General features: G+C 39.6%; 1 protein-coding gene across 2 annotated transcripts; it reads left to right on the top strand.

The window, feature by feature from the left end:
• Positions 1-8,656: 8,656 nt before the first annotated feature.
• On the top strand, positions 8,657-28,033 carry LOC148034359 (uncharacterized). 2 transcript variants are annotated; one of them, XM_087679304.1, is made up of 6 exons: positions 8,657-8,929; positions 9,034-9,142; positions 9,389-9,456; positions 9,636-9,698; positions 9,811-9,867; positions 27,498-28,033. In XM_087679304.1, exons 1-6 carry the CDS (start codon positions 8,819-8,821, stop codon positions 27,597-27,599), a joined length of 510 nt encoding a protein of 169 aa, XP_087535430.1. In that variant the 5' UTR covers positions 8,657-8,818; the 3' UTR covers positions 27,600-28,033. The 2 variants fall into 2 exon arrangements, with proteins under 2 accessions (XP_087535430.1, XP_087535431.1); XM_087679305.1 differs by having other exon boundaries at positions 8,658-8,920.
• The last annotated feature ends 38,344 nt before the right edge of the window (positions 28,034-66,377 follow it).

Below are 66,377 nucleotides of genomic sequence, written 5' to 3'. Positions count from 1 at the left end.
AGGAAGCCTTCTCTTGTGAAGGTTGATGCCATAGAGAAGATTGTGGAGACTTGCTCTTCTACTTCAGAGGTTCGCAAGTTTCTTGGAGCTTGTGTGTTTTATCTTATTTGGATTCCTCATTTTTCTCATATTGCAGATGATCTCTACTAGATCTTGAGAAAATGGTAATGTTTTTCTTAGGAGATGAAACATACTAAAGCCATGCAAAAACTGAAGAAATTATTGAGAGCTGCTCCAACTCTTCGAAAGGTAGATTATGAGTGTGAGAGACCTGTTATTCTTACTATTGATACTAGTCCTATCGGCATTGGATGGGCTATTGGCCAAGACGATGCAGATGGGAATAGATATGCTGTTTGGTTTGGGGTGAAAGTCCTAAACGAGCGGCAACATAGGTATTCATAGGTTAAGAGAGAGCTCATGGGAGTTGTCACGGCTCTCAAGAATGACAAAGAGTACTCTATTAGTGCTGCTGTGGTGGTCGAGACTGATTGTTTGCCTCTTCTAGGTAATGATCACGAGTTGTTCTACTCCAGATATTGCCATGCTTAGGTGGATTGGGTACATAAAATCCATGAATCCTGAGTTCAGGCACATAGCAGGTAAAGACAACCCAGTAGCTGATATGCTTTCACGAGCGAGGTATGATGGTATGGATTTTTCTTACATTGACGATGCTGATGATGGGGCTGATCCTTCAACCATGCATGCTAATCATATTTGTCATGTGTCTACCTTGGAAAGCTTTGATGAGACTTTGTATATAGGAGAGTATTTATAGATTGGACGTTATTTGAGTACCATGTCTAGACAGGATGGATGGTCTGAAGTAGACTTCAAGAAAATCAGAAGAAAATATTATGGGTTCTTCTTGCAAAGTGGGCTACTTTGGAAGCATCCACGAAAGCGAGGAGGACATCCATTGAGAGTTGTTTGTGATAGATCTTCACAGGTACGGATCATGAAAGAGTTTCATGAAAGTCTTTGGGCTGGGCATCGAGTGTTTGGGTGACCTATGAGAAGATCAAAGAGCGCTATTGGTGGAGAGGCATATATAGAGATATCTCATAGTTTTTTGAGACATGCCTTGATTGTCAGTTGTTCTCTTTAGTAAGGCATAAAGATGAGCTTCACCCCTACCTACCCGCTATGTATTCATTACAAGTGCATCTTGATTTGATTACTATGCCTATTGGTTTATGGTAGATGTGCTACATTGTTTTAGCACGAGAAGATCTCACAAATCAAGTGGAAGGAAGAACATTACGGACGAAGTCCACTTTAGTGGTTTGTAACTTTTTGTTGGAAGATGTTATTTGCATGTATGGATGTATTGAAAAAGTTACTACAGATAGAGGTGAGTTGGATGTTGATCAGGATAGGGAGTTTTTCTCTCGCCTTGGCATTAAACTTGCTTTGACTTCGGCATATAATCCAGAAGGCAATGGAAAGAGAGAAAGAGGCCATCCACCAATTGTGAAAGCCTTGGCCAAGGCATGTGGTGGATGGGTTCAAGAGTGGCCTAGATTGTTGCCTTATGCCTTATGGACTAATTGCACTACTCACAGTGTGACTACAGGTTATATGCCAGCTAAGTTGATGTATGGGTAGAAGCCAGTCATGCCTATAGAGACTTGTACACTTTCTTGGAGTGCTTTACCGTGGCAGCAAGAAGAGATGACTAGAGAATATCTTTTGGCTCTTCGTATTCATTGGTTGGAAAGAAGACCTGAAGATATTGAGAGAGCAATTCAAAAGCTTAAAGAGGCCAGGATTCGTAACAAAGACCACTTTGATAGTAGACACAGATTGAGGCCTAAAGAGACTAACGAGGGAGATTGGGTGTTGGTCTATGACAGTAGTCTAGACAACCAGTATAATGCTATCCGCAAGGTTTCCAAATGATGGTTTGGGCCCTATCTAGTGCAGCATGTCCATGGCAATGCTACATATTCCTTGGAAGAGCTTGATGGTACGGTCTTGCGGATTCCAATTGCAAGGAAGAGAATCAAATTATTCAAGAAAAGAGATGAAGCAGCCTATGCAATCGAGGAGTTGGATGATGTGATTTATGATGGACTTGAGCCAAGAGATGATGAAGATGAAGATGTGGACATTGTAGATGCTTTTACAGAAGATGAAGAGATTGCATTGACCGTCGAGCTCGACGGTGATCAAGATGGGTAGTTGTGGCCCATCTGGAGGATTTGCAGGTTTGGAGGGGGTGGATGTTGTGACGCTGCACGTCCACCACTACAAATCTGAGGGCAGAGTTTTCTGCCAAGAAATTGATCACATTACTTAGTGTCATTAGGAATTTATTTTTTGTTGTGTGTGTCTTTTTGTTTGCATTTGCATGACGCACGAGCACCTGTAGTCAAGCTAGGCACAATTTCTTCAATACATTAAATTTTGTAAGCATCGTTCGATTGATTGCATAGCATGGATTTTTTAATTACAAACCTCAAGAATGATTGGGCACGAAGTTCTATTCCAAAATGTATTTTGGCAAAGGCACATTACATGGAAGAACATGTTCATATGAAGAGAATGTTCATTTTGAAGACTCCGAGGGTTAGTTTACCATAATGGAGCTTATGATGGAGAGAAGTTGAAGGAATTATCAAGGACAAGTAGTCACAGTATGGACATTGTTGCAATCATCTATTCTCATACCGAGGAAAAGATTGGACTATAGGAAAAAGAAAGAGATATAAATTGTGGACACTCATTCAAGGACAACATTAGAAGGATTAATAGACTCAATCTCATGACATTTCCAGGAACTACACACCTTCACAAGCCTTTAAGACACTCGTGATACTCAACTTGACTAACTTAAAGAACTCATAGATGCTGACATCCAAGAATATGTTTGCGGTGTTCCTTGTCCCAAAGGAAAAACTACTGGCTAGTTGATGCCTACATGATCCAATGAAAGTATGATGTGGAGATTCTCGTTGGGTTTCCCATTTCCAAATGATCAATCGATTTAACAGAATTTGGCTACCACATTAGTTTTTGGAAATGCATATTTCTAATAGCATATACACTTTAAAGTTCATGTCTATCTAAGAAGCTATCAAGAACATCATCACTTGGTAGAATGCAAGATTCTGATTTACCAAACTAGTCATATCGCCTCACAACCATAAAATCATATTCAACATCTCTCAAAGGATATGGAATAACCAAAAATGCACCCAATACTGGATATGGAAAGGGCAAGATAAATGCCACACGAAGGGTAGCTATAGAACCTTGTGGGACCCTCAACAAATAATAAAAGGTTAAGCACATCTTCCATGTTAGCCCACATACTAAAAGGTTAAGCACATCTTCCATGTTAGCCCACATACTAAAAGGTTGTTGCAAGACCTGCAATTCAAAAATCCGCAGATCATCCTAAAGAAAGCAGAGACGATCAGGGAGCGTTCAAAACTCTGCGACACAAAACAAGGGTTTTTGTCCCCATTTTCACCAGGATAGAGCTTCTTCCAAGATTTTTGTCGTCGTAGCAATTGTGCTTCGAAAGAAAGCTCAGGTTAATAGCTAATTGCATGGATAGTCCACTTTTATGATAATATCCTTGACATAAACATTTATATCGACAATAATAAAGCTTTCTCGAGCTTTTTTTGAGAAAAAGCTCTAGCATGACATGACAAAAATTAGCGGAAAGTGGTAGAAACTTCCTATAAAGTGTAGAGCTTTGATCATGAGGAGGATCGACAAGGAGGAGATGAAGATAAAGCTGTAGCGAAGATGACGAAGGTCGAGTGTTGGGACGAAGAAGATCAAGTCGATGAAGCCTGCAGAAGACTGCGATGATGACGAAGTAAGGAAGTTGACAACAACAAACTGAGATGAAGAAGACGTGCTGAAATAGAGCTCTGAGGTCGCAGTGAAGTCGAAGATGAAGAGAGGTGACAACTGAGGCCGTCTGGAGCTGCATATGTGACGAAGAGGACCATTAGCAAACAGGAGAGATAGGCGGATGGAAAGGAAGCAGCAGAAGGTGACGAAGGTGGCACCCATCGATACGGACGCAGAAGACGAAGCTATAGGAGAAGAATCGACTGCCCCTATGCTCTGTCGCCATCATAGCATATAGAACTAGAGTAGTGTTGCCATCACTCATGTAGCCCTAGACTCGTGTGACCATTCTCTCCATCACAGTGTGCGGTCTTGTGGCCACAACACTCGTGTTTGCGCCATCTCTCCCACCATGATATCCTGCTTGTTTTGGCTCCACTTTGTGCGAGGATACTTGTCCTAATCTTCACCTCCCGATCCACGAGAGTGAGGGAGAGCAGTATTGAAAGATGAGGCTTCATTGTATTTCTAGAGTCAAGGCTGTTGCCATGACAAACCTCGTGGTTAGAGCTACTAGCGACATGCTCATGGGGCCCCATTGGTCATGAACATGGAGCTCTCGTGACCTAATCATTGCGGACCCAAGGCATACTTTTCCATGTGCAGATGTAGAAGACGGAAGAGTAGACGACTAAGTCACCGACTACTGTGACATGGCTTCCCATGGTCCCATGGTCACTCATCCAAGGCAATGCTTACAACCAACAATTGAAGTGACCGACATATGTTGCCAATGAGATCATCTACAACTCACATTTCAGATCCCCTTTCTTCCTATGGGATTTACTGGACTTGCAAGACAAATAAAATCTCTGAAGGTGACCTTGTCATGGTGAAGAACAATACAGCTTTGTCCAAATCAATACAAACCTAGATCATGAGCTAAAAGTTGTTGATGTTGCTTATTCATAGCTTTTACTATGTTTTGTGAATCCAAACTTTAAATATTTTGTGAAAAAGAAATCCTTTGAGTGTATCATTCATCAATTCTGTGTTTTAGTTCTCATGTTTTGTTGTTAACATTGAAATCCAATTATTCCCATCTCAAAAAGCGTCCCTATGGCGAGTGACTTTCACAAACCCCCGCACGAATCCCATGTGACATCATTGCACTCTTCATTTCTTTCCATAAAACACCTCAATCCAATGTTGTACACATTTTACAAATTATGGCCAAAATAAGAAAGTGTTGTCAAGATGCCATAACTATCCACGACTTTTGTAGCATGTTTTATATCCACTCAAAAAGGATAAAAGGGCTACTCCTAAGCTCAATAAGCACTTAACAAGGCTCAACTAAGCCTTGGGAAGCTCGTTGATAAGACGGGAGCAAGTTGGAACAAGCTGGGAGAAGGAAATAGTCAATGCATACCTCGGGGAAGAAGATAGAATGGCTGCCATGAACCCTTAAGTTGAAGCTTTGAATTCAGGCTAAAGGAAAGAATGAAGAAGCTCCTCAAATGGTTGGCTCTGATACCATTTGAAAGGTAGAGACCGAGTGAAAGTACATAAGTAGAAGCAAGAGCAAAGCAAGAGCTATTACCGATGGAGCAAGAGAGTAAGAAAGAGAGCCACAGTATGTGGAAATTCCAATAGTCACAATGTATGACCAACATTTCCTTATTCAATAGTCATTGAAAAACTAAAGAATAGAGTGACGATGATGGATACGCGCCATCTATAGTGTACAAGTGTGTAGTCATGGTGTATGAAGTAAATACAAGGAGGCATAAGCACAAGTGCCTTTACTCTTAACATGGCAATGCTAGTTGATTGCACCAATGTAAGCACTTCAATCCTAGGTTGCCCCCCTTTTGGGTGCCACCTAATATGTCCATAGTAGCAACTCCAGTTCTTGCGTGTGTCCATTGCGAGTGGCTAGTTGTAGTACCGTCTGGTCCTCTCTCTCATGCCTTGCATATGGTTTACGTGTGTGTAATGAGGGATCATGCTGAATGCTTCGATTGATGAGCATATGAACTAATTTTCTTAGGGAAAAAATATTGGGGTGGAGCGAAGTTGAGCAAGATATGAATAGAATTATGAGGAGAGCAATATATTCTCTCTCTCTCTCTCTCTCTCTCTCTGTGCATCTATTACATATACACATTGCACCACTTTATCACAGCCGACAGTTGTTCCCCTATCACAGCCGACATTTGTTCCCCTTTTGTAGCCATTATCTGGAGTACCAGAGCTACATACGCACATACACATACACGACACTTATCACACTCACAGCACCGTATTTTCAGTTTCCAATTTTTAGCTTTTCATTCAGCACTTTTATTTTGGATAGCTGGACCTCATCAGTTGTATCACACTTTGTCTCATAGGCCAGTTTTGGTCTTTAGAAGACGTTAATATAACTTTCTTTCTTTCTTTCTTTCTCTCTCTCTCTCTCTCTATCACACCTATGCAAAAGGCTAATTCCTTGTTGCTGAAACAAGCAAAACCAAAATGTAATTAGGGAGGTCATATTGATGTTAATTATATCGAAGCATGGAGGAAGAGAGGACCAAACCATGGGAGATAAGAATATATAAATATAATTTAATTATGACTGATGAGTAATTTGTCACCTACAACGATGGAGACATCAAAAGGGATCCAAGGGCCACATGAAGAGGATGCTAGCGACTATGTAATTCTCAACCTAAGAAGAGGTGAGCTATGGGGTGACACATTGTCAATTGCTGCAATCTGAGGTGTTGGAATTGAGGCCATAAATGTCTTAGGAGGGTGGGTGAGGTCTAAGGAGAGCCATCCTTTAGAGTCAAGGTGGGAACCAATGTAGGATTGGAGGAAGATGGAGGTGGTGTAGGCATTCCAAGGATGGCCATAAGAATAAACATCATAAGGGGAGGAGGTGAGGCCCTAGCCATGGATGAGATTGTAGAGTAGGACACCTTGTATGCATTCATTGTTAGGTTAGTAGTTTTATGTTATCGAGATCCAACTAAACCATCAGTGGTAGTAGGCACATTAGTGACTTGGGCTAGCAGTAACTCCACGGTGAGGAACAATTCGAGGGTGTAGTCTTGGGAGACTAGCTTCAACAATGTGGGGATGACCTTGACACAGGGGAAGCAACCCATGGGTTGCATTTGCTCAATGATGAAGAAGGTGGCCAAGATAATGGCTTGGTTGATGATGATGGTGGTTGCGTTTGCTCAATGATGGAGAAGGTGGCCAAGATCATGGCATGGTGCTGGTGATGATGGTGGCTAGGATAGCCTACTACTACCCCCTGCATCGCCGAACTCCACTGTCAAGTGCTACATGAGCTCTTGTTGGGGGTGCACATGAGGGAGTCTCCTGCTCCGATGAGGGCCACCTCATGTCGAGGGTCAAGGAACACTTGGTAGGCATCGCCCCTAATCTATTTGAGATGGCAATCTCTTTAGCCTCCACATCTTGCTTGCCTTGATTGAAGGAGAAGAGGAATGCATGGGGAGGGTGGCCAAGAGTGTAGGCTCGCAGGAGCTCAAGGTTGAGGTGAAAAACTTGTTGTTGGTCTCGTATAATGGTTAGTGCATGTTGTACCCCATGGTGCATCATCTCCTCCATCTAGTAGGAGGAGGAGGGACATCAACAATTCAATAGGCCAAAGGAAGAGGAAAGAGATAGAGAGGGGTCTATAAATTTTGCAATGATTTAATGCATGCCAATTGTATGAGATGCAGTGAGAGAGAGAGAGACAGGGGGGAGGAGAAAGAAAATATCTCCTTGTCAAGCAAGAGGAGGAGAGGGTTTAACAACTCAGCAGGTTGAAGAAAGAGATGGTAAAATGAAAGTCACAACCTAGTATCTCCTCCATCAAGCAAGGAGGAGGGACATCAATAATTTAGCAGGTTGAAGAAAGAGCAAAGACAAAGAAGGGTCTAGTAACTTTACAGAGATTTGGTGCATGCCACTTGCGTGAGATGGTGAGAGAGAGAGGGGGGGGGGGGGGGAGAGAGTATCTCCTCATCAAGTAAGAGGAGGAGGGGGGTCAGCAACTCAACATGCCAAAGAAAGATGTGGTAAGACAAAAGACATAGCCTAGTATCTCTGTGTTGATTCAATGCACGCCATGAGAGAAGAAAATCTCTGCAATGATTCAATGCACGCCACTTGTGTGTGTGTGTGAGAGAGAGAGAGAGAGAGAGAGAGAGAGAGAGAGAGAGAGAGAGAGAGAGAGAGAGAGAGAGAGAGAGAGAGAGAGAGAGAGAGAGAGAGAGTCATGCAAAGATATAGAAGATAAAGAGTGCTTGGGATGAGTGCCATGTAAGCTTGTTTAAGGTTTGGTAATTATCTTGATAGACGTGAAAATAACGAGTAATATAGACATAGAAGAAAAGCAAGTCATGTAGAGATATAGAAGAGAGAGAATGCTTGGGATGAGTGCCATGTAAGCTTGTGTCAGGTTTGGAAATTGGCTTGGTAAATATGAAAATAAAGAGTAGTATAGATATAGATGCTATAGCTCCCTTGAGATGGGCCAATATGTCAATATGCAAAGCACAAGACACACTACAAGCTATTTTGCTTTTTTTTAAAGTTTTAAAAAATAATTTCGATACTGAAAAATCTTCAATCGTGATAACAAAATGCTAATGCCTCCCCTCGAGGGGGCATACCAAAAAGGAATCAGTTTCAAGTTTTATACATGTAAAACATACAAGAACATCAATAGTAAAAAGTTGGCCTTAAATTACAGGTGTAAAAAAAGAGAGAAGAAAAACTGCCTAGACCCTAAAGTCCTCACTATGACATAGGACAGGACAGCCTGCAGGATAAAAAAGAGAGGATTTTATTAGTTTAACTTCAAAATCGGAATTTTCACATGGAACATGACGACAAAAACAGGATTCTGATTACGTATTGCCATTGGTCTGGACGCAGGTCTGATCAGCCTTGATGAAGGCTTGAATCCATCACGCCTTTGCATGAAAGCCTGATGGAGGTCAGAGGTTGGAGGTTGATCTTGGCAGCAGTTGCAGCTGGGACTTGCATTTCTCTTGCAGTTTACCGTGTCTACACCTTCAAAAAGAAGAAAGAGGTGCGCCAGGTATCGAAAGGCAATGGCAGGGCTGATTACCTTCGATTGGAGATGCATGAATGGTCACTGTTTTTGTGCTTCTTCTTCTTCTTCTTCCTTTTGTGTAATTTCAGATATCTCATGGTGCGGACTTAAAGAAAGTAGAGGTCGAATTGACCCTTGATCAAGGACACCTCGAATGGCTTCAGAACTGCACAGAAACTTACTCCCTGGCAAGCGTCGGTAAGTTGGCCTTTCTTATCTCATGAATTTCAAATAGACGTGCCGGAATCTTGGCTGGAATTTGTTTCAGTTGGCAGTGTCTCCTGAATTGGCCATAGCTGATCAAGCAAGTTCTTTGGTACCTTAACCGAAAATTTTGTTTACGTTTAATTGTTCCATGTTACCTATTTGCATCTTCGAGCTTGGTGGTCAAGCTTCCAGTGAGGCAAACTGCTTTACTTGACATCCTGTTATCGAAATGTGCAGATAAAGCTCTACGCATTCTGCTGACGTATGCACAGCAATGTGTAGATGAGATGTCGATCTTTGAGGAGGTTTGCCAGTGTCAAGATTCATCTTATATGTTATGATTTTGGAAGCTTTCTACTATGCTGCTATATTGACTGTGGTCTTTCCTTTTTAACAAGTGTGTTTTGTTATATTTGAAAACATGAAATCAGATCGCTTGGATAATGTGAAACTATTGATGCCAATTTGATATATGCTTTTCCAGATAAGGTGTACTTTTTGTAACGATAAGCAAAAGGTTACTACTAAGCATGTGATTGACAATGTGGTAAGTAACTTTACTTTGGAGGCATCCATGTCTTATCTCTTCCCATTTTCTAGTTTTCGTGTTGCCTTTTTGGAGTGTATGTCCCTTCACAGTTGTGCGTTTATCTTGTCAGCATCTCAAATATCTTGAGGAGATGGTTACCCAGCACAAATTAGCCAGCAAAGATAAGGTATGTTATCTACATATGTTATTGTACTAGCCATATTCATTCCTTGTCAAACAAAATTTCTAACTGATGTTTTTAGTGTGTGAAAATGGTGCATATTTATGGTAGCCATTTTGCAACTTTTGGTTGGATTAAGATTGGAAGTGACAAGAATCTTGGGTTTTCTGTCCTGGGTTCCATCATCGACTTATATACTTTCAGCTCTCATAGTGCAGGACTTGTCTATGGAAATTTGCATGAGAAATATAACATTCCAAACTTCTACCATTGACAGCCTGGCCAGTGGCAATAGCTTCTGCAAGTTAGAGAGGACAGAGAAGAAGCAATCCCTGATGCTGATGCAGAAAACAAGCTGTTGAGGATGGTGGCAGTAGGTACAAGGCTGGCAATGATAGGTAGAATCCATACACCAGCTGGGCGGCAACAACTGTAGGGTGAGGATAGCAGGGCGGTAGCCAGAAAGGAGATAGATGATGGTGATGATAGAGATAGGGAGAGAATGTTGGTGTGTATGCACACACACACACACACACACACACACACACACATAGAGGCTTTGACACAAGATACTTGGATTTGTGCCATCCAGGATGAGCTTGATCCCATTGAGTGGAATCATACTTGGTATTTAGTTAGCTTACCTCTTTGGAGGAAGGTGATTGGGATCAAATGGGCCTACAAGACCAAGTATTGGGCTGATGGGATCTTGGACAAGCACAAAGCCAAGTTTGTAACCAAGGGTTTTTCTCAAAAGCTTGGCTTGGACTCGAGAGACCTTTGCCTCGACAACTCATACGACAACCATCAAGACAGTCCACCATGCTGGCCAGTCTTTTAGATGGATGTAGAGTTAACTTTCCTAAATAATGATCTTCAGGAGGAGATTTATGTTGAATAGGCTCTATGTTTTCGTGTTTAGGATCAAGGATCACGTTAACCACTCTCAAAAGGCTCTTTACTGATTTAAACAGGCACCAGGAGCTTGGCCATTTCTTTCTTGACCATGGCTTTCCAAGTTCTGATTATGACCCCAACCTATATCTTAGATTGTTTGCTGGTCTGATGACATATATGTTATTCTTTAGGTAGATTATTTGATCATTGCTGGGGGTCATCGTGAGCACATTGCATACACGAGAGAGATCCTGAGCACAAAATTTGACATGATAGACCTTGGCTGCCTTCATTTCCTCCTTGGGCTAGAGGTGTTTTAGATACCCATTAGTATTTTCATTTCACGGCACTATGTGGCTGAGCTGTTGACAGCCTTTTGCCTGATTGCTTGTAGGCCGATTTCGTACCCCATGGACCAAGGGTCCAAGTGTTTGCATTGTGCATATCTTGGGTTAGAGAGCTTTGGCAAAAGGCGTTGCTTATTTGACTGTAGTGCATTTAATGTAGCTGGCCTGATTTTTGCAGCATTTAATGAAGCCAACCTGATCATTCATGTGTGTGTATTTTACCTATTTATTGGTTGCTCCTTGTTAGGAGTATAGTTAGCTCATGAGTGAGTTTGGGATTTGCCTTAGTGGGATAGGCATTATTGAGTATTTAAGGTATTTTAAAGTTTTCATTATGGTGATCATTTTAACATTTATTCCTGGCCGACCAACATTAACTGTTGGCCGACTTGATCACTTTATTGGCATTATTTTGTCCTATATATTTGGGTTCCTCCTCCACATTTAGTCATTCATCACTTGTAGATTCCAGTGCATGCCTTGTTGGAGAGAGGGAGCCAGTGCTAGTCCCATGTAGCTAGTGACTCATTGTTGTATGTGACTGCCTTGTGCTTGGTATACGGATTCCGTTTCTTGAGCACATTTGTGAGTTCTTCTTTGCAATGTTCATGTGTTGAATCTTTCCTCTCTCTTTTATCTTGTGTTCATCACTCTATTTCAGTGTTCTTTCATGCTTCCATTGCTGCATCCACTTTTGACATGGTATCAGATTTCAGGATCTACACTTGTGTTGCTGTTTTTTTGCTGATTACTAATCATCTTTGTTTGATGTAGTTGGATGACCAATTTCTAGGACTTTTCAGCCCTCAAATATTTGCGTTTGGTTGCTACGATTCTCCTCCAAACATTGTTGCTGTCTGTGTTTACTACTTTTTTGTCTTATTTTCATGTTGGCGATAGCATGTATTGCTTCTTTGTTTGCGTTTACTCCCTACAACATTTGTGTTTGCAGCCTCTTGGGCTCTTGAAGGTTGGACGATAGGGTTTTTAGCCTGTGTCCATCTTATCTTGGCTGATTCTTCCCGGTTCTTGCAGATTTTGTGATCTGTTATCCCCCCACAATGCATGTGAATTGCATTTAATGTAGTATGTGTTGTGCTTTGGCTGTACTCTCTCTCTTCTCCTCTTCTTTTCTTTATTTGCTCTTCCTATCCTCTCTAGATAGCTCCCCCTTGTTGTTCTACTGATGGCAAACTATGTGACATTAGGGACTAGCATTAATTAATTAATTAACTAATGCCATCCTAATGGTCAACATCCTCTTCTTTCCTTTATTTTCTCTTCCTATCCTCTCTAGATGGCTCCCCCTTCTGTTCTACTGATGATAAACTTTGCGACCCTAATTACCTAACATGGAGTGTCATGGGGACGTGAAATTTTAAGATGCTTTAACCTTATCGAGAACATTTGATTAAGCTATTGTTTAGCACATGTGATGTACATGGCAGTTATTTCGTAGTAATAAACCAAGGACCTCGAGGATGTAGTGGGTGTCAAAGGTAAAAGTTGTGATAAGTTATGCTAGCTGGGCTTTGAGGATCAGTTGGTGTCAATTTTGACCCTAGGATAGTTGCTTGGCCAATAAGTGTCAATGGTGATACTAGAAACTAGCATTAATTAATTAATTAATGCCAGTCTAAGGGTCAATAGAGGTTGGGGACCACTCTAGCTTACAAATGGCCTAGCCAATTTAATTATGGATGGGCACATTTAATTTTAGGTAGGGTCAGAAGGGTTTAAAATTAATTTTCTGGATTATTTAATTTGGAAAATTAATTAAAGGGCTAGATAATGCTGAAAAATGGGTTCAGAAGGTTGCCACTTGGCAAAAATATCCATATAAACTGAGACGTTTTTGGGAACTGGGTCTCAGCCATTTAGTCAATTTACAACTTGAGAGAGAGAGAGAGAGAGAGGGAGAGAGAGAGAGAGAGGAGGAGGGGGAGTTGCTAGTCCTTTTTCTGATTAAAGAACATGAATTTGCCGCAGAAGATAGCCATCTAGGGTCTTAGCAGGTAGGGGACAGTAGGGAGATACCTTCTAGGGGCTGACAATAGCATTGCTGATCAAGCGAAAACATTTTGGAGGTGCCTGGCAGTATAGGTGATTGCATTAAATGCAGGCTAGAGCAAGCAATAGGCAGATTTTAGGGTTTTCTTGCAAAGAAAATCAGATTTCTCTCTCATCTTGACTTTCTCCCACCTTCTCTAGTTAATTCTCAAAAGATCTTAGCATTTCTTATTCATTCTTAGCAGATCTCAACTAGATTTGGTGGATAGTAGGAGGATTTCTATTGTAAACCCTAAAATTTTGCAAAAATTAGGGTTTCGTGGCTACCTTGAGACTCGTGCTAAGAGGACAAGGCATTATGCACTAAAATTAGCACTTGCAATTTGTTGTATTAACAAGCATTTCAGATACTAGTCTATCAATTATGAATTGGGGTAGTATTTGGTCTGTTGGTGATTCCATTTGTGCAAGTCCTGGGTAAAAATCAAGGGTCAATTGGCCAAAATTGCTTACTGATTGTTTGTACAACAAGGGGCTTTTGGATTAGCTAGGGAGATCGGAGAATCCTGGCTTGTAATTGATCCATTGGCAATTGAAGTTAAAGAAATATCGAAAGGGGTGCCAATTTTGGACCCACCACGTGTCTATTATCCAAGATTGTTAAGGTAATGTGTGCATTTCAGTTTATGCTCAGTTATTAATTGTTGTAATTAAGTGCTTGATTAGGTTTTACCACCCTATCTGAAGAGGAAGGCTAGTTTCATGGTTCCATTGTCAGGATTCCACTTAATTCCTTGATTTGGTGGGACCTGAGGCACTTGATTGCAAGGTAAATCTTTGTGCTAGTGCTGATTTTTGCTCTCAGCTGAGAAATTACAGCAATATGTCTTCATACAGTGAGATGCAATCAAGTAGTGATGATGCCTCTTAGTATGGACACTCACATAGGGAAGAAGGGAATGCAATGCCTAATCTTGACAAGGCTCAAGACCATGGACAATAAGCTGAAAATGTGGCTGTTGGGCAAGATGTAGGGCATTCAAGGCATATTGAAGCTGATGACTAGCAAGAAGAAGAGGAATTCGATGACCAATGTAAAGATCTCGGCTAAGGACAATAGTTAAAACGTTAATGCAATTGGCAAATGATCCTTAGTTCATACGCTTTTTGAACTCCTTAAAGGAGGGCAGCAAAGGCAAGAAGAGGAAATCGTCTTTGAGAGCTTCAGGACAATAAGATGCATCAAAGGAAGAGCCAATACAATAGCATGATGTTCTAAATGTGGGTAGTGGGCATAAACAAATGATGCCAATGGGGCAATTGATGCATATGCAAGGCCAACTTGGAATTACCAATCCAATGCTTTTTGGATAGTAGGGCATACATGCAATGATAGGGCAGTCAGTTTACTTTGGTGGTGGCACTAGTTTTCATGCTATAGTGGGTGAGGGACGGCATACATGGATATATGACACAAAGTTTACTTTGGTGGTGGCACTAGTTTTCATGCTATAGTGGGTGAGGGACGGCATACATGGATATATGACACAACTCCTTATCATATGTAACAACCAATGCGTAGTATGCAAGGCCCAATGTATCTGAGTATAGCTGGCAATATGCATAATCCCATGTATGACAATGTTGGCATGATGCTAGGGCACAAAGTGGCAAGTTTGGCAATGTATATATGCAGCCCACTATGTTTGGGACTCACGATATTAATGCTAGTCATACAAATGCTCTGTATAGTGCTGGTTATGAGGAAAAATGTAGCTAGTAATGTATGCAATGTATGGGAAAATGTACCTCGGTATGGTTGGTAGTATGCGAATTCCCATGCACAATCACATTGCAATGGTCCAAAGTATGCAAACAAGAATGTTTGCTTATGCATCTAGTGCTCCTAGCATGTCAGGTATATACGAGGGGCTAGTCAATTGGATGCAATGTTGCATATTAGTTAAGTTGAAATTGCAACAATGTGAAAGTATAAAGCATCGCAATGCTTAAGGGGAAGAAATGCCTACAACCTAGTGGAGGTTTTGAGACAAGTAAAGTTAAAGATAAAGTTTCTACATGCTTCTTGGTGAAGCTTCAATATTGTTTCATCAATAGATGCAAAGTGGATGGAAGAGGATGTCTTAGTAGATCATCCTAGTTGTTGCAGCTTTACCTAGATGCCTTTTAGTTAGAGTTGACTTTAGTTTGGGCTTAGTCAGGTTCGACCAAGTAGGGGTTCAGAGTATTACTGGATGCTCGAGGGGGAGGTAACATTTCCACTCCAATTGTGATAACTCTCGTATGTAGTGCATCTTGAATGTATTCAGCATGTATCCAAGGTACTATGTTGACAATATGTTTGCCATGGGGTCACTACTTAGTGTATTAGTCATCGTGAGATGTATACATATGAGTATGGTTGTTACCGCGGCTCTAAGACTATACTTATGCATTAGTTTGAGATCAGTTTATGATAAGTTGGGCATGAGCTTTTGCCTTAGTCTTGAGAACAAATTCTGATTAGTTGCAGCTCATTTTTGATCAGCTTGAGAATTGTTTATGGTCACTTTTGAAATTAGTTTTGCATCATTTTTTGATCAAATTTTGCAATGAGTTTGTGATCAGTTAAGGGTCACATTTGCAGCAGTTTGTGACCAGTTCTTAGATCAGCAAATGATTAGTTTATGTGTAGATTATGCTTAGTTTTCAATGGTTTACAGCTGGTTCCATGGACAACAGCATATTAGTAAATGCCATTGACAGTTTCAGCCATGGTTTATGCTGAGAATATGCTTTACTATGGTTGTGAAGTTAGAACAGTTGAGAAACATGAGTTATGGATGCATCCAATGGGTTTCTAGCAATAGTTCTGGTCCCTGGATTGTATTTCAGATTTATATCATGTTTATATTGATTGGAAATTTTCAACAGGTTTGGGACATATGGTATGGTTAGACAATAGTGGCCAATGTTATGACTGTGATGCCTTGTGGAAATTCCAATTTAGTATGCTTTTTCTTTGGTACAATGTATTATAATTGAGGACGATTGCAAGGATTTCAAGGGGGAGGTTTGTCATAGGGATGTGAAATTTTAAGATGCTTTAATCTTGTCGATAACATTTGATTAAGTTATTAATCAAATGTGCAAGGTTGTTTAGCATGTACATGCCAGTTATTTCATAGTAACAGGCTAAGGACCTCGAGGATGCAGGGAAAATTAAAGACAAAGTTGAGATAAGTTATGCCAATTGGGCTTTGAGGGTTAGTTGGCGTCACTTTTGACCCTAGGACACTTGTTTGGCCAATAAGTGTCAATGGTGACACTAAGGGACTGGTATTAATTAATTAATTAATGCCAGTCTAAGGGTCAACAAAGTCTGGGGACCACTATAGCTTGCAAATGGTCTAGCCAATTTAATTATGGATGGGCATATCTAATTTTGGACAGTGTTAGAAGAGTTGAAATTAATTTTCAAGATTATTTAATTTTAACAATTAATTAAATGACTAGATAATACTAAAAAATGAGTTTAGAAAGTTGCCACTTGGTAAAAATGTCCATGCAAACCAAGAAAACAATTTTCAGTATGGAAGAGAGAGAGGGGGAGCCGCCGGTACATTTTCTAATGAAGGAACAACAATTTGTTACAAAAGATAGCCATTTGGGGCTTTAGTACCCAAGAGACAGCAGGGATACACCTTTCATGGGCTAGCAATAGCATTGTTTAGGTGACATCATTTTTGAGGTGCTTGACAGTAGGTGATTGTATTAAATGCGGGCTAGAGCAGACAACCGACAGATTTTAGGGTTTTCTCATGAAGAAAATCAGATTTCTCTCTCATCTTGACTTTCTCTCACCTTCTCCAATTAATTTTCAAAATATCTCAGCATTTCTCAACCATTCTCAGCAAATCTCAACAAGATTTGGTGGACAACAGGCTATCCATTGTGAATTGGGGCAGTATTTGGCTTGTTGGTGGTTCCATTTGTGCAAGTCTTGGGTAAAATCAAGGGGTAATTGGCCCAAATTGTGTTGATTGTTTGTATAACAAGGGGCTTTTGGATTAGCTAAGGAGATTGGAGGATCTTAGCTTGTAATTGATCCATTGGAAATTGAAGTTAAAGAAATATCGAAAGGGGCGGCAGTTTTGGGGCCACTAGGTGTCTATTGTGAAGAAATGCCCTAATACAGATACATAAACAGAAACCATAAGACAAAGCACAGACTGATAAAAGAACATAGTTAGGGTTAGGGTAACTTAGAGACAATGGACACAGTGAATGAATGACGTGATATGACTATTGAAAATACAATGCTCATGCAACAAACACACTATGTAGTGAATGAATACTGAACCTTGAACTCTTGTATCTCAAGGATCAGGGCAAGGGTAATGAGTTGGAGAGTATGTCATACTCTGAACGGATCTCGAATCGCAGCAAGACAGCCTTCGGATGTTGAACACCTTTCATATCATCAAAGATCGTGCCTACTGGTCTACTTTTCGCTCATGATGTTTCCACAAATTCTTCCGCACTGTTAGGATGACATGATTGTAAAAGAGCACTTGGACAAGTGAACAATTCCCTTGCAAGGGCACTGTCCAAGTGAACAAGTCCCCTTCGAGGGCACTGTCCAAGTGGCACTGCTGCATAGCATATTGCATGAGCATGCCCTTTTACAATCATGTCATCCTAATAGTGCAGAAGTAAAGGAGATGCAAGATATCATGCTCATGCAATATGCTATGCAACGGTGCTACTTGGACAGTGCTCTTGCAGGGGAATTGTTCACTTGTCCAAGTGCCCTTTTACAATCGTGTCATCCTAACAATGTAGAAGTATTTGCGGAAATGTCAGGAGCGGGAAGTAGAGCAGGCTCAGTAGGCACGATCTTTGATCATGTGGAAGAAGGAATTGGATTGGAATCTGGTGCAGAGGACTGCACGATATCCCTCTCGTTAAAGACGACATTTCACCTAATGATCACCTTGTTTGTCTGAGGATCAAACAAACGATAGGCTTTCGCTTCAGAGGAATATCCCACAAAAATAAGGAGAGAACCTTGGGGAGTGAGCTTTCTTATCTTGTCATTAGGCGTGTGTGTGTACGCACGACACCTGAAGACTCTGAAGTGGGAAATAACAGGCCGAGAGCCAAAAAATGTCTCATACGAGGTCTTTTGAGGAAGAGCCGCAGTTAGGCACCGGTTGAGGTTGTACACCGAAGTGTAACCTCGACTCAAAGGCGGTCAGGGGACTCTGTTGCGAATAGCATAGAGCGTGCCATTTCCATGACTGTCCGGTTCCTATGCTCTATGACTCCATTCTGAGAAGGGGAGTTGGTAGAGCTGGCGTGAGATGCAATCCTTTTGTAGAAACTCAGAAAACTCGTGGGAGATGAACTCACCACCGCTATCACTCCTCATGCAATCGACACGACGATTAGTCTGATTATGAACCAACAGCACCCAAGCAAAAAAATATGTGAAAGCATCTGACTAATGCTTGAGAAAGTACACCCACATGTATCTGGAATGATCATCCATAATAAAAAAGAAAAGCAATACATCGTTCAAGGCGGCAATGGATATCAGCCCACAAAGATCAACATGAATCAATCTAAGAGGCATCTCAGTACGATGTGAGGTTGGTTGAGGGAATGAGGTACGGTATCGCTTCTCGAGCTGACATGCTTGACAGACATCTCAAGCTAGCTTTAGGCGTGGAAGGCCCTTAACTAGCTCACGGCGTGACAACTCATAAAGAGAGCCATAACCAAGATGCTCTAAGCGAAAATGCCAAAGGTGCTCATTGTTCGTAGGCTCCCGAGATGTGGCTAAGGCGTGGAAGCTATGAAACACGGAACCCTCAGGTGTTGGCTCAGTTAGAAAATGTGTCATGTGGTATAGGCCATTAGGCTTTGCCTCATGGCAAGTAATCACAAACCAGTCTGAGAGTCAAGGATCTCGACTGTGGTCACTGTAAAGAAGACTGCTCTCCCCAACCGGACAGGCTGCTGAATAGATAACAAGTTCACCCCAAGCTGAGGGACATGATATACATTGTCCAACGAAGCTAGATCCGGACCCTTGTTAGTGACAAAATTGACGCAACCTTGAGCCTGAATCTTGACCGAGGAGTTGTTTCCTACGCAGACCCGCCCGGTTGTAGGGGCTCAGGAACGGAAAATGTCTGCTATAGGAGTTATATGATGTGTAGCTCCATTGTCCACAATCCAAACAGGAGCTGAAGTGCTTGGCTGTGACAAGTGGGTCTCTGCGGTAATCTTGTCAGGAAGCAACTCACAGATGTGGATGAGACTCGCATCTGATGTCTCTATGGAGATAATGTGGACCTCTACAGACCAGTCAGACAAGCCCTTTGGAGTTGAAAACGTTGTCGACTGAGATGGCTGAGCGGTGGCAGTATGCGTTTGCTGACCTTTAAATTGCCCCTTGCCATCACCTTGCCTCCCTTATTGGGGGTTTCCCGACTGAGGGGTGGGGGTTTGTGACTTAGGTTTTGGTGTTGTGTCTCTTGCCTTTGATCGACACTCCTCGTCAAAATGGGCAGCCTTTTGATAATGTTGACAATATCTATTCTTTTTAGGTACATTTTGCCACCCAGGTTTGAGAGATTGGGATGTTCCTTGTGATTCCTCGGATTGATTTTGATTTTGATTTTTGATTTTGATTTTGATTTTGAGTGGAGGTTTGGTTTTGTTTTGCCTTTCCTTGTTGCCCATTTTGAGAATGAGCAACAAGAGCCTCCTCTGAAGAGGAATTCATATGAAATTGATCGAACAACTGTGCGTAACACAACAACTGACACTCAAATTCATAGAATGTAGGCATGGTAGGCTTTGAAACTATATCTTTCACAAAATTGAAGTATTTCCTGGGAAGTTTATTTAGGAACAATGTGATCCAATCGTCAAAGGACTTGGGAGTCCCCGTAGTGGAGAATTCAGCGAGAAGACGCGGATACTCAGCCAACCTGACTTTCAAGTCATCCCGGTCAGTGATTTTGAAAAGCTGGAGCTCATGTTCAAGATTGATACAAGTCCTATCCCGAGCTGCATAGCGGTCAGTCAAGTGTGCCCATCGCTCAGACGCTAAGTCAAAATGTTGAAGCTGAGAATTAAATCAGGCAATAAACCTTGCATCAGCTCAATAATAGCGGAGGCATTCCTAGCCTTCCATGAGCAGACAACCTCGTATGGGACAAGTGTGGGATCGGGTTGGGGTTCCAAACCTTGCACAAGATCCCATAGGTTCTAGGAGTCAAGGACATATCTCGTTAAAACGAGTCTTGTCATTAAATGTATGCTTGGCAGAAGATGAGCTAGAACCATGAGGTGTCGGGTAGGTGGAGTAAGATGGATGTGGGGGATAAGATTGTGGAGGGTAAGATGGTGGAGATGGATATGTCTGATAGGTAGAAGGAGGGGGTAGAGGTGGGTAGGCAGAAGTAGGCTATGAGTGTCGATTGAGGCGGAGACACTGGAACATGAATGTTTCCATAAGGTGCGAGTGTAGGTGGAGGCATTGGGACATGAAAGCCCTGTCCAAAGTGAGGTTGGGGCACAATAGTATGACCAGAAGGTCTACTAGGTAAACCCATGGAGGCAAACTGTGGAGTCAACTGATCCACACTCGGGAGAGACTGGGGGGGATACCGAGGCTGCAATGATCCCGAAAATGTGTGTAAAGTAGGTGGAACACCACCCGGCTAAGAGAAGGATGAGGTCCTAAAGGATGTGTCTATGTTTCCATAACCCCTCAATGTGATGTGCGGTGCGACATGAGGTATCTGAAATGGAAATGTAAATGTAAATGGTATGAATGGAAGTGGAGAAGCAACGGAATAATGTGGTGGGATGGGTGAGTTTTGAAAATGTGGTGTGTGAGGTGCTGATGCATTTTGTTCATTTTTAACATTTAATGATTGGAAATAAAAGTGTGAAGATGATGATGCACCATGCAATGAAGAAAAAGAAACACCAAATTCATTCTGATTTTGTGAAGTAGATTGAAAAGAAGGAAGGGTAGAAAAAGAGGTACCTAGCTTTTTCTTATAATTCCTACGACGTGTGTTAATATACAAGAATTGGTCCTCAAGAGGACCTTTTCCGTAGTCAACAAACTAGACTTTTTCTTCCACATGATCTCTTCTAGAATATTGCAAAGCAGAAGAGGTAAAGGAAGGAACAAAAGATGAATCTAAAGTACCTTGCACCGGAGTGGACGGAAGAGGATGAAAGAAAGGAACATACTGTGGGTCTTTTTCTCCAAGAGGGGGGCCCATCCCTGATGGAGGTCTCGACGGCCCTGCAACATCATCAGATTTACGCGCAACATGTGAAGAGAGAAATTCATGCATACTTTCATTTAGAAGCTTTTCTTGAAGGACAATCCTTCAATCGAGCTCCTCAATCTTCTTTTGTCTATAAGCTATGATCAGTTTGTATTCTTCAGAGGTTAGCTTGCTTAGCTTTTCTTCCATGTAATCAGAAGTGTCTTCCACCATGTCGGAACTTTGTGGAGCAAGCTGATCAGCCCACTCTCGCTCGGTTCTCGGCATAGTTGGTTTTGGACAGTGAATCGGTGTTGTTGTGTTCGATGTCATTTGCATCTACTGTTGTTCTTGCTTCTGGTGTAGAGCTTTTAGATCAAAAGCCTAGGTCTCTTAGAGAGAACCAAGCTTTGATACCATGTGAATAAATACCCTAATATAGAAATATAAACAGAAATCATACGACAAAGCACAGACTAAGAAAAGAACACGGTTAGGGTTAGGGTAACTCAGAGACAATGGACACAGTGAATGAATGAAGTGATACGACTACTAAAAATACAATGCTCATGTAGCAAACACACTATGTAATGAATAAATACTGAACCTCGAACTTCTATATCTCAAGGATCAGGGCAGGGGTAATGAGCTGGAGAGTGTGTAGTACTCTGAATGGATCCCGAATCGTAGCAAGGCAGTCTTCGGATGTCGAACACCAGCAAATGTAGTAGTGAGAAGCTAGATGTGATGTAAACAGCAGTGAGGAGAGAGAAAGACTAAAAACGTAGACTGTCGGAGAGAGACAAAATGTAAGCAGGACAGATTGCAGGAGAGAGAAAGACTAAAAATGCAGGCAAGATAGCCTGCAGGAGAGAGAACTGCCAGACGCAGGCAGAACAGCCTGGCTTGTAAGAGCTGGCGACTGTTGGAGGAGAGTGAAAACTGCTAGTCGACACTTGCAGCAGCTGGGCGACAGCCTGCAGGAAACAAATGTAGGGTTGTGATGATGTGGCAGGCTGTACGACAGTAGGTTTGCACAGGAACAGCAGTCGCTTGGCTGGAATTAGCTCCAAACTGTGTGAAGAGGGCTGGAAATTAGGTGCCAACTGATGGAGATAGCAGTGGATAGCTTTAGCTGAGATGTCCTCCGCGAATGGGGTGTGGGCAGCAAGCTAAAACACCTAAAATCTGCAAAAACGAGATTGAGGGCTGAATGGAGGGCAACATACCTATTTATAGAAAGTTTGGGCCCTCCCAAAAGGGTTTGTGCATGTGGAACACAAAAACTCTCTAGGATTGCGTTTCTTTTAAATAAACAAGGTTTCTTCATTAATTAAGCATGTTTGGGGCTGTTTAAGTAAAGCTAATGCATTTTTAGCCCAACATCTATTGTCCAAGATTGTTAAGGTAATGTGTGCATTTCAGTTTGTTTATGCTCAGTTATTAATTGTTGTAATTAAGTGCTTGATCAAGTTTTATCACCCTATCTGAAGTGGAAGGCTGGTTTCATGGAGTGCTGTTATGAAAGCATGGTTTATGCAGAATTGGTTATGGCACGTTGTTTCTAGAGCTATTGAGCGTCTTGAGCAACTCCTCTTTGAGCTGATTTCGACAAGGACAACCATGAGGAAGCTATGTTCACATGGGATTCCGATGATACCCATGCATATTCTACTTTTCTTTGGTGTATCTCTAAAGAGATTTTTCCAGTGGTCACCTCTTGCAAGATTGCTTTAGTGAGATATGGTTTAAGCTTTAGATGTTGTTCAAGGCTCCCTTGACTATGCATGTGGTTACCCTCTATGGACAGCTCTTGTAGATGAAGAACCAAAGGATACTATTTAGTGATTCTTGCTTCATGTTAGATATGCATAGGATCAGCTTCATCACATGTAGTCCGCCCTTCTAGAGGCTCGCCTTGTGGGGACTACGCTTCACAAGCTCCCTCTGGAGTTTGATGGAGTAGCCAATGCTTTGCGGACCCAGACATCATTGATGCTAGTGAGCCATAGAAGCGGAAAACGCCCCAAAACATCCCTTTTAGGACCCAAAACGCTGAAACATGTGGAGGACCCAAAATGTGTTTCCCTGTCCGAAATGTTTACCCTTAGGGGAAACGGCTGCTATGTGGTGGAAAATGTTTGGGTTAGCACCATTTTCCAATAAACCCGAGACATTTTTATCAAAACATAGTATATTCTTTATGCTTTAAATGTAGCATTATTAATCGGCATATTCTTTATGTTTTAACGTTTAATGTTTTAACGTAGCATTTTCTTTAAAAATCATAATGTTGAATAGTCGTGGTTGCCCACAACCCATGTCTTTATACATGTTCTTGAGCCTTGGTATATGGATTCCATTTCTTGAGTCTATTCTCTTTGAGTTCATTGTGTTGTTGCTGTTCTTTTTGTTCTTTGTGTTTACAATAATTTTATCAGCTCTATCTCTTTGCTTTTGTTCTAACACCAAGTTGTTCTAGTATTCTTCACATGCAGTGGCAGACATCTTGATAGGTTCATGCATACTTGACTAGATATTTCTTAAGCAATTACCATCTTGATTTCTTTCATGAAGAGATCTTTTTAGCCTCATTGGCAGGTTGCTTTTCTGGTTTTGCGGTACTTGTGGGGCACCTTGTGTCATGAGATTGAGAAATTTTGACTTATTTCTTTTGGAACAGTTAAGTTGTGCACATGTGTGGAGCACATGTGAGATTAAGTTGAATGTTAGTCACAATGACATACAACCCTAGCTTGGGTAGGGGGGGACTTCAGTAGAAATTCCTGTGGATAGGTGCTACTGGGTGTGCATGGTGATAGATCACGGTCAAAGACATTGAATGGCCCCTTGGGAATTTTTAGTAGCAGGGGGGTAGGGAATTAGATCATTTACTGTCTTGGAATAAAGTTTAAGGAAAGTTTCGAAACTTCAGGTTCAAAGAGGTTAGGGATTCTAAATCGGTGCTGGGGCCAAAGTTTGGGCAAGGCCATGAATATTAAAATTGGCCGGAAATTTAGTCTAGAGGCTGAGTTTTGCATGAGCAGTTTTGCCACTCGGCAAATTGACAGCAGATGAAGCTGAATGTAACTGGTTTGGCAGCAGGAAAACCCTAATCACAGCAGGTGACTGATTGGGAGCATTATCAGCAGTGGTTGATAGCATCTGGAGTGCAAATTAGGGGTTGGTGACATCATGGGAAAGCCATTTCTGATTAGATGACAGTTGCTGGGTGCTTTTCAGCAGCAGATGGCAGTGTTTAATGCATTTTGGGATCATTTATTGCAGGAAATATTTTTTTGGCATGCTTCTAGGCTGGAAATTGCTGCTGGTCATTGTTTTGGGGCAGCAAATCAGACAATTCTCTCCCCTACTACTTCCTTCTCCTCTATACATGTTGCATGTGCAAACTGGTGTAGAAAATTGGTGATCAAGGCCTTGATTTTGAATCTAAAGTGTTATTGGAATTTTCTGATCCCAAGTTTGCAACCAGCAAGGATTAGGGTTGGCACAGCTGCATTGGGACGTGTCCATGCATGCCTCCGTGATTTGTGAAGGTGGTTGTAAGGTTAGTGGATAGCAGATTGAGTGAGATTTGGTGGTCTAGAAGAGGGCCAATTTGCATGCAACTGGAGACGACTCAATTTGGTCTCCTTGGGTACTCAAATCAAGGGGCAAACTGAGTTTTAGGGTTGCGGGTTACAGAGAACAGCAAGTTGTTCCAAAACTACTAGAGATTGTGCCTTAATTTGCTGGGAATTTGGGGAAGTTCAGTTAAAGGAACTTGGCAGATTTTGGGTTAGCTTGTTTCTCTAACCTCTTGAAGCTTTGGCTGCTCTTAATTGTACAATCATTATTAAGAATTAGTGTGAAAAGAAATACTGCAATGTGTGCCAAGGTTTTTGGGATCAACTAGTGTCTGCTTATCTCTTTTATTGGTAGTTCAAAGTGCTAGAATGTGTAAATCAGGGTTCCACTGCCCTTTCTTGAAATGGAGGCCTTGTTTCACCCTGATTCATGGGATTTTATATGGAGAGGTCTCTCTGACAGGCTGGACAGATTCAGATTGGGTAGGTGACTTAGAATCCTGGATATCTATTACAAGTTTTTGTTTGACTTTGGGACTAGATGCCCTCTCTTGGAGTAGCAGCGACAGCCAATTGTTACTCTTTCTTCACAAATGTAGAGTAAAGAGCTGCTTGTGCGGCTGCCCATGCAAAGGATTTTGTTTGGTTGAGGCAGATGCTAGTTAAGACTGGATTTTCTTAGCCCCTGCCAACAATTATTCGTGGTGACAGTCAATGCTGCTTGGCCATAGCAAGGAATCTTGTGTTTCATTCTTGCATGAAGCACATTGAGATCCATTACCACTATCTTGAGGAGCACATCCAACATGGGAGTTGGAGTTGGTTTACTGTCCCACAATGGTTTACTGTCCCACAATAGACAATGTGGTGGACATCTTCATGAAGGCTCTTTTTCATCATATGTGCCCCTTGGGAGTTCAGGCGCACCCAAGCTCTGAGAGGGGGTGTTAGTGGTCATGGTCATCTTTTTGTTCTGAGCCCTATGCTAAGTCATGGAGGGACATTAAGAGCTTTGGCAGGTCTAGTTATTGTGATCACTTTTGGTCATTTTGTTCTTTGTCCCTAATTTTGGGCCTTGTCCATCTTTTCGGGTTCTGAACACTATCCTAGAGTTTTTTAGGTCAGTCTTGCCTATTAAAGACTCACCTGTTAGTTGCTCTGTACTATCATCAGTCACAGCCTTCTTCTGCACGACATCTCATTTCCAAAAGGGTGCGGAGGGTGAAGGAGAAAGGGAAACATGGAGGGAGGCTGTGTGAGAGTTTGCAACGGATTAAAAATATGGGGCATGCCAGAATCCCTGAATCAGTGGAAACAGTAGAGATGCATTAAGAAAGGTAAGTGTAAGTAGTGCCAACAGGTAGGCAACTTAGATGATTGTAAGATATGCATTGCACTAGACAAGAATTCTTACAGTTGGATATCTGAAAAGACAAAGAAAGAGCTTCCTGCAAATTATACACTACAGTTGTGCGACTGTTAAATGCTCATGCCTTTGGTGCTTTAGGTACACAGCAAATTGGTGGGCAATGTTCTTGTATCCTAGGGTTGCACGAAGTGCAAAAGCAGTCTGAAACGTCTGGAGGTAGGCTGTAGAACCTTCAGCTGGTCATTTCCTGGAAACGACTAGCTGTATGGTGACCGGTCAAGGACCATCATCTGTCACCCATAGTTTTTGACATTTCTGCAGGAAAAGCTCTGTTCAAGCTGAGGCTTGCTATCAGAATCAATTTTGGTTGTATGCATGTAATGTGGAGAATGCTAAGCTATGTTGAATTTAGTTTGTTGCACTTGCATGAGTCATGCTGGAGGTATGTTGTTTGATGTTTTGCCTCATGCCTTAGAGCAACTAATGCCATGAGCAGCATGGGTTCAATCTCCTGTGGCTGAGATCTCCTTGAGTAGCTCAAATAATATTGAGTATTATGTAGACTAGATGGATGACCACCAGGAGGCAGGACAGTGGATCTTGTGATCCTGCTCAAGGCTATGAGTATTGGGTTCCATTTTGTTCATTTTGGGTCACTTGTTTTTATTAACCCACAGACCTGTTCAATTCTCCCTTTAACACCTATACTAGATGACCGTGTGAAATGTGGGAGTTGAACCGAAGACCTTCTGGTCACCACCCTCCTGTTCAACTTAACCAACCGACCTACACTTGTTTGGTCTGGGCCTCATATCTTGTTCTCTGGTCCAAAAATTTGACTTTATGATCTGGGTACAAGTCATAGATTAATGGTTGCAGGCAAGTGCACAAAATACAAAATACAATCTTAGCACTGCAATTGCTGGTTTGAATCTGTTTTCAAAGTTTGATTATTGTGACGGATTGTAAATTCATTGGCTGAAGAAATAAGAGAGTGGGCTTAATTTACAAGTAGGCAGTTGAATGAGCTCTCTTAGAACTAGCACTTTGAAGATGGAGTTTTGTCTGTGATATAAGTTAGAAAAATGTTTTTTTCTGATAACATCAATTTGGTTTTGTCCAGGCTGCCAGGATAATTATTGAATATGCCATGTCTTCTGAGGATAAGGCACATATTTTTGAAGTGAAGCGCTGTAGGCATGGGGACACTTGCAAAAACTGCTGATTTTGTAGTGCTGTTCAGTCATCAGAGAGATGATCGTTAAATAAGGGTTTCTCTTTGTGATAATATGAATTGTCTTATTCCACACTACTAAGATTTTATCTTTTAGAAGCAGAAAAGGGGGAGAACTGGTTAAATACACTTAAAAATCAAAAGATTGGGTAGCAGGATTGACTTTTCAGGCACTTTGAACAGTGATCAAGGAGCTGTGCCTGCAATCATGGACTATGTTTACATGCAGAAAAGGGGCGAAGAAGTAGCTAATTGCTTTCAACTCTTGTGGAGTACTAGGATGGTCTTCTTTCTTTAGATAATTTGAACTGTGACTGCAGTTGTGTGGAAATGCAACCACATTGATCTGCAATGCTCTCCACAGCACCCATCTTTTTCATTTTCATACAAGTCTATTTTATTTATAGGCAGCATATGATTTCCAATTGTATTGCTGCACTAATGGTACTTCTAAGCTAGGGACATCATGTTTTAAATTTATTGTTGTGCTACTTGTATTCCAAGCAAGGCATGTTATGCTACATATTGTAGTGGAGTGATCCTCTGTGTATGGTGTAAGGTACAACTTAATAGTGTAGGCCAAGTAGTCATGGCCCATTTATATAGACAATCAGAAGGGGGTGTCCTAAAGGCTAAATTGAAGATGCAAGGTCAGGAACTGGAGAGGAGCCGCATGGAACGGAGGCATTGTTAAAGGATCCATACCCATATAACAGGTAGCCAGGGACAAGAAGAACAAGGCTCTTTTGTGATTGGAGAGGATGCTCATCCAGATGGACTATGGAAAAAGGCTGGTGTCCATACAAAAGTGTGCCCCATGGAAAGAGAGGGTGAAGGGACACCCTTTGGGCATAGGCCAGTGACAGGCAGAAGAGCAATGCAGCAGCCAGGACAGTGGGCAAAGCAGTTGATGCAATACTAGTGCAGGTCCTATGTTCTCATGTCAAGTTATGTGGCTGATTGGTGGCAGGTTGGACTGCAGGCTAGCTGATCTTGTCAGCCTACGACTGCTCCTCCACTTTCTCCTTCCCTATTTAAGGCAACCATCCTCTCCATCATGATCTGTACTGGATTTATTCTGTCCTGCTACTTTTTCTATAGCTTTGTAGGCAGTCCCTGAAACCAGCCTTGCTGAAAGGGATGGTAAATCCCTGATTTTCAAGTTAGTACAGCGAAGAATTATTAAATGAATTACTACTCAAATGGGACAAGCCAACACCGATTGTCCCCAAAGCCTGGCTCCCCAAAACCTGGTGCTCCTTGTAGTATTTCTTTGATCTTTATTCCAGAAATCGATTGTACAATGCAGAAAGGCCAAAGCACCGGGAGATTAGAGGACTAGACAGAGAACTCCGAATCAGTTCAAGCTCCTTCAACTGAATTTTTCCTCAATCCCAGCAAATGAAGACATAATCCCTACCAATTTTGGAACTTCTTGCTATCTACAGCACTCAGCGACACAAATCCTCAATTCACCCCTTGTTTTTGGATGCTTGAGGGGCCAAATTGAGTCTCCAATTGTGGCATGCAAGTCATCCTTGCTAGATCATTAAATCTCTTCAAACATGTTAATTCTCTTATTTACAGCAGCAATGCCTCATGCGTATCTGAATTTCATGTGCATGCATCTTAAGAGCCAAACCCTAATTCTTACTATTTGCAGGTTTGTGGTCATCAAATTCATTGCTAAAAGGCTTTAGATTCATGATAGAGGCTTTGATTAACAAGAGGGGGAGAGATGAGCAGTATAGGAAACATAAGCCAACCTTCCTAGGCTGTGAGGAGTCAACTACAGAAGTCGTCAGTTTCAGGTAGTGTAAAAAATCAGGTCACCTGTTGCCCAGGGTGTATCTGCTTGCTGTCCCTAGTGCCTGCAGCAAGTGGCTCTCCTCCCTGCTGTCCATTGCCCAGAATTTCCTAGAACAGTCTTCCCTAGCTTTGCATGGAGTTTGTTCCCCCTGCATGCGAAAAAGCAAACCTGTCCATGCATAACTAAGCCTCTAGAAATGTATTTTAAGAAAATATCAATTGCGAAAATCAAAATATACTTGGCCCTCCCTAAGTAATAGGCCATTGCTTAGTCTCAATATTAAATTCCTAAGCTTAATGAACTTGAAAATGTTAAACTTTCACGAACCTTAGTCCAAGGCATTAAATGTTATAATTTTCTAACTCTCATGATAACAGAAGCCATTCTCTAGGGCATATTCAATGTCTTTGACCAAGATCTGCCCCCAGGCTCCTACTAGCACTTGTCCACAACTTCTATCAATGGCCCCCATTGCCCAAGCTAGTGTGAGTGGATTTTAGGAGCACCATACAAGCATTTATGCAATGATTTGAATGCTTTTTTGAAGATCCACAACATGTTCGAGTTTCAAAATGCAAGGAAAAGTCATGGAGATGACATGTTTTAAAAGACATAAAAGCACATTTTATAGCGCATTTAATAGATTGAAGTGGTATGTGGCACTCATTGGAGTTGTGGGCAATAGTATAGAGTTGAAATGTGATAGTGTGAGGCTTGATAGAGCTCATAGTGTGAGTCATTATCAAGCTTGTTGTAGGTCTTGACAAGTGGTGCATTTGTTAGGAGTCTGTTAGGATTTCCATTAGTGGTTTGCAACCCAAGCTTTACGTGAATGCCTCTTTGTGTTGAATTGGAGAGGGAACTGTTGAAGTTAGAGGGATTGTATGGGTGAGATCTCTCGTATTCAATGAGAGGAAAGAAGAAAGATAAAGGAAGTGTATGGAGCTATTTTAGGAGTATTCCTTAGAAAGGATTAGCTTGATTGTCTTCTTCCAAAGCAAGAAGCAAATAAATCGAGTGATTTTTTGAATACGAGGAAATCATTGGCACCATAATAGTCCGAGCAACCTTCAAGCATATATGGAAAGGCTAGGCTTGTGATTTCTAGTATACAAACTTATCTATAATGCATGTGGAAATATAATCAAGGAACTACCTAGCCAAGAAAGGATAGCCCGAATGTCTGTAAACCATGCCTATTGGATCCATCTCACATTGCCAATGCAAGAGATCACTAATTGTGCAACTAATACACTTGAAAGTTAGGGGTTTAATAGGCTCTCATCTTAAGAGAAGTCCAAGAGTCAAACGAGCAATAGCCTTTCACTTTCACTAAAAGTGAGTTGTATTGCCTCACCAAGTCTACGATTTTGTGGTGGATCAATCCCACTTAGTGGTACTTGTAGCCTTGTTAAATTTAATCCCCATCTTATTAGTGATGGTCCAGTCTCCCCTATTGATTCTTGCTCAAGCAATCCAAATCCTAGTAGAAACATTGGTCCTACTAGCTTTAGGGTATTTGTTGCCAATCCTTAATGGTGGGCCTAATAAAAAGGATGAAATGTGTATTGTGATCTTCTAGAAAAGTGCATCATATGATCATTTTTAGCATGACACTAAAGGAAAATGTAGCCAAGTGGTATTATCACCTTGTGCCATATTTAATCATTAATACAAGGCTTTTATGCCTCTTTTTGTAGGGAGTTTTCCCTCAATAAGGGTAGTCAATATTGGCTATGTGTCCTAAATGAGGCTCGTTAAGAGTTCAATGAAGGTGTGAGAGCTTATGTGGGGAACTCTAGGAAGTCTTTTGTTGTTTAGATGCTTCCATTCTATTGTAGCAAAGTTGTAATTTTTTTTAAGAGGGTTGAATTTTACAATCCAACTTCATCTTAGCAACTCTAACCTTCTAGATTTAGAGAATGCCATTATTGTTGCAGAAGGAGGAGAATCTTGTATATTCAAGTAGATAATGTGACAAGAGGTCAAATCCTCTTCATTTTTGGGGTGATACCCAATGTGCTATTGATGGTATATAACCCATCGCAAGTGTTACCTAGGACAAGTTGTGGGACCCTAAGACTCAAGGGTTTCTCGAATCATCCATTGCTAGGATGCCTAATGTAATTTGGCCTATCTCAACATCCACAAGTAATGGACAAGCTCCTAGTGTGAGTCAACGAGCTACACAATTAGCTACCCCTCTCCAAGTCATAACCTAGTCTAGGGTTAGCAAATGAAGTGATTGTTAAGAACATGATGAAACATTGTATTGATATGATACTAGAGTAGTATCGACAAATTGTGCTAGATGCAAACTTTTTGAATGATAACAAAACTTGTTGAGGGACAAGAAGGCTTGATGAAGGGACCCTCACCAGATTTAGTTGTAAGTGGTGTGGAGGCCAATAGATCTAGTGTAATTGTCCTCCTGTCAAGTGTGATATATTTGGAAAGTTGTGACATATGGCCAACACTTGTTGGAATAAGATTAGTTTGCTTTAGCAAGGTAGATAGTAGCACGTGCTTATAAATCATTAGGTTATCGAGAGCAATAGAAGGGAAGAGGGCCCTAAGTAGATTTGTCAAAGGGGTAAGATACTCTAGAAGAGATGCCCATTGGAGTAAGCTTAGTAAAGACACTTCTTGTGAGTTGAGGTGTTACTAATGGTGTTCAAGTTCTGACAAGGGGATAGAAAGCAAAGGGCCAAAAGGCCACCCATCAACTTGATCCTAATGTGGCATTTTTTAACTTTATGCAAGGTTCTCTTGAAAAGAAATCTAGTGAATATAATACTGAAATAGGGCCTTTGAAATCCATGCTTGAGGTGTCTAGGCTTGTAGTTAAAAGGAAGCCTAAAGCTAAAGCTAAAGAGGCAACTAAGGCTCCATGAAGAGACTAATATGGAAAGAGAAAAAGGTTATGGTGGCTAACTTCCATAAGTTTAACTTGACAATGGTCTTTGTGAGGCTAAGGTCGATGTAAATCTCTTGCAATTGATTTGATTTTTGCCAAGCGTTTGTAAAGAGTTTAAGAAAATCTTATAGACCGTCTCCTACCACTAAATGGGAGGCATTGTAAGATAATTCTATGAGTGAGACTTCTAGCTTAGGTGAACCATAAGAAGGCTCTACCATGGAAGATGTGTAGAAGTAAGTTAAATGAGCCCATTGAGTCGAAAAATCGTATTTGTGATATTGATCTAGTAGAAATGAACCTTGGGAATATCAATGACATTCATTCAACTTGGTACTATGTTCATGGATGAATTGTTGAGTTTGTACTATCTTCTTTATTTTGTAAGGCCAAGAGGTTCATCTTGTTTTCATTTTGAGTGTAGGTATTTCTAATCTGTATGATGTTGTTTCAATTGTATATGTAGGACTTTTTGTTGGTTTGGTTTAGGTTTACTAGATATAGAGGGGAATTGTAGTGTGTCATTCCCTTGGTTGATTACCATCCCTAGCTTCAAGGTCTTGCCTATTTTCCATGTGTATGGGGTAGAGTGCTTTTGACATTTCTAGTTGATCTCATTATGCTCTATTAGTGTACTTTCATGGTGTGTTAGTTTTGATAGGCATAGCTTGTGGATTTGGCGAGCTAGGACACTTGTTACCTTTTGAGATTTAGTTTTAATATTCCTATTTCTAGATCTTTTATTTGTTAGAATATCTACATTTTTTTCATCATCAGACTTGATGAGATACATAAAGTATGTGCAACATGTCAACTTTGGAAAGTAAGCAAGCCATGCATTTCCACATGAAAAGCACATATGCAAGAATCCACTAAAGTTGATATATTTTGATATGTGGGCTCCTACAAAGATATCAACTATGAGTGGTTGCAAGTATTATGTCTCCTTCATTGAAGATTATACTCGAAAAGTATGGGTTTATATTATGCATGAGAATTCACTCACTTTTAAAGCTTGAAAGCTTTAGTTGAGAAGGAGATAGGGTTACACATTAAATGCCTAAGGTTGGATACAGAGAGAGAGAGAGAGAGAGAGAGAGAGAGAGAGAGAGAGAGAGAGAGAGAGAGAGAGAGTACTTCTCCAATGAGTTTTTTGATTTTTATTACAAAAATGGTATTCAAAGCAATTTACATGTAGGTACATAGCAACACATATAGGTACACAAAAAAATTGAGTTGAGTACAAAAACATACATATTGTAGACACTTACCTCATTACTATTGGGCTAAAGTAATTGCTACAGCTATATACATTATGAATAGGACACTACGACTGCATATGATATGATAGGTACTTGAGAAAAGGTACATATTAAAAATCCAAAATTTTTCTATCTAAAAGTATTTGGATGTATTACTTATGTGCCTATTCTTAATTCATTGCATAATAAATGAGATTCTAAAGCATAAAAATACGTATTTATTGGATATCCTCTCAACAAAAAGGACACGGATACTATCACCTTATTACACGTTAGTTGAGAGTTAGCAGGGATATTATATTTGATGAAATGAGTAGTTGTATGGCAATGTGTAAGATGGAATTGGGGCTGATTTGTGCGAGAGTATGTTTGTACAGAAAACAAGTCAATAGTCATAGATATTGAGTGAGCCATACTCCTACTCATGGGTTTATTGATAAACCTTGGAATGATAGATGACAATGAAGGTCACTCCACCAACTATATCACATGTGTTAAGAAAATATAAGAAAAGTTTGGGGATTGTCATGAATTGTGTGGTGGGGGGACTTGCTTGAGCTAGTGCACCGAATATACACAAAACACATAAGAGGAAGCTCACTCAAGAATACAAAGAGAGAGATGGAGGTCAAAACATTTTCTTGTTGGTTTTTCTTTTCTCTTTCTCACACAAAACAATGTACACAAAGTATTGATAAGATACAAAACAAATCAAATATAATAAGTGATAAGTCAGTGGCCATGTAAAGATCATAATGATTACTAACGTGCTAAGTGTAGATGTGCAAACCCATCTAGCTAGATAGTCCATCATCAATATATGCATGTGTTGAGCTTGCTATCTCAATACTTGCCCTTAAGCTCAACTACATCTCTACAACTCTAAGTAGGCTTTGAAAATTTTGAAGCTTCTTTGCATCCAATGACTTTGTGAAAATATTAGCTATTTGGTTATATGTGCTCACATATACTAAGCTGATCTCTTTTACAAGTACATTCTCTCTCATAAAATGATAATGCACCTCAATGTGTTTTATCCTAGCATGGGACATTGGGTTTCTAGCTAATTAGATACTATGATGGTGCCATAATAGCATCCCCATACTTAGCCTTTGTACTTGATAAAGTAGCTGCTGGTTGCTTTTTGTTGCTCCAAGTAATTGCTACAGCACTAAGGGAAAACATACTGGTAGATCTTCTATCAGATTTGCTACCACCTCAATTTGTATTTGTGTATCCAAAGACCTACACATCCTTACTTGCCTCATTAAAAAGTCCATAATGCAAGGTGGACTTCACATACCTCAATATACATTGGATTATATCCAAATGAGGTATTCTAGGTACTTACATTAACTGACTCACAAGTCCGATAACATAGTTGGCCTTGTGATAGTCATATAAATCAAACTCCCTACTATCTTTATAAACATAGTGGAGTCTTCTATCCCATTTCCAACATCAATACTAAACTTACATTTTGATCCAATGGCACTAAAAGAGGCTTATATGCCATCATACCATACTTGGATAACATATCCAAGCCATACTATCTTTAGGACAACCATATACCATCAGCACATCTGATCACCTCAATGCCAAGGAAGTATCTCAAAATACCCAAATCCTTCATCTCAAACTTTTGCTTCAAAAGACCCTTGACATTAGCAACCCCATATAAAGTGAGTAATCTACATCTGAAATATAAAAGCCAATGTTGACAAGATACTCTTCGATCTCTTATTAGATCATTTTCTAGGTGATTATTTTAGCCCATAGAGCACATTCTTTAACCTGCACACACGTGGGATGCTCTAAATTCTTATAACTTGTTGGCTTCTCTATATACACCTCTTCTTGCAAATCACCATACAAGAAGCTGTTCTTCATATCCATTTGTTGCAAACTCCAACCTTTGGATGTTGCCAAAGTAATCACACATATGATACTTGTCATCTTAGTACTTAGACTAAATATCTCTTCATAATGAATGCCATATGTCTATGTATAGCCTTTTGTAACCAACCTAGCCTTATATTTGCTAATAGAACCATTTACATTATGCTTTATTTTATAAAACCGCTTACAACCAATAACTTTCTTGTCCTTAGACAATGATACTAGATCCCAAGTCTTGTTGATCTCTAATATAGCCATCTCCTCATCCATTGTTGCATCCCAATGAGCATGACCAATAGCCTCTTCAAAACAAGTGGGCTCAACATACTCAACTATGTTTACCATATAAACATAATGGTGAAATATATAACCCTCAAAATCAAATCTTTTAATAGGATATCTCACCTTGCTAGATTTGCGTACCACTAGATCATTCAATTTACATTACCATGTACTCTTTGTATACATGGTGTCTTAATTGAAGCAATACTAAGCTCATCATCCAAGCTCTCTAAGCCATTAGAGTCTCCATTAGGAAATGCATGACTAGTAGATACATTATTTTCATCAAATAATTTCTTCTTCTGTTTGTCATTATTTGCAACACTAGATGCACCTGAATATGTAGGGTTGCTCAGTCTCTCAGACCAAGGATTGATTGTAGATCTACTACTAGCTGATATGTCTGGTCCACTAAAAGTCCATGATTCCTGCTTTTCTCTCTGTCCATAACTATCATGATCATCAACATCATCCAATGTATATCCACTAGATGCATACCAACTGCTCGTTTCATAAAAAATAATATCCCTTCTTACTCGAAACTCATTGCTAATAGAGTTATAATGATGATATTATTTCTTCTCATAATGTATCCAATGGAAATACATTTTTCAGCATTGGGGTCCAATTTTTTCTTGAGCTCATTAGGCACATGAACATATGCCGTATAACTAAACACTTTCAAATGTGATACATCAAGATTCTTGCTTGTAAAACATTCTTCAAGAGTCATACCATGAACTTCTATGGGGGACCTATTCATAATGTAGACAATAGTATAAATAGCCTTAAACAAAAAATACATGTGTATATTTTTTAAATCTAATCAATGCATGTGTAGCTTTTTCAATGTGTCTATTTTTTCTTTCTGTAACTCCATTGTATTGGGGGGTACACCTGCATATAAGAGATACATTTTGGGTAGGCCCCCAAACATCTATATGCACAACATCAAGTATATTCTTACTTACATCTTTGCTATGTGAAAATGGTTGCCTTGCTTGCTTTCCAAAATAACATGCTTCACAAACTTGATGTAATTCTACAACTTTGAATGTAGGAAAATCTATAACCAATCCTTTGGATTGCATTAATTTTAGCCTTTGTAGGTTTGCATGTCCAATATCTTTGTGCCATATTTCAATATCTGCAAACCAAATAAAACATACAGCCAACTTGCTTCCTTTTGCAACCAACTTATACTTATTGTTGAAGTTTAAAAAAAAATAGCCATATGTAGTAAATCTAACCTACAACCCTTGCTCTACCATTTGACCAATAGATACCAATTTTTCTGTGATGGATGACACATGTAAAACATTTGACAAACACTTTGTTTGACAATCATGCAAGGACAATGGAACTTTTCTAGTATGTAAGATCGGATGATATCAATCATCACCCACCTCTACATAACTTGGACTTTGTAAATCTTCCATCTCTTTAAACCATTTAGCATGGCTAGTCATATGATTAGATGCACTCGAATGAACATACCATACATCATCATATACCCCTTTCCTATAATAACATTAATCATATATTGCATGACAAACAAACACTCATTTTTTTCATCACTTTGTCTTAAAGACGATGCATAATTTTCTTGCTACAACTTGCCATTGTGAATGCCATCATTCTTATCAAAACAATGGGTTGTAATATGACCTATTCTTCCACAGTAATGGTAGATAATACTAGAATTGCTAAAACCTTTGTTTTGTGATTTATCTCTTTCTCTAGATCTCCCCTTGTCTCTAGACTATCTCTAGACTTACTATGGCCTCCCAAAATCTGCATGTCACTAAACCATTGATTTAACCTTTTTTGCTAATTACAACTAGTATGTCCCACACCATGACCTCTTAAAGAGGATCTACCATGTCTCCTTTTCTTGAACTTGAGTAAAAAGCTTGAACCTGTTTACCGCTTCTTTCATATGATTTATCCTACATGTTGATCTTTTTAGTGATCATGAGAGAGACCGACTCGTTAAAATTTGAAAATGGCTTTTCTACATATATAGGAGTAACAAAAGTTTTCTAGGCCTTCTCATTATTAAGACCACCCAAAGTAAATGAAACCAAACCATCATCATCAGGTATTGCATTGATAGCTACTAAGGCACCTGCAATATTCCTCATCTTCAAATTATATCATTCACAAAAATCTTCTCTTCCTTCAAAGTATTCGACTCTTACTTGAGTTGAATCTTCCATATCTCTATGTTTACTAAAAAAAATATTCTCAAAGTTTATCCAAGGTGTATGTAAACTTTTTACATTTCTGATACGTCCTGGCATAATGTTATCAATGACTGCAGATAGCTAATGCATTACCTTTTTATCTTTTGTATTCCATTATTTCCACACCTTTAATTCTTTTGTAGCATGATCACTTAGCTTTGGTCTATTTTTTTCATTTGAAATAAACCTAGAGAGGCCATTTTCTTAAAAAATTTTGTCATATAAAACTTCTATGATGGGTAGTTATTCTTGTTTAGCTTCTTAATAATTGGATTTTCACTACTCTTAGCCACTATGACATAACTAAGTACCAAATAGTAAGCAAAAATTTTGTAATCCTTCACAAAATGTGTATAGTAAAATAAATTGGACAGTTTTTTTCATTGATTGCTTAGTAATACATACAAGATGCAACTTATTTGCTGATAAACCTTGTGTTTGCTTCTTCACAAATACCTTAGAACTTATAGATTTGAAATTTATAATCTATGCACTTGGAAACAGTCGACATAGCCGAAATTATTGTATGCCCTAAAATTGTTGTCCTGTAGAACTATAATGGGACCCAAAATGGCCTCATGTAGCAAAAAACACAATAGATAAGCCCTTAAGGGCTTATTTGCAAAATATACATTGTCCTTCTTGCACACCAAATCTCACAACAATATGGGATTTTTGTTTCATCTTACTTTCGATGCCTCCATAGCACTATCTGAGAGAATTAGAGAAGGAATGTGAGAGCTTCCTATTGATTGATTGCTTACTTGAATCCTTGCTCCTTATCCCTCAATTCAACATTCAAATGTAGCATCTCTCAGTCATGCTACTCTGATACCATGTTACGAATTACATGGTAAAGAGACTTGCTTGAGGTACTACAATCAAACATACACAATACACACAAGAAGAAGCTCACTCAAGCACATAAGGAGAGAGATGGATACCAAAATATTTCATTGCTAGTTTTTTTTTCTTCCTTACACAATACAATGTACACAAAGTATATACAAGATACAATATAAAGGAAAGTGGTATACTAACTTAAAGAGTACATAATTGACTATACTAATTGACCGGTGATATAACCATACCAGCTATACATAGGTGTAATAAACCAAATATAATTAGTGATAACTACTGTACTAAGTGTAGACATGTGGATCCATCTAACTAGGTGGTCCATCATCAATGTCCACACATGTTGAGCTTGCTATCTCAATAGGGACCATCTTTTTATGAATGATGCGACATTATGTTTCTCTCATGTTGATGTGGATTCAAATATAGTTTTGAGCAAAGCTTGGATGAAGAGTTTGGGATTCTATCTATTAAGACACGTGGTGCGAGGAAGGCACAACAGGATATTGAGGTACTTGATAGTGATCTAGGTCATGTAGATAAACCAAAGCAAAAAAGCCCATGTAACATACAATAACTATGTAGCACATCACTATGCATACATAGCTAAGGTTATGTAAGATGTAGAGCCCACTAGTTTTGAGGATGGAGTGTGTGCGAAAAGCGAGCTTTTGGAGTGAGTTTTTGGGAGAGCTTTTTTTGACAACCTCAAGTTTTATTCCACATAGTCCACTTGGTCCTCTTTTTCTTTTGGGCATATATCAAGTACCAATGCTCCTCCTCCATTGCCACCACTACCACCACCACCACTACCACTACCATTACCACCCCTACCACCAACACCACCACTAGCACCGCCACCATCACTGCAATATTTTACTCTCCCCCTCCTCATTAGAACCACAACCAATTCTCCTCTCTCTCTCCTCACATGTTAGGGACAAACCACTGACATCTCACTCCCCTCAATAACATTACTACCACTAGCACCACTACACCACCACCACCACATCTTACTCTCCTCCTCCTCATCAAAACCACAATCGATTCTCCTCTCTCTCTCTCCTCATATATTGGAGACCAACCACCAATATCTCACTCCCCTCAATAACATCTCTCTCTCTCTCTCTCTCTCTCTCTCTCTCATATCTTGGAGACCCACAACATGCATCTCCCTCTCCTCCTCCCCCTCAATAACATCCTCTTTCTCTCTCTCTCTCTCTCTTTGTATTTTTCACCCCCAGCTCTGTCATTTATCATCTCTCTCTCTCTCTCTCTCTCTCTCTAACAATGCATTAGTACTTCTTTCTCATTTATCATCTCTCTCTCTCTCTCTCTAACAATGCATTAGTACTTCTTTCTCATTTATCATCTCTCTCTCTCTCTCTCTCTTTGTATTTTTCACCCCCAGCTCTATCATTTATCATCTCTCTCTCTCTCTCTCTCTAACAATGCATTAGTATTTCTTTCTCCTTAACTTATTTACATCACTAGATTAAGCTTATCTACTTATCTTTGAGAATATTATCACAATGTTAATGGTTCAATTACGCATACGTATGAGATATCACACTACATATACATTCACATCCCTTCTCTCTCTTTTTTTTGCACGTACTTTATAATGAAATATTGACGTGTTAGTATTTTAATTATGCGCACACGAGCAAACTACAGACACATCCATTATACTTGCACATTGTTCTCTCTTCCTCTTTTGATTAGGCCTACACATGGATTGAAGTTGTGCATTCATTTACAATAGACACTTGCAAGCAATTGATTCACAATCTTCGTAAAATATAACTCCATATTGCTTTATTACTTGTAGCTGTTATCCCTTTCAAGAATTCTTCATTCTAAACTCCAAACTTCAATAATCAAATATTTTAATGTACTGATATATTTTACATTGTACTACTTGATTTTACTACAAAAACTACAAAAAAAATACTAAATCCACAAATGCATTTGCAAGTTAATGAACTACTATGTGCAAATAAAATGAATATATTTATTGCAAACATTAAATATCAATTAAGTTGTCCATTGTTAGAGGGTGAAATGTGTGTTCTCTAATAAACTCCTAGACTCCCCTGTGAGAACTTGCTAGCTTAGTCAAGTATGGAAGCATGTATTCCAAGAAGATAGTATTGAAGGGATTTTTCTTAATCAAATAGGGAAACATGTGTTTGGAGAGGATGGTATCCATAAGATTTTCTTGAAATGTAAATGGATATGTAAAGGAATTAGGTGGGTTACATTGCATCTTCTTTATGCTATCATCCACAAATAGTATAATTGTAGGGCTAAAGGATGGACAATCAATATTTGTAATGTGCTCGCTATCCAGGCATGTTTTTAGCGATCCATTGAGAGATGAATCTAAGTGTCGCCGCCCGACACTCCCATGAAATGTTATAGGGTTTGTCGCCTAAGGTTTCTCGAGTCCGCCTCGCAATGGAACGTTTGCGGCCATCGACTAGGATCGACCTGAAACTTGGGTCCCTAGTAGTCAAGGTCTCCTAACAACATTCTAGTATTAGGTCCTAGACATCCTACCTTACGCAGAGATACCCAAGCTGAAGCAAACCCATACCGCACTTGGTTCAAAGAGAATGGGAAAGGAGAGGGATGCGTTGCTCAACCTCTACCCGTAGGGCATAGTCCCATTTCGGTCCCCTAAAACGGCATGAATCGGGTTCTAACTTAACAATACCTAAATGCCGAATGATGGTAAAACCTTGTGAAAAGCCTCCCAGTTCTTTGGGACCACCCTACCTTAGGACACCCGTCGGGGGTTCTGCCTACCCGCTTCCCTTGATATCTTTAGTTTTCTAATTAGGTCCTATCACATTTATATATAACATTTAAAATCAACTTCCTTAATTAAGCCTTTTAAGGAACATGGTTCGTTCGCGTAACTATAGCACTTACATGAAAATAGAGTAAGAAAACCTTTGACAAACAAGTTCAAGCATATTCCTTATCTTATCTTCATGCTAATATTTGTCTCTTGCCCATATAGCAGAATTTATATTTCCCTTTTGTCCTATAGAAGTAATGGCCCAAATCACATGGCACCATAATTTCCATCCTTTATCTAGAATAGGATTTTCCAATGCCAAAGACATTAGGTCCACGGCCGTCTTCAACTCCGTTCTGGAGTGGCAAGGGGTGTCCAAAGCTCCAGCTGACCCACAAGCGCACTAGGAGTGGAACATCATTTCCATGGTTGGCATTTTCACCACTCGACCTTCAGCCCGTGAATCGAGCGGTGCCCTTCTTGGGTTGAAGCGTGGTGTGACCTTGGAGATGATCCACCTGCGCAAAATATCATTTCCTTAATTAATCTAGTTAAGGATCAAACACAGTCAAGGCAATCGGCCCAAATATCATTATCCAAGAAAACATTTCTTTACCCTCATGGCAATTTATCATCACAAAACCTCCACCATTAATTTACCATCAAACACAAGCACTTGGAATAATTATCCAAATGACAATCCAACAATTAGTTAAATGTGAAAGCATTTAGAATGTTTTTTGATCAACTAACAAAACCCAATTGTATTTTTCCAAACAATGTAAGAATAAATGCGATAACATTTTCATTGCCTATTCGCTCTCCCCCTTGGGATCGAAGAGCGATTCTATGTAAAATTACTTAACACTCCCTCCCTTTGGCTAGGGCATATGTCAAGGTTTCAAACATTCTACAAGACATAAGTTCTAATAATCACTTACATTGATCGAACCGAACCTTCTTCCCAACAAGTATAAAAGCATCGGTCTTTCCTTTGACTTAGGGTTTCCTAATCCTTGAGCTCTTCATTTGCCCTGGCATTGTTGTTTGCATCTATCCCAACCTCAAATATGATTGACAAACATAGTAGCTATTGGACAGTTCTCAAGGCATCTTAATTTTAATCATTATGATCATTATTTGTATTAACTATGGACAACATCAAGATCCCAATGAACTAACAGTTCAAGATATTAGTGAGAGCTTGGGAAAAGATCTTAGAGTTTCGAGATTGAATTTCCTGTAGGCTAGATTACTTACCATGCAATCCATCAAGCGTGCTAGTTACAACATACTTTCAGTGTGGTGAAATACATATCTATTATTTTCAAGAAAAGGAGAGTCGACAATACCTTGGGATCTTATATGCTATTTATGCTATGTATGAATTTGTCGCATAGCACCTAGATGCAATTTACTTCTCTTGATACCTGCACTTTGCAATCCAGAATAAGGATCACTGAGTGAATAGATAGCACTTCCAGCAAAAGCTTCAGCAAACTCATCCATAATAGATCCTACACCAACATTTCGAATAGTGACATTATTTACTGGCTGTAGGTCTTGTATGAATCTGAGTGTCCCATTCTTCTTAGGAACTGTGAACCATATGTTGGAATATGGAGATGAAGATGGCTCTAAAATCCCCATCCTAATCCGCTCATTCAAAAGCTCTACCAATTTGGGCAAGTGAACCCTTGGTACATGAATGGGCCATAGATTCCAAGGGACAAGCAGAATGGTAAAAATAACTATATGCATCACAACCTAGGATCAACACATCCAATCTCATGTGGAAAGAAAGTAAAAGCTTTTTCACGTCTGCATAACATCTCTTCAAAACATCTTACCTCTTTAGGAAGCAGAAAATCTTCGGTCCCAATCTTTATCTCTTTCAATGTCTCAACTGAAAACTTATGTCCAACACCTGTAGGATCTCGCAAAGGAGGTTGCATAGCAGCTCTCCTAATCATCTCATCACTGTCCAAAGGTAGTAGTCCTCCAACTGGTCTAACCTTCTTGTCAACTGTCTTATATTTTTTCTGAACTCTGGCTTCATTGCTACAATCTGCAAATTTCAACCCTCGATGAAAATACCCTGGTAAACACAAATTTGGATGTGTGTAAACAGCAACATCCAACTCTTTTTACTGAAATATGTCAGCAAGGAATAATTTTTGCTAAGAATCCTGAGGAGAATCCCTCAAAGAATTTTTATTCTATTGGTGATTAATGCAAATGGTCATGAACTGGACAACTCTCTTCCCATCCTTGCTTCGGATCTGTGCATAGGTAGATCCATTATCCAAAACTTTAGTCTCCATTCGAGACAACAATAAATGGTTGCCCCAAAATAATAGGATAAGAACAAGAGTTTTGTACAAAGAAATGATAAGACTCATCCACATCTCCAATAGAAATCTTCAAATTCAGACAAGTAGCATACAAATCTCCTACAGTGTTGTTGACCGCACACATGCGCCAACCATGATCCACATCAACTGGCCATCTACCAGTATCATGTAAACCTCATACTATAACATTAATCTCAAAGCCATGATCCAAAAGAGCAACACAAGGAGTCTCAATCTCTCCAAGCTTGACTATAGTTTCTATAGTTGCACGAGCCTAGTGACTTTGAGAAAAATGGCTACGAGGCACCAATCTAGGTGCATCTTCGCTCTCATCATACTGTACGGACTGAAGTAAAGGATCAAGAGACTTCTTGGACTGCATACATAGAGCTCCATCTGTAGACTCCTCAATAGTCTCCTCATTAGAATCAATCTCCTCAATTTGCAACCCATAGAAAATAGCCTCGGCAACATCTAAAGCCTCTCAATAGATCATATCATACGTTGGCTCTTCAATAACTTGTCATTTTCTTTTTATGATGTTGATGATAACATCATGAAATTATCTTTTCGTGATCCCTAAGACTTCACCAAGAGCAAATTTAATTTTGCAATTAAGAATCTGTTCCTCAAGTACCTTTTTCAAATCCGTGGTCGTCTCAATGTTGGATAATAGCTTGAATCCAGGTTGCTTTTTCGGCTTCGGATCCTTTGTCTTTTGGGCCTTCTGATCTTCTTGTACTTTTGCCTTCTGTACATTAGCCATACTCTGCTCTAGTCTTGAAGAAGAAGGTTGAAGAACAAGTTCACTCCTTCTAGTTGCTCTTTTTGATCCTTCAGGTTGATCATTATCTCTTTTCCACTTTTCTTCAACAAGTGCTTCAAACCCTTTCTTTTCTACATGCAGTGCATAGGACCATAAAGGAGATTTGTCCTTCGGCAACAACTGCTCCAATTGAAGACTAGACAACAACTTCTCTTGCCACCTCTCGCTTCACATAAGAAGAGCACATAAGAGACTCCTTCGATAATTTCTTCATACCTCATTTGCCAAAATTTGGTTTAATTTGTTGCTCTGTATCTCCGAAACATATCATCCTGTCCTTCCAGACCACCAACTTCGGCCTTTTCACCTCTTCAAAGTCTTGATAGCCCTTATGCTCATGGTCTAGATTATCGCACCACATGCAACGGCAAACACAATCATTTCTGGATGAATTTATAGGAGTAGAAGAGGTTGGGGCAGAAACTAGGGTTGGGTTAACTAGTTGTTGTTCTCTTTTGGTCATCTTAATTTGAAGATCTTTCAAGTTCTTTGAAATTTCCTCCACATGTCTTCGACAGTTGGTTTGGCAAATGGTCTGACAATTGCAAGAATAGGCATAGGCATCAAAGTAGGCATAGACACATGATGAGAAATAGGAGAAGAAGTGGAAGGAGCAACATGAGAAGTAGGAGAATTCGAGGAAGGAGAAGACATCGCTAGAGGTGTTTGCATGCCATTTTGCAAGCAAGCCTTCCATCTCTGCTTCTTTGTCAATGTGGAAACCGCATCAACAACGTCTTGCCAATCCGTCTACAATTCCATAGGGTGTGTACGGTCTTCAAAAAGCTCTCCCAACTCGTCCTAAAGTGTAAGATCAGCCTCCTGTAAGAATAACGCCACTTTCTCCGAGTTTAAGGCTCTTTGCTCACGTAAATCCAATTGGTTGTAATATTCTTCAAAATCTTGCAATAACTTGGGAGCAACAAGTCCTTTCTTGGGTTGATAGACCCATTCTCTGAATGTCTTCCACATAGTAATACCATAATCTTCCAAAAAATATTCGTCTTTGAGCACTTTCTTGAAAACATTCCAGTTTGAGTCTTGCATAAATAAATCAATCACTCTGACCCACGAAGTAGGCATAACAAATCATAGGAAATAGTTGCTCCAGTTGGTAGGAACTCCGAAGAAGTGCATTTGGATCTCAAAGGCTATAAGATAGGTTGAAACATTCCGGTCATCAAATAATTTGCACTCACTTACCACAGCCTTGATTGCTTTGGTTACACCATGAGTATGCTCTTGTTCTTGATGCAGCATTCATTGTTGATCCAATTTTTGCTGATGTAACTGCTACTACTACTGCATTGATAATTGCATCTACTGATTCTACATCATAATGGCTAAAGAAACAGTTTGCAATAAATTCTGTTGAGAATCTGCCAATCACACCCTATGTATGCCCCTTTGTATGGAACAACTAGGCTAGGAAGATGCAGTTCATTCTAGGAAGAGAGACAGATCCCATAGGCATAGTGATGTAGTGTGCTACCAAGCAATCCTATATAATGATGTACTTGACTATCACTTTCATATGATGATAATGCAATAGTACTTGTCTCTTTCTGTCAAGTCCCTGTGTCATTGTCAGTCCTACACAAGATTGTGTTTATGAGTTCAAGTCTCAATCTTGAAACCTAATTCACTTGTGTAATAGTTGTCTTCTTTGTCAATGTCAACATGAGTAGTATCTTCATCTTCCATCCTCCATAGCTTCCGCCTCTGCCATGCTCTAGATCCCGCATCTCTAACATGGTATCAGAGCTCAGCTGAGCATGGCTTAGCTCTTTTCTGCTCTCTCTCCGTTCCTCTTCAACTCTGGTCACCACAGTTCTAGCCCATGACTTCATCTCTCAACTCTACCTTCACTTGAGATTTCATGGCAGCCATAGCCAGCATCACCCTGTCAGCTTGAAGCTCTTATATCTCACTCTACAGGTCAAACCTCCTGGAGCTTCCTTCTGGGAAAGTGTTCCCCTGCTTCCAAAGCTTCTTCTTGACACATCAATCACTGACTTTGGGCAAGCATAGCTTCAGGATTGACAATTTTCTTAATCTCTGCCCTGTGTCTGCCATAGCCAAACTGGACCTGCAGTACTTGGAGCCTCCATATCTTCCTCTACAGTCCTTATCTCCTCACGCTTTCTTCTGAGAATATCCTCTACATTTCTAGGCGCAACTTCCTAGCATGAAAAACGTCAACATTATGTGCCGCACGGCTTGCCATTGCTGATCTTCCCAAACTGGCGCAGTTTTTCGCAGCTGCCTGAATGACCTGCTGTAGCTCAGCATAGGGGCAGCCATTGAAGGCGCTTTTATGGGGCTTTAGTAGGCCATATAGTGGGCCAACTCCAGCTAAGAGGGCTCTTAAAAATTTTACTCCTACGTGCTGCTACAGTGAAAAGAACAGTCGGATCTAGGAACCCTAAACTCAGGCAGCCATAGCTTTGAGCTTCAAGCTAAAAAATTCATCAGTTTCACTCTCCTCAGGACTGAAACAAAGCTCTTGCCACTCAGATGTGACTAAACACTGAAGATTCTAACAAGGATTACTCATCAAATCACATCAAGGAGGGGAGATTTGTGCTTGGAAGATTTGAAAGAGTTGAAGAAATCAAGCAGCTCAAGCAACAACCACATCAAGCTCCTCTTCCAACTCATACTTCTCACTCTTCTCACTCAATTGAAGGTTTTGCTACTCTGATCTACTCCAAAACTCAGTCTTCAGCAAGAAATCAAAACATCAAAATCAACAAGAAGAAGGTTCAAGAAGATCCAGCATCAACATCAGGCTCATCAAGAACAGTATCTATTGATACTTATCAAGTGTTATTTGACACTATTCTTCTTGTATCCCTTGATACACTTAAGTACAACACTCTTACTGATTTATCTCAGATTTGAAGCTGATTCTTGGTCATATCAATGACAATCAGGAAGATTTCTATGTGGATACACTTCATGAAGAGTAACATGACTTGTGTTGCTTATTTACATGACATAGAAGATGTTCTTACTCTACATGCAGAAGGAAATGGAGCTACCTACACCAAAGAGAAATCAATGAATCCATTTGAAGATTCTGAAGACATGTCTACCACTTTGCTTGAGGGGGACAACTGGAAGAGCAAACTCAAAAATGCTGCAAGCAAAGTCAATAAAGGAGCAGACCAAGAAGATCATGAAGAAGAGAAGAAAGATAAGAAGATTTTCCATGATGTTGACAAAGAAATAGCACATGCTGAAAAAGACCACAAGGGCCTATCGGTCCTTGTCTCTCATTTTCTGTTTTAAAAGCATTGTACCTGCCTTAATGTTCCTTTCATAAGCTTGTAAAAACTCCTCATGTAGCCTTGTACTACAGCCTCTGTACACTTTGTGAGGCCCCTGTTACAGCCTCTGGATGTCCACCATGTTTATGGTACCCACACTTAGCCTTTTCTGCGACAGCCTCTGGTGTTTTGCCATGTTTGTGGTATGCCCACACTTTACAGGTGCTACTCTCACTAAAGCCTCTACACACTTTGTACTTTCAGGTTGTGATTGAGGAGGGGTGTTGAGAATCTGCCAATCACACCCTATGTATGCCCCTTTGTATGGAACAACTAGGCTAGGAAGATGTAGTTCATTCTAGGAAGAGAGACAGATCCCATAGGCATAGTGATGTAGTGTGCTACCAAGCAATCCTATATAATGATGTACTTGACTATCACTTTCATATGATGATAATGCAATAGTACTTGTCTCTTTCTGTCAAGTCCCTGTGTCATTGTCAGTCCTACACAAGATTGTGTTTATGAGTTCAAGTCTCAATCTTGAAACCTAATTCACTTGTGTAATAGTTGTCTTCTTTGTCAATGTCAACATGAGTAGTATCTTCATCTTCCATCCTCCATAGCTTCCGCCTCTGCCATGCTCTAGATCCCACATCTCTAACAAATTTTTCATCTCATCGGTCGAAAAGGAAAAGGCACTCAATGATGAATTGGGTGCAGTGTTCGCAGAGCGATAGTTTTTCTTCATGTGTTTATGATGTATCCACTGAAAGTACTTTGAGTTTTCAACACGTTTCTAATATGCCTAGAGTTGCCAGGCAATATGTAAAAAGAAAAGAAAAAGAATTGATGCTTGCAGGTGTTTTGCAAGAAGAGGATCGGATAGATGGTCTCTATGATGGCCTTTCATGCTCAAATAGCATGGAAGAACTTTCGGTATTGCTAAATGCTAACAATCAAGAGTTGTCATATGTCTTACAGGTCCATTCTCTAGTGATGTATTGAATATTAATCTCTTCGATCTTAACACTGGACTTGCTAGGGACAATGGTATGATCATTATTTTTGTCTTATACTTTACTCTTTCTCTTTTCCTTGCACTTGTCTTCGTGCATTTTATGGCACTGTGGCTGAATATATCTTGCTTTACCATAGTAATGACAAGTCAATGAGGACTAATGGTCACAGGACTTACCGTGAGACTGTCCACATGACTGAGAGTGAGACTATTAAGAGTCTCTCCCACAGTGGTCATTACTGCTCCTACCATTATTGCCTCTAACTGTCAAAGCATGAGAGGTGAGGGAAGAATCAAATTTCTTTTTGTCAACCTCTTCAATCAAGAGTGCATCCTCTACATCATCTTGCAACTATAACCCATCAAAAGGCATGTTGGCACACATAGCAGTACAAAATGTATCCCATGATTCAAGTAGTGTAACTAAGAGAAAGAAGGGAAGAAGAGTACCCTTAAATTCAATCCCATGTGAAGAAAAATGGCTAATAATGGAATGAAACTCATTTAAGTGAGTTGATATACAAGTGCCCTCCTTCACGCGAAGGTCCATGAGTTGCTTCAGCTAATATATCTGAGTGTAATAAAGCATAAATGCCTTAGTCTATGGTAAGTATAAAAGGTGGAGGTGTAACATGTGAATCATCTTTTTGCCATTTTACAAACATTACTTGTTTGAGGTCTCAACCTCCCACCATATAAGAGGGTAAATACTCTTGGCCACCATAGCTTAGGGTGCATACCTTGCTGCAACCACTAATCATTTGATTCTCAGCCAACATTGGTAATATCATTTCATGCCTAGCCACTTTGGCTATGGTTTCTTGGCATTTTATGTTTATTTCTTGTATTTTCAGTTTAATGGCTTGCTATGAGAATTAGCTTCTTTACATTGGTATCAAAGCATGGACTTTGATCCATGGAAAGAGTCATTTTCATGGAGAATTTAGTCACAGCGACTAGTACTAGTTAATTGGAGCATCGAGATTTAGTCACATGGTTTAGTACAGTTCAAACCGTGACTAGTCAGAGTTCTCTGCAACAAGTCACGACTAATTTTGAAGGCTTCTTGAAGAAGATCTTAAGCAAGATGGAGGTTCTTGGCCGAAATAGGGACGTGGTCAAATGGAGGTCCATTTTGAAGGCTTTTGACCGTAACTAAAGTCTAAGTCAGATTACAGAGGTTAAACTGAGATTACTTTTTGGGACCAGCTTCTCTCTCTTCCTTCTCTCAAGATTTCTTCAAGCTTTCCTGGCGGATCTTGGCTTTGCTCTTCTCTCAGGCCCTTCAATGGTTCAAGTGACCTCCAGGGCTATAATCTTCATGCTTTAAGCTCTTCGTAGAGTGGCTATATGCCTCTTGATCATGGAAACTATCTTCAGAAGGACAACAGGCTGAATTTGCACATTTTGCGCTGATTTTCCTGTTTCTCTTCCCCACGAATTCAGCAACAAGTGGCATTAGCTATGGCTTGTGCAATCTATGACAATCATTCTCTAAGTCTCCGAACAAGCGTACTCAACTAAATCCCATCCTCTTGAGCATTCTTGATCTCTCAAACCCTAGCTATGGCAGATTCAAGATAGTAGTGATTTTTTTTGAAATTTCTTCAAAGATCAAAGGGCTTTTGCTCTAACAAGTATCCTGGAGCTACTTCTTGGACGTGAAGCTTCAAAATATGGTGGCTATGGAGTTAAAACATGGCAGCAAGCTTCAAGAATCCAATTCTTGGACTATTTCCTTCAATTTCATGGGGATTTTGTTGTCTACAACCCTGGGAAGATTCAATTTAAGGTATTCTTCAATGATTTGGCTTACATTGAAGAAATTCTTCAAGTTTGAAAGCATTTTCAGCCTCTTGAACATGGCAATATCTGAAAATTCATGGAATCCATGATTCTAATGAGAATTTACATGCATCAAAGCTCAAAGGATCTTCTCCAACAAGCTATTGTGGACTTCTATCAAACCATTGACTTCTTTTGATTGCATTGGAGAAATCTTATTGATAGGGAGTTGAAGATTACATGGGAGCAATCATATTGGACAAAGTCTTCTTGAAGCCGGTCTTATATGTTCTAAAAATCTTGGTCTATTGATGGTGGCTTATGCTAAAGGTTGATTGATTGGATTAATCTACTAATTTCCATCAGTATTAAAGAGGTAATTCTATTGCTTTCAGTTTAATCTCTCTTTTTATCCAATTATTGAACATGTCCTATTGTTCATAAGAGATATTGAGTGTAATAGAATCTCTTAATTCCTATTGAAGGCATGTATAATTCAGCCGAGGACTGATTATGATTGCTTGATGAGTTCTTTTCTGCCCATTCAAATGTTGAAGCTTAATTGATTGCATAAATGCTACTCATTACCTACTTGACTTGGATGTTTGTTGGATGATTGAGCATTGATGCTATAGGACTGAAACAATGATGAAAATGGTAAGTGGGAACATTGTAAAAGCAGTGAGTCACTACAAAAGGGTAATGCCCTATCCGTAGCCCTTTCAATTCAGTCATTTCCCAATACCCCACTTGCATTTCATTAAAGAATTCAAAGGATTTTTCAGTCAATGCATAGCATCCTTGTTTGATTAGCCATTAGAATGTACTTCCCATGTTAGTTCCCCTGATGAAAAGCGGATGCCATGCAAGTTGGGAAGACAAAAGAAAGATGATCCTCCCTTCCCGATTAAGACCGTGAAGGGGTGCACAACCCAGCTTGAGGTGGAACTTTGCACACCCCTCTTGTCTCGGAGCCCACGCAATTCTCAAATTTAGGTACAGATATATTTCCCATTATTAGAGTTTGGCACTAGTACAACATTTATCAGCAATATTCAGGGTTCCATAAGTGGTTGAAGAACCATTGGAAGAGGTGCATGACATCTCCTATTTTCAAGGTACCTACAGGTGTTTGACATAGTTTTTACAAATACAACAATAGGTGTTACCAATCTATAGGTTATTCTTGAGCCCTACAAGTGCCCGGTAACCCTCTCTTGGTTGCTATAGTGGTTTACAAGGGTTCCCTTCACTCAAGGTATTCCTACAGGGTCAAATAGGGTACTTACAGGTGGTGGATAGGGTGCACGAATTTCCTGTTCAGACCTAAAGATTCAATTGTAGAAAATTCTATCCCATTGCAAATTAGGAACTTGATAGCTCTATTCAAAGAGGGGATCCTAAGCTTCAATTTGAATCAAAAAATTTGGTGATCCGACATCGGGAGCTCAAGTTATTGCAGATTTTCTTACACTAGGTATGTTGAGACAGCACCCAAACAGCATACTGGGGGACACTATTTGACATTATTTCATCCAAAGTGTCCAACCCAAGTCCATATATTTTGAAATCTGGTATATCCTCATATAATAAGCTTCCCATCTATAGTCTGAAAGAAACAGGGGATTAAGTGACAAACTGTCTACTACTACATCATTGTTTTCTAATGGCCAGGAATAAGAAGGAAGATCCTATTACTGAGGCATTGAATGATGGTGTCAGAGACTTCCAAGAGGATCAAAATTACACAACTAAAGCCCATAATGTTGATCAAATAGATGAAGAATTAAGCATTGGGATTGCTTATAGCACACATCAAGGACAGCATGACATACATGAAGAGCATGCAGGGAATGATTATCTCCTACGGTCAAAAAAAGTTGGGACATGTCAATGAAGGCCTTTCTAAGGATTTGAAGCTTTGAATGAAGGTTTAACCCATATGAATCAAGGTTTGTTGCAAGGGATGGCACAAGTAAACCAAGGAATCTCTGATTTGCAGCAAAGCAATAAATCCTTATTCCAAGAGCTCATCTCAGCTATAAAGGAAATTGGAAGTAAGCCACAAAGAGAACCTCAAACTATTGAAGACTCCCATGCAATTCCCTTTATTGGTAATCCTTCCCATCCAAGCAAAGCAAAGTCTCAGCCAATAATGCACACTTTTGAAAGTGGAGAACCATCTAGAGTGAGGGGCAACCATCATCCTTCACAAATGCATGGCATTCATACCCCAAGGCCTCAGTTTAGCAGTCCAAAGGATAATCATAGACATGAAGGGGAACAAGACAACACTCGATGGATAATGATTATCATGGATGTGATCCTTTCTACAAGAATTTTCATCATCAGCCCTCAAATGCACAAAAAGGAAACGCAGCCAACAATCAAGTTCATGAAGGTGGAAGCCATGATGAGCGAAGATCAGCTCATGACATCCCAAACCAAGAGCATATTTCAAATGGACAACCTTCATCTCATGGTCTTGGCCCACCTACTTTTAGACAAAATTCATGGAAAAAAGATTCATGGAGACAAAAATCTCATGGGTAGCCATCTTACAATGAAAAAAACATAAGGAGAATATCAATATCACTAATTTCAAAGGAGATAATGCTTCACCTTCGGAATGGGAGGAGTGGATCAATAAGCTTGAATTGTACTTCACCCTTTACCCTAGAAGTGAAGAGGCCAAAATTTATTTCACAGCTCCTCATCTTGAAGGTTACACCCATACCTGGTGGTGTTACATGCAAAAGATTGGGCAAAATTTTGACTCTTGGAAGGAGTTCAAGGAAGCAATGATTGATGTCTTTGTGTCTCCTTTGGAAAAAGAAAGGCTTCAAAGAAGATAGTATGCATGCGCTCAAAGAGGAATCTCCATTAGAGACTATTCTAATACCTACTTGAATCTTTCCATGTATGTTGAAGGTATTTCAGATTTTGCTAAGCTGAACAAATACATTTTTGTTCTTGACCCTGGCCTATCATCGGAGGTAGGAGCTCAACAACCAAAAACATTACATGAAGCCATACAATTGGCTAAAAGATACTCTTTGAAGTACAAAAGAGATACATGAAATTTTCAGCAAAGAAGTATGGGCAAGTTTTCAGCCAATCAAGAGACTCATTTAGGCAAGAAAACAGAGGTAATAATAGTCCAAATAATTAAAATAGCAAAGTAGCAACATTTCCCACTGTTTATGCCTCTAAATAGGGTGGAAATTTTGTACAAAACAGGGGAAAACTTTCAGAAATGTGGCTGAGCCAAGAGGTACTTTTTCAAGAGTTGAAAATGCTCCTAAACTACCCCAAAACAGTTCTAACATCGACTTCCTTCCTCACGACAAGCTTAGGGAAATGCATGCAAAAGGATTATGCTTCAAATGTGGGGAGAAGTGGTCACAAGATCATAAGCTAAAGTGTAAAGCTAAGAATTCAAAAATCAACATGGTGATCACTCAAGAAGTGGAAGTTGAAGAAGAAGAAGATCAAGAGGAAAATCTACTGCATATTAATGCATACCCAATGGTTGAAGAGATTCATGACGAAGAGAATGCCACCAACGAAGAATTCTATGATCCCATGGATGGATTTCCTTTTGATCCAAGTGGTAATCATGATTCTCATACTTCCTTGTATACCATCTCACATGATGCATGGACCGGTTGCAAAGGGGAAAATACACTTAGACTCAAAGGTTTCATTAATGCCAAGGTTGCACATATTCTAGTGGATACGGACAGCACTCATAGCTTCGTCAACACCAAATCTTTGAGTGGGCTGAAGTTGCTACCCATTGATATGGACTCTTCCTTGCGGATATAAGTTGCCAATGGTGCATATGAGTCCAGTAAAGAAGTGTGTCCATGTACTTCAATTGAGTTATCTCCCTCTTGCACAATAAAAGTAGACTTGATTACTTTGGATATGGAGCCTATTGACATTGTCATTGGGTGTAATTGGCTGAAAACACTTGGCAAATTCACCTTGGACTTGGAGCAAATGCAAATGTGATTTAATTGTGAAGGACAGCACATAGAGTTGAAAGGCATAGACCACAAACAAATAAAACTCATTTCCATGAAGAAATTGCGAAAAGAAATCAATGCCAAGTCATGCATCTTCACTCTTTTGCTTGCAAAGGATTGATTAAGCAATGACAGAAGTTTGAAATTTGGCATGTTGGTAGAGGAAGTAACACTCGATCTCATGAGCTGGCTAAAAATACTCTTTCACGTTTTGTTGCTGCCACCCATGAGGGTAGATAGTCCTAGATATGAGGGTGGAGAAAGTCTTTATTTGAGAGAAGAGTTTTAAAAAACTAGTGAGCTAAATTATTTATCTAATAAGTGTAAGAGGTATGCAATTTTTAGAAAGTAATGGACAACAATTAAACCAATAAATAGATTCCATTAAACTAGTGGGACAACCATTCCAAGGATTGGGATAAGTATTTACATTAGGCTTTATCGGCTTATAAGACCATTCAAAACAACCAATAGATTTAATGGAGCTAGTGGACAACCATTCCATCCAAAAATCTATTTATCTCGATCCTGATGTAAATTCAATGAAACTTTGCAATAGATTCTTATTAAACTAGTGGACAACCATTCCAAAGATCGGGATAAGTATTTACATTAGGCTTTATAGGCTTGTAAGTCCATTCAAAAAACCAATACATGATTTACTCCATTTTATCTTGTGTATGTTCAAGAGGCTATAGTGCCTATGAATGTCATGTTTTCCACCATAGAGTTCATAAGAACACCATCAATTGAATCAGCCAAAGTCAAAGATTGATAGAGGACTAAAATTGCAGAGATTCTAGCTTGATAGACAGCAATCAGTGACTTATTATGAAAAGAAGATTCCAAAAAGGAAAGTATGGTTTAATTCTTAGCTAAAAAGCAAGGATCTTGCTTAGGGAATATTGTTCATGCAATATGACAATAGTCTAGATTCTACTTTCCAAACTAAGTTTCAAGTCAATTGGGAAGGATCCTTTATGATCAAGTAATAGTTTGAAAATTCTACTTATCTCTTACAAGATCTCGATGGGATAATTCATAAAGGAGGATTAAAGGGTTCAATCTCAACAAATATATTTGCATGATCATGTAAATATGGGTGCTGCAAGCAATGTATATTCATGTCATAGAGTAGATTGCTATGGCTAATAGATTTGAGAAGCTCTCGAATTTTGAAATCTAGGAGTAATCATGAAGCTTATGATGGTGTAGAACATATCTAAAGTGTGCTTTGATACCTAACAAATAGCCCTACCAAGTTCAAGCAAGTACGTGGGAAATATGAGATCTAGAAGTTTAATGTCTATTGTAAACTACATGCAAAATTGTAGGACTACAAACTATGCATAGCTCTTTAGGGACTAAAGCTTTGAGAATTTGACTTTGATGCCTTTTGAGGAGTTGCAAGTTGGAACCAGAGCTACAATGTTCCTTCAGAAAGCTTGGTGGTCCGTGCTACAATTGGAAAGGTATGAATAGTTTTATGTAGTGGTATTGTAATTGACAAGATTTTGGAAGCAAAAGCATGCCTTTGTTAGGCATGGTTTGAATGTTTTAATAAAGTTTTTTTTACACTTTGTATTCCAAGCTAGGGGGTGGCTAATCATGTTGTGTGAAAATGCTTGGCCCCAAACATGTCATTGAGTGTGGGCAGACTAGATAAGAAATGTAAAAGTTAATTACTTGATTTTTCAATGCTTTCCCGTAGCAAAAGTCGTATTAATGGATGGAGTTTTACATGATAGTGTGCATGTTTGCCATACAGTTTTGCCACTTACCTTTGAAGTGCATGCATATAGTAGATTTGCACTCGAGAATAGGTTTTTAAGTGGTCAATGGCATGTTTACTACTTGGCATAGAAAGGGAGCTAATGGATAGCCTTGTAAATAAGGAAAAAGATAAAAAATGTTAAGGAAGGATTTTTTTAATATATTACAACTTGGAGAGAAGAGAATATCAATGGGCTAAAAGATTTTTGTTACTTTGGATACACGGTGGTGTCAATGGAAGTCGAGCCTCAGAATTGGGTGTGCTATTGCAATTCTTGTGTTCCTTGTGCATGATCAAGTGGGGGGATTAATTTCATATTCTTTTCCATTTCTACAACTTCAAGAAAACTAGTCATCGTGGAATTTTCTTTGACGTTGTCGTGCCACTACACGGGCACATTGTGAAAAACTCTAGAGTGCATCATCATCCGACTTCTTTATTGATCTAGAGAGTTAATGTGATCTGAGTCATTAGTACTAGTGTGAGTGGCATAGATGGTCCAAAAATATTAGATTTTTGGACAATTTCAGCCTATTATTTATTGTAAATATCCAAAAAAGCTAAGAAAGCTTCTAGATTAGGATGGCACGCAAAAAGCAAGTTGGTTTTTCACCCAGTTATGGGATTTTTCATAAAAAGACAGATGGGGCAAAATCCGGCGCATCGCGATCATTATTGACGAGCTAAAAACTGCACTTTGAATTGGAAGAAGAAGAAGAAGTGATTTGGGAGATCCCTTAGTAGGTGTCATGGAGTTTTAACCCCCTTCTGAAGCCAACGAAGCCATCAGGTTTGGGTTTCGAGCAGTAGAGAAGGAGCTGTTATTTGGATGCACATTTTTGGTTTACGAAGGAGCTCCAAGAGATCTAATGCCTGGAGATTGCTTTTGAATAGTGCCATACAAAGGATTTCAGGATCAGATTTGGATTCCGAGCAACAGAGAAGGAGTTGTTATTTGGATGCAAGTTTTTGGTCTAGGAAGGAGCTCTAGGAGATCTAATGCTTGGAGATTGCTTCTGATTAGTGCCAGACAAAGGATTTCAGGTTCTATCAATACATATTGATTCAATTCATTGTGCTTTGTCTTTATCGTGTTTACCTCTTGTCTATTCTTTTTCTTCTCTTCCATCTCCTATCTCTACTTCCTTCTACCTCTGATCCCCGGTGGATATGACCTTTCGACTAAAACCCCTCTGACATTGGTAAACCTGACGTGAAAGGTCGTTAGAAGAAGGAAAGACAAGGTAGGAGAACCTTTTGAACACAATCTCTAGTTATGTTTAGCAATAATTGGTGCAAAATATGAATATGCTTATGCAAGTACAACAACAACAATAGTTGATGCAGGCCTTTGCTCAAATAGAAAGTGTTGTGATGAATGCTCTGCAAGAAGTTGAGCGTGAGATGAAGTTATTCAATGGCAGGAATGTATTTGCATATGTACATACCTATGCTCAGAAGATGGAATTATTTAGGGTGGCTCAACTTGCATGGAGCCGATGTTTCGTACGTGTTATTGTACATGAATTGAAAGCGTGGATTATTGAATTATATATGCAGGATGTTGATTGGGTAGCTTTCAAGAAGACACTCAGGGAAGAATTTTACATTGAAGATACCAATTTAATTACGTGCAAGACTTTTCAAGAGTGGGTTTTACAACCCAATAAGGGTCTTGTGGCTATAGAATTGCTAAGAGAATTTGAAAGCCGATTTGAGCAGTTGGATCTTGCAGAACAACAAGCTCTTGCAAGCCAAAAAATTGAATTATTTCTACATATAGTTGATCCTAAGCTTCAAGAGAAGCTTGATGATTTGTTGGAGGATCAAACTATAGAGATAGGTTTGAAAACAAAGTGGAGACATGTCAAAAAAGCTATTATTGCACTTGTGAAAAAGCATAGAAGAAGAGAAAGATTGCATGTCTCTGACTTGCCCACTGTTACGGGCAAGACAATTGATGTATCCAGTAAGCCACCCACTTCTATGGCTAAACCTATGGCTATATGTGCTATTGTTCCCTCTGTTAGGGAAGATGTCTTGGATGAATTGGTCAAAGACGTGCAGGATTTTCAAGTGAAGGTTGAAAAATTGGATGAAAAAGGACAAGAGGAAAGGGGATGGGCAGCAGCCCCTAAGCCAAGAAAAAGATGTATGTGGTGTCATAGTTTGTAGCATGAGAGAATGGATTGTGCTGCCTATCAGGAGGCCTTGGCACAACATCTTGTCTTTTGGAAAGATGGCAAGATCCATGAACAAGAAATGGGATTGCCTCTTGCTTTGAATTTTGGAAAAGAAGGTATGCAAAAGTTGTTGGAAGACTTGGTTGTTCGAAATGCTTATGCGGCGATACATGCTTCTACTTTTGGTCTATAGTTGGATAGAATGCATGGCCAAGTGATGGTTGGTCCAAAGGCTAAAATATGGACACATGCTTTACATGCAGCTGAAAAGAGAAAGGTTACTGATAGTGAAATGTCTCATGCAGGGCAAGACATTTGTGACATAACTAGTTGGGAATCACCAGTAGATGGATATTCAATGTATGCATATTTAGCAAAGGTACAAAACATGGATGTACTTGTGGAAGAGAAACAAAAACGAGATGAAGATAATGCATGGACATCCAAAAGAGTGACAAGAAGAGGTGTGGATCAGCCTAAAGCTACAAATCAGTCACCTCCCAAGCATGTTATGGAAGAGGTCGGTCAGGAGCAAAAAAAAGATAGCAAACAAGAGGGCAAAAAGAAGGGCAAGCAGCCAGGGTATAAGTTGCAGTCTGACATTGAGACAGCCACAGATCTGAAGAAAATTCTTGAAGAACAGATCTTAAACAGTCAGGTGGAATTCACCTTGGGAGAGGTGCTTGGCATCGCCAAGCAAGAATTTCATGATGAGATCATTGACATAATTAAGAGAAAGCATCAATTTCTTGGTGATACCACTAGTGCATTGCTGCAATTTGAAGAGGAAACTGGTTTGTTGGGTATTCGAGTAGAATATGAGCATGAAGTAAGTACATGATTATCTATGCAGGATGCTACTAATCAGTGGTGGACAGTATGTGGAAAAAGAAGAAAGTGGCTGAAAATGCATTGTCTTGTAGCAATATGCATGGTGGAGTAAGGCAGATGCAACAATATGGGGAAGAGACTCTAGGATTTATTCCTCAAAGTCATTATACAAGAAATCATTAGGCTAGGGCTACCACTAAAACAATAGTGAAAATAGGGGAATGTGAAACTCCTTGTGTTGCTTTACTTGACCATGGGTCTAAGATAAATGTCATTGAGCATGGATTGTATGAAAATGGTGCATGGCCTGTAGACAATGATCATGGTTGGCATATGAGGGCTACAAATAATTCTTCGAGAGAGCTTTATGCTGCATGTCCTAGTGTAAAAGTGACGATTGGTGATGTACCAGAAGACCAACACTTCTTTGTGTAAGATAAATCCTCATATGCAGTGATTTTGGGATGGCCCTATATTACAGGAGTGCGTATGGAAACAAAGGTGCTTGATGATGGTTCTGCTTATGCAAGAGTCAGAAGCAAGGATGGGAGGAAAGCAATCCAATTTCTTACTGTTTGTGTTAATCATCCTAGAAATCGGGATACATTTCAAGAATCTCCTTTGGCTCCAAATGCAAGGGAATTCAAAGACTTGGATTTTCATTAAGCACTGCTATAATGTGGAGCTACACTAGTGCTGTTCAGAGGATGTACTCGCCTCTTGATGGAATGAAGCATGTATTTACTATTGGTTATTCTCAGTTTACAACAAACAGTTCATGTTGGTTTAAGCTTATGGAAGCTATGTGCAACGCTGAATGCATATCTATGAAATGGGCTACTAAGGAACTAAGAGCATTGGGGCTATTAGCTGAAAATGAAGGCATTTCAGGCATCTTTTATGGGCTGAATATTAATGACACTATGGCTGAAATTTCAGCAATTATACATGCAAGAAATGAGGCTAAAAATAGAGTGTTGTCAGTATGTTCTTTGGACATGTATGATGTCATAGCATTGTTTACTCAGCAGGAAGGATTACAATGGGTTGAAGCACTTGTGGAGACAAAGTATAAGACAGTTGACAAAAAGATGAAACCAATTGCTTTGCCACTTCCATGAGAGAGTGAGGGTTTGTATGACAAAGTGTCAAGGTAGGCAAGCTTATGGGATCCTAAAGATATAGGTCATCAGTTTACATCTGAAACATTACAAGAATTGAACGTTGGTGCATAAGGGTTTCTTTTGCTTGCTGAAAGAGATTGTTTTATGCAGATGTTGGCTAGGCATGGAAAGGCATTTGCATTTCAACCAATTGAAATAGGTTGTGTGGATCCAAATGTTGTCTCTCCTATGATAATATTTATTGTGCCACATGTACCATCGAACTTGAGGCCTATTCCAGTGCCTAAAGCCTACTTGCCAAAGCTGATGGATTTGCTAAATGAAAAGATTCACATGAAGATCTTGGAGCCCTCTTCAGTCCCGTACTCAAATTGTTGATTTACTGTGCCCAAAAAGAATGGGGCTTTGAGATTTATTCAAGACATGCAACCGGTCAATAAAGTGACCATAAGAAATGTGGGTGTAGGTCCTATGGTTGATGAATTTGTAGAGGCTTTTGTAGACAGAGCGATCTATTCTTTGGGTGATCTTTACTCGAGATATGATCAGTTTTAGCTTGTGATTGAGAGAAAGGATATCACAACCATGAAGACTCCCTTGGGGTTAGTACAAATGTGTACTCTCTCACAGGGTGCAACAAACTCAGTGGCACACATGACAAATGCTATGAATAGGGTACTCAGGGACTTTATACCACAATTGACAATGCCCTTCTTGGATGATATTCTAATCAAAGGGTGTGCAGTGGATGAAAAGAGTGAAGAGATGGATGCTCATGGATGCAAAAAATTTGTTGCAGACCATATTGTGGATTGTGAGAGGATTTTGACATGTCTAGAAGAGGTGCATTTAACTCTTTTTGACAAAAGTCTGTCTTTGGAGTTGAAGAGGTTTTGATTGTTGGGCATATGTGTGGGCCCTATGGGCGAAGGCCATCACCAACAAAAATAGATGGGATTGATAGAATGCAAGATGTATGCACGAATGTAACAGAGGTGCATAGATCCTTGGGTGCATGTGTGTTCTATTTGATATGGATTCCTCACTTTGCACATGTAGCCGATGCTCTATATCAGCTTCTGAGGAAAAATGTTAGAGATTTCATTGGGAAGGAAGCATCAGAAAGCAATGAAGAAATTGAAGCAAATCTTAAAATCTGCTCCTACATTGAGAAAGGTTCATTATTCACATGGACAGCCTATCATTATTACTATTGATACAAGCCCAATTGGAATTGGATGGGTAATTGGGCAAGATGATGAGGAAGGGCAAAGATATGCAATACACTTTGGTGCTAAATTATTGACTGAACGGCATAGAAGGTATCCACAGGTAAAAAGAGAATCATGGAGAATTGTGACAGCCCTTTAATGTGATAAGGAGTATTTTATGGGTGCTCGTGTAGTCATTGAGACCAATTGTTTGCTGGTATTGGGTATGATTACTAGTTGTGCTACCCCGGACATTGCTATGCTCTAGTGGATTGCGTACATCAAATCTTTGAACCCTGAATTTTAGCATATTTCAGGATATTGCATGAAGACATGTTATCTCAAGCACGCTATGAGAATGAAGCAAAGTGTTGCTACAGCATTAACAGAAGCTTGGACAACAAAGAGAAGACACTTTAGATGTTTTGTATCTTGTATAGAAGTGTTTCTGGAAGACAAATATGTAGGAGAGTGGTTGAGAATTGGTCAATACCTCAGTACATTAACAAAGAGAGATGAATAGTCAGATGAGGAGTTTAAGAAGATCAAGAGGAAAGCCTATGGGTTTTTCTTAAAAGATGGATACTTATGGAAACATGCTAAAAAGAAACACGGTATGCCATTGCGAGTTTTGGGTGATAGAGCTTCACAAGTAAATGTTATGCAAGAATTTCATGAAAGCTTGTCAGCTGGCCATTTTGGGGTGCTTTTGCAAAGATCAAAGAAAGATATTGATGGCAAGGTATGTATAAGGATTTTGATCACTTTGTGGAAACATGTATGACATGTTGAATGTATTCATCGGTGAGACATCAGGATGGATTGCAACCCACATATCCATTGTCTCTTTATTTTAAGTGGATGGTGGATTTGGTCACGATGCCTATAAGTCTTTGGCAAATGAGATATCTTGTGCTTGCCCGTGAAGACTTGATTAATCAAGTGGAAGGGAGAGTTCTATGTACTAAGACAACAAATGCAGTGTGTACTTTTCTCTTAGAAGAGATCTTTTGTCGATATGGCTATGTGGAAAAAATTATAGCAGATAGGGGTGAGCTGGATGCAGATGAAGCTCATGATTTCTTTGCATGATTGGGGAGAAAGCTTGCTTTAACTTCAGTCTATAACCGTGAAGGAAATGGAAAAAGTGAAAGAGTTCATCCACCTATTGTGAAGGCATTGGCAAAAGCATGTGGAGAGAAGGTGAAAGAGTGGCCACGGTTGCTCCCTTATGCTTTGTGGGCTGACAAAACAACTCATAGTGCTATTACGGGATATATGCCTGTTGAATTGATGTATGGTCAAAAACCTATCATGCTAATAGAAGAGATGACAATCACATGGAGTGTGCTACTTTGGGAAGAGCAGCTGAATTGAGAGGAGTTGTTGGCCTTGCGCATTAGACAATTGGAAAGAAAGTCAGAAGACATAGAGGTAGCAATTGCAAAATTAAGGGTAGCAAGGATACAACACAAGAAATGGTTTGACAAAAGACATAGACTGAGACTAAGAACCATACAAGATGGGGATTGGGTATTGGTTTATGATAGCAGTTTAGACAACCAGCATAGTGCTATGCATAAAGTTTCCAAAAGATGGTTTGGGCCCTATGTGGTAAGACAGGTGTTTGATAATGCTACTTATGCATTAAATGAACTAGATGGGACAACCATAAAGCTTCTGGTACAGGGAAAAGAATCAAAATATTCAAGAGGCGGAAATCTAATGCCTATGAGTTCTAGAATTGGAAGAAAATAGTGGCCATGATATAGGGGGTAGCCATGAAGATATGGAAGATGAAGAAGCAAAGGATATGGTTACAGAGGATGAGGAGGACTCAGAATCTGATGACAATTAGGATTTTGGCACATACCCGAGGATGCGCAGATTCAGAGGGGGTGGATGTCGTGCCACTACACGAGGACAGTGTGAAAAACTCTGGAATGCATCATCATCCGACTTCTTTATTGATCTACAGAGTTAATGTGATCTGAGTCATTAGTACTAGTGTGAGTGGCATAGATGGTCCAAAAATATTAGATTTTTGGACAATTTCAGCCTATTATTTATTGTAAATATCCAAAAAAGCTAAGAAAGCTTCTAGATTAGGATGGCATGCAAAAAGCAAGTTGCTTTTTTAGGGATTTTTCATGAAAAAGACAGATGGGGAAAAATCGACTGCATCGCGATCACTATTGATGGGCTAAAAATTGCACTTTGAACTAGAAGAAGAAGAAGAAGAAGTGATTTGGGAGATCCCTTAGTAGGTGTCCTGGAGTTTTACCCCCGGAGCCATCAAATTTGGTTTTCGAGCAATAGAGAACGAGCTGTTATTTGGATGCATGTTTTTGGTCTATGAAGGAGCTCCAGGAGATCTAATGCCTGGAGATTGCTTCTGAGTAGTGCCAGACAAATGATTTCAGGATCAGATTTGGATTTCGAGCAACAGAGAAGGAGCTATTATTTGGATGCACGTTTTTGGTCTACGAAGGAGCTCTAGGAGATCTAATGCCTGGAGATTGCTTCCGAGTAGTGCCATACAAAGGATTTCAAGTTCTGTCAATACATATTGATTCAATACATTGTGCTTTGTCTTTATCATGTTTACCTCTTGTCTATTCTTTTTCTTCTCTTCCATCTCCTATCTCTACTTCTTTCTACCTCTGATCCCTGGTGGATACGACCTTTCGACTAAAACCCCTTCGACAACGTGTTGCTTTTTGTGATGAGTGGAACAATAAGAAAGCTATTGTAGTTTTGAGTTGTAGATGGCGTATAGCTAATATCTAACAATTTTAATTAGTAACAAAAGGAAACAATTTTTTTAGCAGTTGTAGGTCTATTATCCTACAAAGATTGCATACTGCAACCATAAGGTGAATATAGAACTTGAGTTAATTGAAAATATGAGGAGGTTGCAAGAATGATAACTGAAAACCATAGGTTTCTTCAAAATTGAAAACCATAGGTTTCTTCAAAACTAGGTTGCAAGAATATGAGGAGGTTGCAAGAATGTTAACTGAAAACCATAGGTTTCTTCAAAACTAGGAAGATTTTCTTTTGTGGCTAGTTGCAAAATTTTTTGTCTCTTATTCGCGACAGTGTGGTTTTGTTAGAGAATAGTGTGCTAGAATACATACAATTTTATATGTACATATGGATCTAAATTTGAAAATAGTTTGCTATCTACAATTTTGTAGTCCACGTAATCTTGCAAGCATGTGGTCTTTGCAATCTTGTAATTTTGCAAATACTATAATTTCGAGAAATCTAAACTACTAAAACTTTTGGCAAATTTTTGAATGAAATGCAAGTGAAATTAGAGAAACTTGATTTGTTTGCTACAATCTCTACTCAAGTAATTTGTTAATAAGAGATCCTTAATATTGCTCTATAATGCTGGGTTTGAGGTTGATAGATGCCACCCAACAAATTCACCTACCAACGCAACAAATCTAACACCTCAAATCTTAGATACAAAAAACCTTAGAAACTATAACAGAAATTAAATAAGTTAACAAATTCAAAAGAACAAGAAAGAATACGCAATAGGGCCCAACCTCCCCTATTACAAAAGCCATGGTTTGACATCCTTTATTATGAAATATCAATTTGCATTGCTATTTACATTTATATATTTTACTTACTTGCAAATAAAATAGAAATATCAATCAAAATATAAAGTTTTATGTATCAAGAGGTCTCTTGAAGCTTGATGTAGTAGCTAGATAGATTTTTGCATGTTAAATCATCTATTATAAGAGTTCAACTTAAAAGCAACAATTTTACTTACAATTCCTTTGGTACATTTTGGATGCTATGGTGATGTCTCAAGGGCATCAACCAAATATTGAAGACCATGAGGCAAAATCACCTAGATCCTTGAACTAAACTAAGTTGACTCATTAAACTTACTAGAGAATACTTAACTTTCAAGCTAGATAACACCCCATCTTTCTTAAGGAAATTAAGAGATTGAATTGTTTAGGGACCCACTTATCCTATAGGGTTTTTTCCTAAAGGTTTCACCAAACTTGCAACAAGGTGGGATTGACTTTCTAACCTTGAACCTTGACATGAACTACAATAATCAACTAGAGTCATCTAGAGATTCTCAAAAGCTAGCTATAGAGATATTCTCATAGTCAAGCTAATGAATGTCAACCAAAAAGAAAATGAGGTAGTAAGTGATTGTATGCCTAGAGTCCTTAGTCCCACCAAAAGATCTTAATTTCAACTTTGGATAAGGAAGAAACAACAAAATTAAACTTTTATCC

This window comes from Lygodium microphyllum, chromosome 6, assembly GCF_053477565.2.
Source record: "Lygodium microphyllum isolate KBCC chromosome 6, Lygodium_microphyllum_v1.1.10, whole genome shotgun sequence".
In the NCBI taxonomy this organism is placed as follows: Eukaryota; Viridiplantae; Streptophyta; class Polypodiopsida; order Schizaeales; family Lygodiaceae; genus Lygodium; species Lygodium microphyllum.
Note: the sequence above shows the minus strand (reverse complement) of the source record. Positions and strands in the feature narration are given on the sequence as shown.

What these genes read in the sequence shown, in the direction of transcription:
- LOC148034359 (XM_087679304.1), top strand. Translation starts at nt 8,819, where the DNA reads ATGGAGGTCAGAGGTTGGAGGTTGATCTTGGCAGCAGTTGCAGCTGGG. An exon ending in AGATGTCGATCTTTGAGGAG is followed by an intron (nt 9,457 to 9,635) that starts GTTTGCCAGTGT and finishes ATGCTTTTCCAG; the next exon opens with ATAAGGTGTACTTTTTGTAA. An exon ending in AATTAGCCAGCAAAGATAAG is followed by an intron (nt 9,868 to 27,497) that starts GTATGTTATCTA and finishes GGTTTTGTCCAG; the next exon opens with GCTGCCAGGATAATTATTGA.